Genomic DNA, 72,089 nt, shown 5'->3' with positions numbered 1-72,089 from the left:
CTCTGCTTTCATATCAGTCAGATTAGCCCATTAGCACATTCCAAGCTCACTTATTCAACCTTATATATTAAGACTGAGAATAAATAGCATAATTCCCACGAATCCTACATCTTGAATGTCTCTTATCCAAAATGCTTGATACCAAAAGTGTTTTGGATTTCAGATATTTTGTGAGAGATTTTGGAATAGCTTTACTTACATAATCTTGGGGATAGGACCCAGTTCTAAACACAAAATTCATGCATGTGTGTATCATATATACCAAGCATGGGCAAACTTTGGCCCTCCAGGTGTTTTGGACACCAACTCCCACAATTCCTAACAGCTGGTATGCCATTAGGAATTGTGGTAGTTAAAGTCCAAAACACCTGGAGGGCCAAAGTTTGCCCATGCCTGATATATATCAGTCTGAAGGAAATTTTATGAACAACTATCTTTAATAATTTTGTCCGTGAAACCACATTTGTGTGCACTGAACCACTAGAGAGTGAAAGTGTCACTATCTCAGCCACTCTTGTGGACACTTTCAGATTTTGGAGTTTTGTACTATAAATGTTGAAATTACAGATAAGAGCTGCTCATCCTGCAAATACTAAATAAATTGAAATAACAGCATTGTTATACAGCAATATGACATCAAATCATTATGCAGTAGAATTCCACTTATCCAAGCTAAACGGGCCGGAATAACCTTGGATAAGCGAATATCTTGGATAATAAGGAGGGATTAAGGAAAAGCCTATTAAACATCAAATTAGGTTATGATTTTACAAATTAAGCACCAAAACATCATGTTATACAACAAATTTGACAGAAATAGTAGTTCAATTCACAGTAATGTTATGTTGTAATTACTGTATTTACAAATTTAGCACCAAAATATCACGATATATTGAAAACATTAACTACAAAAATGCCTTGGATAATCCAGAACCTTGGATAAGCGAGTCTTGGATAAGTGAGACTCTACTGTATTAGTATGATTTTTAAAAACAGCCCTAACTAGACCCACTGACTCAATAGGAATGTCATAATTGGTAATGCAGTACTTATGTAAGTGTGAATTATTCAATGATTCAATGTCACAGTCCACATTAATATTGAGCATAGCATGAAAAGATCATATTACCAATGGATTGACTCAATTAAAGAAGCCACAGCCCAGGGCTCAGGGCTCTAAATCATGAGATTGTCATGAGTCAAAGCCATCTTGATGTCACAAGAACATTATATGGAGGTCGATAAGTTCCCCAGCCCTGAACTCAATTTAAAAATCTGAGTGCTCATTTGGAAGGAATATACGTCAGTTAAAAATTTCAGAGAAAATGACAGCTGGTGACAATTTTCAACACTGGCTAAACAATCCGTCCATAGGTAAGGGAAACACAAATATCTTTTTATTTCTCTATTTCTGGGGGAAACGTCAGTAATTTCCAGCAGCACTAGCTCAGAAGCTTTGATATGACATCTCACACCATCATAGCTGCCCATGCTGGCCAGGAAAACTTCATAACAGCTTGTTCTAGTGAATAAATTAATGTATGCAGCCTGGCAAGAGCCCCACTCTTTCAATTCACACCCAGCAGAAGTGATTAAGTGCTGCACTTTCCGAGAGTCAATCTGACTTGGGGATGGATGCCTGTGCATTATGGCTAGCCAACAAAATGAGCTGTGATCGCTGCTGTTTTATCATCCTGTCCCCAAGAGGCCTGTTGAATACTGCCATGTCTAATAGGTCTAATGGTTGAATGACTGAGTGGAGCGAATGCATAATTAAGGGCCAGGAAAAGAAAAATATCCCAGTCTAGCTGTGCAGATGGATCACTGCAAATACCTGCCACATGAGTGTTGTAAATTATTATGGAGCTACAATTCCTATAACTGGGTGATTGTAGACCCAATGGAACTCACAGAATCCACCTGCCTAATTGAGCATTATTATTATTATTATTATTATTATTATTATTATTATTATTATTATTATTATTATTATTATTTACATCCCGCTTTTCTCCCAGGTTGGGACTCATATATAGGGCAAATATGTTAAATTTAAGACCTGTGGACCTTTTATGTCATTTTATGTGGCCCTCCACATTCTGACTACAACGTCTCTATTCCCCATCATTAGACATCATGACTAGAGCTGATGGGAGTTGTGATACAGTAACATCTGCAAGGCTGCAGTTTGTTCTGTTTAGTCAGGAGAGTGAGGTTTGAATTTTGATAGAAGGCTTGTGGATATGATGTCTGACTTTAAAATGTTCTTTAACCTTTCCCCAACCTCAAAGTTACATTGGGTTGAACTTCCCATTAATCCCAGTTCAGATGGCAGATAATCAAGTGATGAAAGGGTCAACAAAAACAATATGGTATCAACAATAACCTGATGATGATGATGATGATGATGATGATGATGATAGTTGGATGAGACTCCTTGGACCATCTAGTCCTAACCCCTTCTGCCTTCATGCAGCAAAAGCACAATCAAAGCACCCCTGACAGATGGCCACCCAGACGCAACAACAACAACAACAATAAAGACAGTTGGAAGAGACCCCATGCCCTCCCAGCAGGACCCTTACCCAAGTATAAGCCAAAGGGAGCTTTTTCAGCTGAAAAAGGGATGAAAAACTCAGCTTATACTCCAATATATACAGTAGTTTTATTTTGCATAGGTAAGCAACAACTACAGCCTAAACACTGGAAACAGAGATAATTATTTTCTTTCTTTTATAAAATTCCAGTTTATAACTGGACAAAAGCATTATGATAGACATATTCAGATAACCAGACAGAACATTCATAATACTACAATCAATAGTTAATTGTCTGCATGAACTACTCAGTATGTAAAAGGAAAACAGACCAGACCTCTATGGCCCCTTCTACACCGCCAGAAAATCCAGGTTATCAAAGCAAAAAAAATCCAAATTATCTGCTTTGAACTGGATTATCATAGTCTATACTGCCATATAATCCAGTTCAAAACAGATAATGTTGATTTTATATGGCAGTGTCACAGCAAATCTGTTTTACAGTTGAAGCAGAAAATGTCATCCTGCTTGTCCCTGTTCTGTATCTCCATCAGAAAATATCAAAGTTTGGAAAAGTTACTATTTAGGGCAGCCACTTCCAGCATGGCCAGTGGGAAGGGATCAAAATAACTTTCTTAAATTCTGAAAAATATTGTCCTTTGAAAAAAGCTCCAAGAGTGGTTTAGTTGAGAGCTAAAGTACAATGAGTTTCATAGATTCAAGCAGATAATAATGGATTACTATAATAGACTAAATTAAGAACAGCTGCTCAAAGAATACAGCTTGGGTGGAATAAAAGAGATTTAGGCTACGATAAGATTTAAAATGCTAGATGTGATTCTAACACAATGGCAATGCACAAAGGTGACACTATCTAATGAACTACTTAATGTTCTCTGTAACGCTGCTGTCTGTAGATCTCATAAAGGCAACCATTCTGACTTTTCTTCAGAGATTGCTTCTGAGACACTTCAACACACTTTTAATCACCTCATCTAACTTCTTGGTATGCGCTCTCTGAACAAGTTCGTGGTAATCTCCTGAAAACAACCAATAGGTGCAAGTTTGCATAGACAACTAGTAAGCCTAACCTAAAAAGAATGCAATATCTAGTCTTTGTAGACCGGCACCAAGAGAAGATCTAAGGCCCCTTCCACACAGCTGAATAAAATCCCATATTATCTGCTTTGAACTGGGATATACTTACTTACTTACTTGCTTACTTAGGCGATCCCTCATTGTCCGAGTATGATGGCCTTCCAAGTGTAGTGTTTTGGTGGTGGGTAAGTAGGTGACTGGCGTCCTATTTTTGACCCTCATGTTCTTCCACAGTGAGGACATCAGTTTCCAGGTGGAAGGTGGTCCCGGTCAGGGTTGGCTTGAAGTACCTTCTTCTTGGCAGGTTTTCCCTTTTGCCCTCCATTTGTGTCTCTTTGAATTCCACAGCACTGTTGGTCCCAGCTGACTTCCAGTTAGGGCGCTCAAGGGCCAGGGCTTCCCAGTTCTCAGTGTTTACGCCACAGTTTTTGAGGTTAGCTTAAAACCCATCTTTAAATATCTTTTAAATCTGTTTTGGGATACAGGGCAGTATGGACTCAGATATTAAAATTCAGAGCAGATATTGTGGGTTATTCTGCCTTGATATTCTGGGTTATATGGCTGTGTGGAAGGGCCCCTGATTATCTGATTTGAACTGGATTATATGGAAGTGTAGATACATATAATCCAGTTCATAGCAGATGATGTGGCTTGTCTGCATTGATAATCTGGATTATATGACAGTGTAGTTGCGGACCTTTGTTACCATTTGAGTAGGTGTGTTGAATCAATTGTTGAACGGTGACATGTAGGCAAATCTAGCTGATGTATCAGATTTACTCTAGTCAATCTGTTGGGATGCTTTAGCTGGAGATCCTGCTTTGAGCTGGAGTTTGAATCTGGTGGCTCAAAGGACAACTTCCAACTCTATGATTTTGTGACATTTTTTAAAGTTGTCTTTGGTGTTGCACCAAAATAAATGTGTGAGATAAAAACAATGAACTGACTCTGATTGACTAAGTGGTACTCATTCTTCTAAAGAAGGGCCAACCACATTTCTCCAAGGCCCCTTCTACACAGCTGTATAAAATCCAGATTATCTGATTTGAGCTGTGTAAACTCATAATCCAGTTCAAAGCAGATAATGTGAGTTATCTGCCTTGATATTCTGGATTATTTGGCAGTATAGAAGAGTCCTAAGTTCGGAGCTAGCAAATATCCCAGTCCTCATGTCTTTAGAGTCAGAGTTAGAGAATTGTGAGAGTTAGAGCCTAAGCGTCTAGCATGAGTGACATCTAAGGTTAATTAGTAACCTGCTTATCAGGGAAATGAGATATGAAAAAGGTTTACACTAAATAATATGAAGTGAAATTTAATTGTCGAGGAAACAGAAACCTATTAGTGGAATGGTATGGCATGTGCTAAACAAGGCCGATTGCCAGAAATGCTAGATAAGGACCACAGTGAACTCGTACTATAGAGACGTGTTGAAAACCCATCATAATGCAATGCCACATATATATTAGCAATTTAATATTGTAGAATGTGCTATTTATCCTCATCCTATTTGCACAGGGAACACATCCAATAGAGGGCAAATACAAAAGCAGACAGCCTGCCTGCTAGGAATAAATAAATGCTTTCAATGTGTTTACTTTCTTAATTGATTTCATTAGTTTTGTCAATATTTTCCTCACACATAAATGATAACTGAATGCAAATGTTTGTCAGCGGCCCTGCTGTTCTTACAAGCTTTTCAAGAGTGCCATTATGAATTTATTGATGGCTATGATGGTAAAACGGAGTCATTATTGTTTGAGGCCTAATTATTTTCTGATCTTTTCCATTTGCTGACATGTCTTAAGTAGTATTGGCCAGAATCCTATTAGCAATCCCAACTGAATCAGTGAGATTTGCATAAATGTGAGCTCACCATTCAATAATGGGCTTTAATAGGTCTGCTCTCACCAACTAGATCCAGATTACTGTCACTGACACTTTATAGAATTATGCAATAATGGGGCTTAATAGGTCTGCTCCAACCAACTAGATCCAGATTACTGACACTTCATAGAATTATGCCTACAATAGTAATTGCAGAGAATTTACAAACCCAAGAAGGCAGAGGAAATGGAGGGAACTAGACAACCCTAAGGGCAATAGGCTATAATGTAGGGAGGGCAGCTGCTATCATAAGAGTGAAACTTGCTTAATAAACAATCCAATTAGCTAAGCAATGCAAATAAGGAGAGGAAAAAAGGTTTATTTCTGCATAATGTATTTGGTGCACATTCTGGAGATCCAAAGTGAGACACCAACATGATTTTCAAAGTCTCTCTCTATATATATGTGTGTGTGTGTGTGTGTGTGTGTGTCCTTTTACATTTCATTTTTCTCACATAAATATGCATAAGAATGAAACACTTTAGATCAAAGCACTTCCTCTTAGCTCAAAACTCTCCCCTTCTATCTATCATACATTAATAATCCCAAATTACCCCAATGGATAGGAGTCCCCTGTGGCACAATGGGTTAAAGCCTTGTGCTGGCAGGACTGCTGACTCAAAGGTTGGGTTGCTGACCTGAAAGTTGCCGGTCCAACCCGGGGAGAGCGCATATGATCTCCCTCTGTCAGCTCCATGCAGGGACATGAGAGAAGCCTCCCACAAGGATGGTAAAATATCAAAAACATCCGGGTGTCCCCTGAACAGCGTCCTTGCAGAAGGCCAATTCTCTCACTAGAAGTGACTTGCAGTTTCTAATAAAACAACAACAATGGATTGTATGATCAGTGTATGTGAAATCCAATCTACAGAATCATTCGTGTTGTTTTCATTCAAAGGGTCTGTAACTTTAAATAAGAAATTTTCATTAATGCTGTAGATCGGGAGGGGGGGGGGATTAAAACAGAGAGGATGCAATACAAGAGAAGTCTGGGCTTTCCTACATGACCCTCTCACTTAAGCCACAGCCACACAGCTTAATAAAATACCACATTATCTGCTTTGAACTGGACTATATGGCAGTGTGGACTCAGATATCCCAGTTCAAAGCAGTTTTTGTGGGATTATCTGTTTTGATCATTCTGGGTTATATGGCTGTGTGGAAGGGCCCTTAGAAAAGATGGAGATTTTAATAAAAATGTATTTCTTTTAATTAATTTTTGTTGCACCAACAGCACACAGTCCTGATTTCAGACAGCCCTCAGCCAATGTTGGATACCTAATGCTACCCCTTTGGCTTTAGCAATGTCTAATTTGCCATTCAGAATTGCTGCTGGAATATAGCTCATGATGGATGTTGTCCCATTTAATGTGGGCCTCATGACTCACTAGGGCTAAATTACAGGTTGTATTCCTGCCCTGTACTATTGAATGATAAGTAGAGACAAGTCTGCATATGAGGAATGAAGGGCATGTGTTGAACATTGAGCCAATTTAATTTGCACATGGATGGTGATTTGGTCAGCAGGAGTTATTGTTAAAACAGTGAGAACAAGGACGAAAGAGTCAGACAGGATTAGGGTTTGGCTCCAGCTGCCTATAAACTAGCAACCCTCACTTTAAAAACAATCTAAGTGCATTGAGTTGTTTGGTCCAAAACTAAAAAAGATTACATAAGCAAAGTGCCATAGAGGAGTAGAGCTCTCTGGTCTACATTTGGCCCTTTTTGCAGCCCTTCAAGAGACACCTTCAGCTTTTAATTTTTAATTTCCCTAAAGGAACTAGATGCAGGCATTCCCTTCCCTCACTGTCATACTCTCCGTCTCAATATGGCAGGAAAAGTCCTGATTAATCCTCTGACATCCCACTTTTCCTGCCACTTTAAAAATGTCCCGGTTTCTCTCTCCTCCTCCTCCTCTTTCACTTTCCCCCTTTGCCCTCAGATTACCCGCGTCACTACAAACTGTATTCAAAATGCACTCAATTAACTCAGAAGGGGCTGCGGCTAGCACAGTGGGTTAAAACTGCCAGCTACTGAAAATCTTGTTGACTGGAAGGTTGGCAGTTCGAGCCATGAGTCAGACTGAGTTCCCGCAATCAGCCCTAACTTCTGCATACCTAGCAGTTCGAAAACAGCAGTGTAAATAGATAAATAGGTACTGCTTAGGTAGGAAGGTAAAAGGCATCCCTGAAAAACATGCTGACTAATTCAGTCAGAAAGGTGTCCATGGACATCAGCCTCCTCAGTGTGGAAAATGGAACAACAGCACCTCCCCATGGCTAAGTCAAGCACAGCCTCCAGATGCCAGAAATGAAAAAGTAGGAAGCCTTGCCTCTGTCTATGTATTATCTGTCTATGTTATTAATTGTGACGATATTGAATGTTTGCCTTGTATGTATTCTGAAATCTGCTCTGAGTCCCCTTGGGGAGATAGAGTGGAATCTAAATAAAGTATATATATATTTTTATTATTTTTAAAAAGATGTTGTGAAAGCTTCCCTTTCCCAGTCTGTTAAGGCAGAAAGCAAATTTATGCAGCCTCTCCTGGTTTGTGAGTTTTTCCTCATAAATAACTTTTGCTATATTGATCATACTCTGATGTTGCTTGGCCACAGATATTCCAGTTTTTATCTCTGAAATGTTAAAGGGAACCCACTCTCTCCAACTTCCTTCGCAGCCTGACGAAAAGGAAATCAGGTACTGTTCCATTATCTGGGTGGACTCCAAATGTGGACCTAGACAGAGAAACATGAGTGGGGAAGGTAACAGGAAAACAGGGAAATTGTTTAACTCCTTCAAACTCCATCCCTTCCACCTGTAAAATGGATTTTCCTTCTCTGTTTAGGGTCCCTTTTGGCCTCTGCTTGGATAATGGAGTAGTACCGGAAATCGTAAATAATGTCATGGCATTTTTAGCTTCAGTGCAAGGATGTCTACTACCTGCACCCAGGGTGGTGACAGAATGGCCCGCATCTAAACATAGCTGCTCATTTTGTTGTAAGAGTTTATAAGGGTCTGTCTATGGCATTTTAAAACCAACACAATCCAGTTGTAATAGAAATAAAATACCATATACAGTATACTCATGGATAGGTCAACCTAATGTATTGAGAGTCAATTTGGGTGCAAAAATTATAGATTTTGATATGAACCCTGGATGAGTCAAGGGTCACCCGTGGAGAATGGAAAGCACCAATGCCACCTTTGGGGACAACTACCTATGATCACTGCCAGACAGACATCAAAAAAGGCAAAAGCAGTGCCATGGGGTTGAGAGAGTAGAGGGCGTTGGTGCTTCTATTAGGTTCTCCCAGGATGGACTAAGCTCTTAACTTTCATCATTCTACTCAATAAGGGAATGGTTCCTTGTGGATAATTTCACCCGGATTTTTTGGATGAAATTTTTGATTACAATTTCTAGACTTATCCTTGAGTTCATCGGGTATATATATTGCACTTGTGCTTTCTTGAAATAGAAAAAGGAAATTCCAGATGGCCCTGTATACTGAAACCTAAGGCATTTTATTATTCTCCTTTCAATTAATGAAACAGGCTAACACAGCTACCCCTTTTGAATTTGCTATGTATATGAGGAGAAACAAAATATGAAAAGTTGGGTACACAATTAAAACGAATGCCTCATGCAATTTTAGTGTATATAGTTGTAACAAACTGACTCATGGGCTCCTGAGAGTTGAAATGTCACAGCGAATCAAATTAAGATAGCTGCTGCTTGTCTGTTCACAAGCATGAAATATTTACACTTTTTCTTATGAAACAAGTAGAAGTATCATTCCTGCTTCCCCAACCCTTCCTCCTTCCATAGGAAGGTTTTATAGTAGGTTTTATAGTCCAAGAGAGGAATTTGACACTATGACAGCAGGAACATTTTATGTATTCACTAATGCTGTCATTGATCAAGTTCTGGCTTGCCAGGCACATCTTGTAACATGGAAAAATATGAACAAGAAAGAAACAAACAAGCAATTACTGTGGCCTCAGTACAAGAGATCAAACACATATTCCTTTTCCATGCTCAGGTTTTGTTTTCTGATCACTCCAAAGGAACAGAGGAATGAAAAGAAATTGTGATCGGGACTTGTTGCTTCCAGAATGTCAGGTCCCATTGCTACCCATCAAAAATAACGATGTAACTGTTCTCGGAGACTGTTAATGTTAGACTTTGGCATCACAATTCCCAGTCAGACTTATTTTAATATAGATTACCAAACATATATAGGGTTCTATTTGGTAATGTGCAAGGGTTGTGATTCTCAGGATCATAGATTGGGGAAATGATTTTGGATTCTAGTTCACAGAATCATCTGGTCCACTTTACTAGTAAATTTCTGGAAGTACACTGTCCTTGGAAGTACTCTATGTCAGTTACTTTTAGGTAGGTAGGTAGTAGGTAGGTAGTAGGGGTGTGTACAGAACGGCATCCGGGAATTCTGGCTGTTCTGGAAACGGGATGGGTGATGGGGCTTAAATTGACTTGACCTAAAAATGACAGAAAGGGGGGGGGGGGCTCAGAAGTTCCTTCATTGCCCCCAATGGGCTGAACCTTCCCAGAATGAGAAACGGTATTTCCCGCTCTCCGGTTTTAGGAATTTCCCAAAAAATAGAATGGGGGCCAATCAACAATCACCACCGGAAATGGTACGGGTTTTTTCTGAATTGTACATGCCTAGTAGGTAGGTCGGTCAGTCGGTCGGAATATGCTGTATCAATGCAATTCTATTTATTCAGATGACATTCCCACCTCATTGACTGAGACTTACTTCAAAGCAAACGTGTCAAGGATTGCAGCTGAAATAGAACAACTCATTACATGAGATTTTAAAATAGCTGCGGATCCAGTACTGTAGAATCATTAGCAATGCTAGATATATAGATTAATGTGCTTAATTAAGCACCCACAGAAAGGAACATTGTGCCTTTGTAAATATTCCTTTTAAGATGTAACTTTTTGGCAGTTCAAAGACTGTGATGCCTTGATGGTTTTTAAAGTTCTGATTCATGTCGTTGACCGTATTGCCCTTCATGGTAATATGCAGCAAATTACTAATGCTGTGAACTGTCTTGGATTGCCTTGCCTTACTCATTACAGTGCCCTTCATATATTTTGGATTACAACTCCCATCAATCCGCCCCTAGGAGGTCTCCCAAGGAGACCTGGTCTTTGTCCATGTTGTCATGATACTCTGCGAATAGCCCCATATTGTTCATAACCCTAAACCTATCCTATTATATAGGACTTTTGCAAAGATAAAAGACAGAGAATTGGCCCATTGTGCCTTTAGATGAAGAATAGGATAAAAAATCTAGGGGTTTTTTGAACAAGATTAAACTCTAGACAGTGAAAAAGCCCTATGATTAGCCAGCTTCCTCTATGAAGAAGTGTATTATTCCCTAGATCTAGATTCTGAATTAATTGCAATTTTATTGTTACAGTCAGCCCACAGCACCCACAGATTCTGCATCCATAAAGTCCACCATCCACAACTTTATTTTTTTAAGCAAACCTTAATTTTGCTTTTTCATACAAGAGACATCATTTTACAATGCCATTGTACATAATGGGACTTTAGCATCTGCAGATTTTGGTAGCTACAGAGGGTACTGAAAACCGAATACCAAGGCCCCTATGCACGACATTTTCACCCAACAAGAATAATAATAGTATCGGAAGATCATTTAACCACACAAACCTAGTGCAGCACAAGCCTCCTTTTTTAATTATCCTCATTCTCTTCTCTTTTGTTTCTCTTTCCCTGTGATACAATTTATCACAACCTAGACTGCAATAAATTGGACAGAGGACAGATTTACATGATTTGTAGAACCTGGGTTACCATTATATTTCTCCCATGGTGATCGTAATCCTTCCTCTGCTGAAATTATTCTAGTAGAAGACATTTATATATATTTTTGTAAAAAATAATTTTCCTCCTGTTATATTTCCCCATGTCACCCACAATCAATAAGAGCATACATGCATAAAATCAGTGATAACTGCCACATCATGGGGTAGCAAACCTGCTCTGCGTTTTAGTCTGAACTTTAAAGGAGCTATCCCAGGTGGTGAACTCTATTCTTCCAAAAAGGATCACCACCTGGGAGACCGCCTTTAAAATCTGGGCTAAAAACTAATGTGGATTAACTGTTTTACGGACATGGAAACTAGAAGTTGCCACTGAACAAAATATGATTTATGTAATCCCAATAAGGGACATAAATACTACAGAAATCAACATAGCATAAGCCGTTGGAAAGATGGAAAGAATATCTATAATTCTGACTTGCCACTGGGCATGCTATCTTCATCAGGTAATCTGTTTAAGTGTTTTAACGTTTGATGTTTTAACATTAGTGTTTTCATTGAATATAATGGGTCATTATGATTTCTAAGAGTTTTGTACTCTATCGTTTTAGATGTTAGGCTTTAATTTACTTTGTAAGCTGCTTTAAGTCTCATTTCGGAGGCCGGGCTGTGGCGCAGGCTGGTAAACAGCTGCTGCAATAAATCACTCTGACCATGAGGTCATGAGTTTGAGGCCAGCCCGTGGCGGGGTGAGCACCCGTCAATTAAAAATAAACTATAGCCCCTGCTCGTTGCTGACCTAGCAACCCGAAAGATAGTTGCATCTATCAAGTAGGAAATAAGGTACCACTTATAAAAGTGGGGAGGCAAGTTTAACTAATTCACAACGTTGGAATGAGGAAGTGGGGAAGTGCCATCAGAAGTGGATGATGAAGCAGCTGCTCCCCCCTGTGGCCAGAATCAAACATCCCCTCAGGAGAAGGTTAAATTGCCTCTGCGTCTGTCTGTCTGTTGTCTCAGTCTCGGTTCGATGTGTTTATGGGCATTGAATGTTTGCCCTATATGTACATAATGTGATCCGCCCTGAGTCCCCTTTGGGGTGAAAAGGGCGGAATATAAATACTGTAAATAAATAAATAAATAAATAAATAAGTAGGATATATATCAAATAAAGAAACATACCTTCCCACTTCTACTGTTAGTTCAATCAGTTTTTGTCCATTCACGGGGATGGGTAGTCGTTTTGTCCTCTGCTGCAGTCACCAAAAAGTCCTTGATAAGCCCTGTAAAGCAGGGATGTGCCATTTCTTGTGATGGGGGCCATATTAGACATGCAGTCACACAAAAACACCTTGCTATATTTTGGCAGCAGAGAAAAACATCTTTAGAATTTCATTTGCTTCATTGAAAGTTGCCAATGCTGCAACTGAGAAAGAAGATATCACATTTTTCTTAAAGATGAAGAGCATCTACCTTGCTTTAGAGAAGAACTCTGCATCTAGAAGGCAATTCTATTCCAAAATAAGGCATCACTTATCTACTTACTTTAATCACAAATAAAATCATTTTTAGGGGTTTGTAAAAGTCCAAGTGGCCCATGGACTGTGGGTAGACTGGAGAACTAATGTAGTTTGATGTCACTTTGATAGCCATGGCCCAATGCTATGGAATCATGGGAGTCCCTGGTGGTGCAATGGGTTAAAGCCTTGTGCCGGCAGGACTGCTGACTTGAAGGTTAGGTTACTGACCTGAAGGTTGCCAGTTTGAATCCAACCGGGGGAGAGTGTGGATGAGCTCCCTCTGTCGGCTCCAGCTCGCCATGCAGGGACATGAGAGAAGCCTCCTACAAGGATGGTAAAAACATCAAAAAATATCTGGGCACCCCCGGGCAACGTCCTTGCAGATGGCCAATTCTCTCACACCAGAAGCAGTTTCTCAAGTCGCTCCTGACACACACAAAAAATGGAATCATGAATGCACTCACACTCTTCAGCAGAGAAGATAAAAGACCCTGTTAAACTGAAACTATCATATTTCCATGGCATTGAGCCATGGCAGTTAAAGAACTGAATTAATTTTACAATATAGATGGACCTTTATATTGCCCAACAAAGGGGGGTATATGAAATTTCATTTCATTTTAGTCATGGTCTATGTGGCATGTACACTATAAACAGGTGATGAAAAGCAAGATTTTTATTTCTATGGAATTGGTAATCCAAAAATAAATATTTTCTATCTGGTGTGAGCCCACAAAATAAGCCCAATAATGTGTGTTCTGGCAGTTCTCCAAAACTGGCAGCCATCTGGTCATTGATGTTGAATCCAAAAAATTGTAGTCCAAAAAGACAACATTTGTGCACTCTGGGAATTGTAGCCCAAAAAGTAATTTTACAACATTCTAGAAATATTGGAGTTCAGACAACATCAGAGCAAGAGCTGTTCTGTGACTATTCTTCTAAACTTTGTTCTTTGCGTAAAGAGATTAAATTAGGAAAATAAAAGGTAATTTGCATTTCTTTGCCATCACTGTGGCTTCTGGCAGATTTTCATTATATGAAACCAGCTCTCAAGTCATAGTACTGAAAGACTTTGAAGGCACAAGAGGACTGTGAATTGTATGATTTTGTTCTATTTCTTTTGGTCCCAATAGGTTTAGCCCAAAATGCAGTGCATGGTTTATTGTGGCAAAATGTGAGCGTCTGCTCTTCTCAAAGCCTCATCCAGAACTGCCCGATCGCATGGAATTCTTTACACAAAACAGAAAGGGGCCTTTTCCCTATGCGGCCACTTGTAATCTTCTCACTGAAAATTGCCATCCATTTCGGTGTGAAAGCTCCTTGAGGTAACAGTCTCAAAACCTAAACAAGGAAGACATGCTGTCGAAAGACTGAATCAGAACAAGAACAAGCCTGATATGATGTGGCAGAACAGGTTCCTAAGAGAACTGATGGAAGCCTCATTAAAGGAGTCATTTGAAAATTAGACAATAAAAGTGGAATTCAGGAGGAGCTCATGGTGAAGAAAAAAAGAGAAAGCAGACAAAGAGAAAAAAAGGCATTGTCCTTTTGCTTTTTCCCATGTTTCCTTTTTTCATTTAGCCTCTTTCTTTCATGCATACATTTGTATGTATCAAGGGTGATATATGCCTATCTGGCTACAATACCCTTGTATTTGCCTTGATCAAAGGAAACTTGCCAGATAGATACATATTTTTCCCCAAGCAGTAGCTGTTAGTCATTTTCATGCTATTGGGGCAGTTAATCTATTCCATGTTGTACTGTAAGGGAGATGTCCCTAGAATCCTATCTTCAAAATAAGTTCAGCAACTTGGATATCACCTTCAAAGTTTGCACTAAAATCAGGAGCAGTTTCATTACCCTGCCATCATGTTCATTCATCATTTCTGTCTTTCTTATCTACATGAATCAAGCTTTTATAGCCCTGCCTATATCAGATAACATAAGGCACATAAACACATAGATAGGCATACATGCCAATGTGCCAATCCTTCTCATTTATGTATTCATATATGTACTGTACAAGGTAAAGATTTTCCCCTGACATCACCTCTAGCTTGTGGGGACATGAGTGAAGCCTCCCAGCAGGATGGTAACACATCTGGACTTTCATCTCCATTTCTAAGCCAAAGAGTCAGCATTGTCCATAGACACCTTCAAGGTTATGTGACCAGAATGACTCCATGGAGTGCTGTTACTTTCCTGCAGGAGCAGTATCTATTAATCTACTCACATTTGCATGTTTTCAAACTGCTAGATTGGTATAAGCTGGGGCTAACAACAGGAGCTCACTCTCCTCCTCAGATTCGAACTGCCGACTTTTCAGTCAGTAAGTTCAGCAGCTCAGCAATTTAATCCACTCTGCCACTGGGGGCTCCTGCATATATTTATGCTTGCATGCATACTTTGGATGTGAAAGGGTATCCATGTCAGTTGCACTGCATTTCTATGAAGGCCAGGCTGTGGCACAGCTGGTTAGTAGCCAGCTGCAATAAATCACTATTGACTGAGAGGTCATGAGTTCAAAACCACCTGGGTCAGATTGAGTGCCCAACCATTAAATAGCCTAGCTTGTTGTTGACCTAAGCAACCAAAAGACAGTTGCATCTGTCAAGTAGAAAATTTAGGAACCGTTTTATGCATGGCAGGCTAATTTAACTAATTTACGTCACCATAAAAATGTCCAGTAACGTGCAGAAGAATGAGGAAGTACTCCATCAAGGACTCGGTGTCACAGTGGATGATGAAGCAGCAGCTCCCCCTGTAACTGGAATTGAGCATAACCTTATGAAGCTGGGAGCTGGAAAATGTTAAATTGCCTCTATGTCTCTGCCTGTATGTCATATGTCTAATGGCACTGAATGTTTCCCATGTATATGTGCATTGTGATCCTCCCTGAGTCGTCTTTGGGGTGAGAAGGGCAGAATGTAAATACTGCAAATAAATAAATAAATAAATAAATAAATAAATAAATAAATAAATAAATGCATCTGCACTGTAGAATTATTACAGTTGGACGCCACTTTAAATGAAGTTGCTCAATGTTATGGAATCCTGGGTGCTGTAGTTTGGGGAGGCACCAGAAATATTTGGTAGAGGAAGCTAGAGACATTGTAAAACTACACCTCTCATAGGTCCATAATATTGAGCCATGGCACTTAAAGAGATGTTAAACTGCAATAATTTCACAGTGTAAATGCACTGTAGTTTCCAACTTCCTTTTTCTCCCCATCCTTTCTAAGAGGTTGCAAGATTTGTCTTTATGGCATATTTTCTCTGCCAAGTTTTATTTTTATTTTTCCATAGTGTGCACATTTATAGTTTTGCTAACCCACATTTTCCCACTGACAAAATGTACTTGTGTACATCTTTCAGCTCTTTGAATACTTGCATGCATTTTAAAACACTATCTCTCATCTGGTGCAAGAATTAGTTTTACCTCACAACTACTGAGGATGCCTGCCATAGATGTGGGCAAAACGTCAGGAGAGAGTACTTCTGGAACATGGCCATACAGCCCAGAAAACACACAACAACCCCGTGATTCTGGCCATGAAAGCCTTCGACAACACAGAATTAGGTTTGTTTTCCAAGAAGGTTTCCACAATTTGCAGAAATCATCTGTCCAAATCTAGAGTCCCTTTCCATCTGTGAAGGAAAGCAGTATGCTGGAGCACACTCCCACTCACATGTCGAGCACAGAAGATCTGCAGTTTGATTGATCAGAATGACACAAAGCATCCATCCATCACTTCTTATTTTAAAAAATCTATGTATCAAAGAGGCAGCAATGGTTGTTTAGCTACCAATTTTGCAGTACATACGCAATCGGAACAAAACATTGTTTTCACAAATGCAGAAATTGCTCTGAGATCAACAGAAAATATCTTGCTTTCTTTTTTTGAGTGAAGGGGGAAATTCTTTGTTTCTTGCAAAAAGAAGGCGAACAGAGGTCTGCATCCCTGCTTCCATCAATGAGTTCATATTTCCTGAGCAATTCCTTATTGCTCTCTTGCCATATTTGCCAAATGAGATTGTCCCCAATGCAAGGATGGAGGTAGATGCTCAGTTCTTTGCAGCAGCAAAACACATGAATTCCAGAAAGGGACCTCACTTGCTTGGTGATGTATTTTAAAACTATTACCTTTGCCAGCTTATCCTGCATCATTTGCTTCTGTCTCAGTGATTTGTTTTTATACTCACCCCTTTCCTCTTGCTGTGAATAACACAGGAGCCTCCAGAGTTCTGTCAGCTAATAATAAAGCAATAACTTTAATCATTCTTCAAGGAGAAACTGTTTAATATCGTGCACACATTTGTTTCCCAGCGTGACATATATTTAGACAAACTGTAGTTTTACATTTAAGCTGGAGAGTGTGATACAGTTATACAAAGGAATACAGTCCCACTAAACATAGATGCTGGATTCAATTTCTAATCTCAACTAGAATAAACTCATAGAATGATTGGGATTTACACGAGTGTTAAATCACAGTGGGCTTTACAGGCACTACTAAGTTTTAAAGCAACAGTTTAGAGGAGCTCTCTATAGCCCTATCTACACTGCCATTTAATGAGGTTTGAATTTGCATTATATGGTCAGTGTAGATGCACATAATGCAGTTCAGTACTGGTAAATGCTGTTTCAAACTGCGTCATATGGCAGTGTAGATGGGGCCATAGCATTTGACCTAGTCTGAAAACAGATTTCAGCACCATGGATAGTTCCTATATAATTGGAAGCTGCCACTATGTAAGACAGGCTTTAAAGATTAAGGTTTTAAAATTCAAGTTAAAGGGGTGCTATGGTTTTTAACTTAATTTTTAAAGCTGTTTATATTTAATTCTGTTTTAATGCTTGCATATTTGTATTTTTAAAATTGTATGCTAATGCTTTTATGTTGCTTTGAGTCTCCTTCAGGAGAGATAAAGTGGGGTTTAAATAAATATTATAGTACCGATATGAGGATTTAAAGATCAAACTGCAAAGACTCTGGCACAAGCCAACAAAGGTGGTCCCAGTGGTGACTGGCACACTGGGTGAAGTGTCTAAACACCTTGGCCAGCACAAAAAACAATCGGCACTGACAAAATTACCATCTGTCAGCTGCAAAAAGCCTACTCGGATCTGCACGCATTATTCGCCAATACATCACATAGCCCTAGACACTTGGGAAGTGTCTGACGTGTGATCCAATACAACAGCCAGCATAGTGATCTTGTTTGCTGTTTACTAATCTTGTTGTGTATCAAATAATAATAATAATTCCCATCCAGAAGTAAAAGCCACCACCCACTTCTGGAAATATCTTGGTGCCAGAAATTGCCAGCCCCTGATGCCCTTTTGAGTTCACAACATATGGTATATTGCTTTTGGAAGGTATGCATTATTCAGATAATCCAGTTTCAGCAATGGACTATGAGAGTTATTCTTCATAGAAAGGTTGGAGCAGACTTACCATTGGAAGAATCACAGCAGGTGACTGACAGCCAGCCAAGTCCTCCTTCAGTTCAATCGATAAGGTTGGGTTCAGAAATCGTAAGGAGAACTCTACAGCATCTCAATTTACCCAGTAGGAAGGAAAGGGCAGAAGGAGGGAAAATATTGCCCTACCCAGTTAATCCAGACAAGTGCAAGTTCTCTTGGCTTTTTGTATTCTTCCTTATTAATAACTTGACCACATTTTGATCAGGCTTGGCTCGATTTTCTTTGGTGAAATGTCAGAGAGTATGCACTATTCATTTCAGATAAGAAAACCTAGTCAAGCAACAACAGAACATGGTCAGGATGGCTATGGTAGGCACAAATCTGGTAGGCTTCTTTTAATGTTCTTTTTCTCTAGACCAGACAGTGTTACTACACCTACACCAATAAACATGCAGATGTTATTAACATCTGCATAAAATTCATCCTCAGTTTTGTCTCTTGTAATACTTGGAGATCATATCAGAAAAAAATCTAACAGCACTAAAGAGAAGCTGAGATCATGTTATCACTGATTTAGCTTCTGTTTGTGACCGTCCCTGTAGGAAAATAAAAAAGGAATCTAACATTGAACTGTGGGGGTGGAAGGAGATAAAATGCAATCATTTATTTATTTATTTTAAAAACTTTCTTAGATGTATCTTGCAGAAGTTCTTTTAACCTTAAATGACCCATTTTTCCACTTGGTTTCGTGGGTGGGTTATGAATTTTTTATCTCTCTTAGAGCAAAATATCACTGCGTTTTGATTTCTTGGGTCAAGTCCTTCACTTCTTTGCTTCCTTTCTGCTTGTTACATTAGTGTAACATGAATGAATTCTGAACATGCCTCCTCTGGATTTACACCAGTGAAAACTGCACGAGGATTCTTCGATTCGTGCTACATCTAGTCCTTGCTTCCAGTAAACAGCACTGCTTGTGAATCTGTGTGCATTCAGCCTTTCAGAAAAGAAGAATTAATTATTAAGCTGTGATACATTTTTTACTGACTAGGTAATTCAGTCAATTGCACATATAGTTGGACATCTATTGGCTGGTGCAGGCATGGGCAAAATTTATCCCTCCAGATCCTAAGAGACCTTCTGCATAGAAAATCCCCACTAGTTGCTACCAGTTTAAGGAATCTACAAAGGGGGATTCTGCACAAGAAAAATTATACAACACACATATTTCTTACCCACAAAAGTTATATCCATGGTCTCACTTATTCTATGCTATGCTTCCAGCCCAATTATGGTCCAAAATGTAGGGTTCACTATTATCCATAGTTTCAAGTATTATCTACAAAAGGTGTTGGAACCTATCTCCCATGGATACGGGAGTCACACTGCACAAAACTGAGGCTTGTCTCTGATAGAAGGTGAAAGATGTCATAGAGATAGGGAAAACATAGCAAAACAGTGGGGAAAGATAACAAAGAGATAGGGAAAAGCTGTAAAAGACAAAAGATAGTCAGTCTGGGATGAGAACTGAATAGGCATTGAGAGAGCTGTGAATGATCAAATAGTTCAGGGGTTAATGTGTGGTCTAATTGTGTATTAATACACTTCTATTTACTTATTCTGGCTGTGTCTGGCTGTTCCTATTAGGTTTTGATAGTCTGTGCCACTGTGAATCCACTGGTTCATATAGGGATCACCTTGAGAACCAAGTACTCAATCCAGGGAAGAATCTTGAGGGGAAAAGTGAGTGACAGGCGCCCAGGGGTTAGCACTACAAGCCAGTCTGGAGTGGGGATCTGTCACACATGTTCTTCCCTTCCTACCTTTAACATCAAAACTCATTAAAATGATCCTTTGTTTAGGGGGGAAAGATGGGAAATCAGTTTCTTACATGGTGACCACCTTCACTCAAGTTACACTTGAATTCATGAATTGTTCAGTCAAAGACAACTGTTGACTTGTGGGGTCCCGCAGGGTTCAATATTGTCCCCCATGTTGTTTAACATCTACATGAAGTCGCTAGAAGAGATCATCAGGAGTTTCGGGGTCCGGTGTCATCTGTATGCAGATGATGTCCAGCTCTGTCACTCCTTCCCACCTGTCACTAAGGAGGCTGTTCAGGTCCTGAACTAGTGCTTGGCCGCTGTGTCAGACTGGAAGAGGGCCAACAAATTGAAATTGAATCCTGACAAGACAGAGGTCCTCCTGGTCAGTCAGAAGGCCAAACAGGGTATAGGGTTACAGCCTGTGCTGGATGGGGTCACACTCCCCCTGAAGATGCAGGTGCGCAGTCTGGGGGTGATCTTAGACTCATCGTTGAGCCTGGAACCCCAGGTCTCGGCAGTGGCTAGGGGAGCCTTCGCACAGTTAAAACTTGTGCGCCAGCTGCAACCGTACCTTGGGAAGCCGGACTTGGCCATAGTGGTCCATGCTCTCATTACATCCCGTTTAGACTACTGCAATGCACTCTACGTGGGGCTGCCTTTGAAGACTGTTTGGAAGCTTCAATTAGTCCAACGGGAGGCTGCCAGGTTAATAACTGGAGCGGCGTACAAGTAGCTACCAAGCACAATTCAAGGTGCTGGCTTTAGCCTATAAAGTTCTAAACAGTTCCGGCCCAGCTTATCTGTCCAAATGTGCCCCCCACTACGACCCACCTTGAAGCTTAAGATCGTCAGGTGAGGCCCTGCTCGCGGTCCCGTCAGCCTCACAGGTGCGTCTGGCGGAGACGAGAGACAGGGCTTTTTCAGTAGTGGCTCCCCGCCTATGGAATACCCTCCCAAGTGAGTCAGGCAGGCTCCCTCCCTCTTATCTTTCCATAGAAAAGTTAAGACCTGGTTGTGGGGCCAGGCTTTTGAATAACAATTAGCAGCATTGAGTACGCTGGAACTCAATTGACAGACCCAGTCTTTTAGACTCAAACATGCCCATCTGTATTTTATAAGTGTTTTTATGAATGTCTGATGTAATTTAATAACTTTTTAATTGATTCACAATGTATTGTACAATTTTATATATGTGTTTTATTGTAAGCCGCCCTGAGTCCCCTATTGGGTGAGAAGGACAGGATATAAATATTGTAATAAATACATTTTAAAAAGATACTGTAAATTTCATAATTAAAAATGGAAAAAGTATTTCAAATTTGATCTTCTTTTTTACCACTTCCTATTAAGATATCTGGATATAATTTTATAATTGCTGTCAAGGTGACTTCAATTTACAATGACCCTATGATTTTTTTTAGTGTCCAGAGCAACTTGAGAAATTGCAAGTAACTTCTGGTGTGAGAGAATTGGCCGTCTGCAAGGACGTTGCCCAGGGGACGCCTGGATGCTTTGATGTTTTACCATCCTTGTGGGAAGCTTCTCTCATGTTCCCACATGTAGCTGGAGCTGAGAGAGGGAGCTCATCCGCGCTTTCCCTGGGTTGGATTCGAACCGGCAACCTTCAGGTCAGCCACCCAACTTTCAAGTCATCAGTCCTGCCGGCATAAGGGATTAACTCACTGCACCACCAGGAGCTCCTACCTTATGAATGAGAGACTTTCATGATCCCCAGCCATCAGACCTTGCAATTCAGGGCTGTGGCTGCCTTCATTGAAGCAATACAATTGTACTGCCCCTTGTTACCTATTGCCTTCCATTTTACCAAGCATTCTTTTGGTTTTCCATATTTGTTGGCAGATTTCTGTTAGAATTTAAATAGATTCCATCTCTTTAGCTTGAAACAGCTCTGTTGGTATGCCATCTGTTCCTAGTGATTTATTTCTCCCAAATGCTTTGTGAGCCTTTTCTAGAATTTTGAAAAATCCCTATCAAAATATTGATAGGAGTGTGCAGTGTCTTGGAAATGTATCTCCTTGTTCATTTCTCATTCTGCGTGTTTATCTTTCAAAAAATGTAATTCCACTGTGAGTCATGGCAGCCGGATGAGCTCCCTCTATCAGCTCCAGCTCCATGTGGGGACATGAGAGAAGCCTCCCACAAGGATGGTAAAACATCAAAACATCCAGGCATCCCCTGGGTGTTTCTCAAGTTGCTCCTGACACAGAAAACAATACATTGGTACTAATTTCCCTCAATAGTATCCTTTTAAAAAACAGAAAAAAACACCTCCACACACGCACAAAGCAAGAACAACTTCAAACTGAACGTTATCACTTAAGAGAGATTAATGGAAACAGATTTCTCATTTACTGCAGCTATTGTCAGAATGATTTTAACTGTCAGGAACAATGTAGACAAGGCACTCCAAAGGTGCTTAAAGGTTTTCTGGTAAGTGCATGGCTTTCTTGATTCTAGTCATATAACTCCTTCTTCTGAACCAATTGGAAGAAATAGTAGTTCTTAGTGCCTTTTATAATCTGACCTCAGATCTCACATCTCTTGACAATGCAAAATGAAGACAAAGGTCTATCCTTTACGGTAACTGTGATCTTTATGAAATGCCTATAGAGAAGCCTTCTCCTGTGGTTTCTAAAAGACATTGAAAAAAATCCACCCCAGTGCCCATTTCAAACACCTTTTAAGGCAGGGGCTTGGAACAGAGAATGCCAATAAAGTAATTGATTCTTGAAGTTAGTCTTACAGCAGATGGCCCACAGTGCCATTTCTTTGGGCTCAAAATTCTTTGATGGTTCTGAAGCCTCTCTTTCAAACAATTGGGAAGGATTCTATAAGCTTTTTGAACTGAAGAATTATAGTTCAACGCAACCCTTGTATCTGTGGGACCAATATTCCCAGTTTCATTTACCCACATCTGAAAAAATATGTGACCTCTAGGTATTTTCTAAGTCTTCCAGGATGATTCTATGGTATGCTTCCATTAGCAGACCTAAAAATGCTGCAGAGATGGGTTCTATCTGGGTATTTTCTAGCCCTTCAATGTGATTCTATAGTCTTTTTCTGCCAGAGGTCATTTGTTTCAACAGGGTTTGCTATTATCTGCTGTTTCATGTTTCCATGGTAAGTCAAGGAACATATCTCCCATGGATACAGTTGTACAGTAGTATGATTCCACTTTAACTGCCATGGATGAATCCTATGGAATCCTGCAGGGGCAATTGGGATTCTCAGCCACAGAATTTTAATGCTTCATCAAACTATAAACTCCAGGATTCTATAGGATGCAACCAGAATAATTAAAGTAGAATCATAGTGCCATAATTGTGCTGTGTTAAAGGGCTGCTGGTGTAGCAATTCTACATTAGGACTAGTAGCTTCCCCTCCTAATCCCCCCCCCCTTGTGTGTTTTATAAAATTGGGACTGGGCCTCTAACAGCTTCCCATTTTGTTGTGTTGTCAAATGCTTTCATGTCCGGAATCACTGGGTTGCTGTGAATTTTCTGGTCTGTATGGCATGTTCCATACACCGGAGCCCCGATGGCGAAGTGTGTTAAAGCACTGAGCTGCTGAACCTGCAGACCGAAAGGTCCCAGGTTCAAATTCCGGGAGCGGAGTGAGCGCCCGTTGTTAGCTCCAGCTTCTGCCAACCTAGCAGTTTGAAAACATGTCAATGTGAGTAGATCAATAGGTACCGCTCCAGCAGGAAGGTAACGGCGCTCCATGCTGTCATGCTGGCCACATGACCTTGGAGGCATCTTCGGACAACGCCAGCTTTTCGGCTTAGAAATGGAGATGAGCACCAACCCCCAGAGTCAAACATGACTGGACTTAACGTTGGGGGAAACCTTTACCTTTACCTTTTTATGGCATGTTCCAGAAGCATTTTCTCCTGACATTTTGCCCATATCTATGGCAGGCATCCTCAGAGGTTGTGAGGTCTGTTGGAAATTAGGCAAGTGAGGTTTTACATGTCTGTGAAATGTCTTGTCTGTTTGAGGCAAGTGTGACAGAACTCACAACCTCTAAGGATGTTAGCCATAGATGTGGATGAAACACCAGGAGAGATTGCTTCTGGAACATGGCCATACAGCCCAGAAAACTCACAGCTTAAGCAGCTGAGGGGGGGAAGGAAGGGGCCTGAGGCTGTTAGGAATTGTAGGAGTTGAAGTCTGAAACACCTGGAGGGCCGGACTTTGCCCATGCCTTCTGTAGTAGCTCCTCTAGACCTATAGAGGTTTGTTTCTGGGACCCTCCACAAATGGCCAAAAAAATGAATGGTTACATCCCATATTATTAAATGGTGAAGATGTGCTCAGTTTACATTTATCTCATTGTAATAAAAAAATTAAAATAATGCCCATTGTTTTGGGATGCAGGAATGTAAATGGCCATGCAAAATTGATTATGTCTGTTATAATTACAGTTCAAAAAGTAATCCTTTCCCATTTCACAAAAGTAACTGAAATATTTACTTTTATCTTGAGGTCTGAGGCACAGCACCAGCCAGGACTTCAGATATTTCTACACCATTCGAGAAAGATACATTACATAACTATAAAAATAATTAATTATTGTGATTATATCCCAAAAGCAGTGAATTTGTCTTGTACTCAGTTGTAATGTAACTTAATATCTCGATTAATAGGAAATTCAGGTAACCATTATTTTGTAACTAGTTACTCCCAAACCATGGATTAGAAATCTTATTATCAAGAATGCTTCTGGGTTTGTTTTGTTTTTTTGAGGGATCCAGAGTTTAGAAACTTGTTTTTGGAAATCAATTCCAGCTATACCCACAATATTATGGTAAAACGAAAACAATTACTGATCGGGGAAAATGATGGGTCAGAAACCAAATCAAAAACACTTTGCAATATCTCCATAATAGCACCTCTCATAATAATAAGCAACAATATCTATGTAACAAACCACAGATACTTTTCTCTGACCTCTTATACTTAGTCAAACATAGAGTTTCATAAAACTCTTTTTTTAAAAAGCTTTTTAAAAGCAGGCAGAAGTAATGTAGCAATTCCGTAATTGGCTTTGGGATTCGTTTCCTTTCGCTAGTGGAATAACTCAGACTTTGGGCAACCATTATGCCTTTGTTTACCTAGAACACAAAGTGTTTCTTGGATAATGTGCTTCCCACAAAGTGCTGCAATTACAGTGACAAGGACAGGAGGAGTAACGTACTTTTCTTGGTGAACAGGCCCAGAAGAGAATATCCAAAGAAGACGTTTGATACTGGAAACAAACATAAATCAGGTAAGTAAGCAACCACACTTACAGCCAATTCGTGGTCCACATATCCTTGCCACAATACTGTTGTTCCTTCATTTTTAATTATTATTTTCATTGCTCTATTCCAACATTTAAGAGCAAAAATGGCAAATATAAATGTCAAATAAATGAAAATCAACCAGCTTTGGAGTAGTGAAAAAGAGAAAAAGAGAATACCATTCCTGAGCAGACCTCATTTCATGTTTTTCAGGGGCATAAATTGGCTTTGAGGGGCAAAATGTGGTGGAAATACCCATAAAGGGTATTTTAGAGCCAAATGATCAACCCTGTGAGATTCTGGAGGTCAAAAAATGGCCACATGCAAGTCATACTCTCTCAGCATCACAGGAATCAAAGCCCTTTTGAACAATTTTTTCCACGTGTCAGAAATGACTTGGAAGTATACAACGGCGCTAGAGAGGTTTCTGTGCAGAAAGGTTTTCAACAGTAATGGGGAAAAATTCCCTGTTGATTAGACAGTATCTTGTGAAGTTTCTAAAAAATCATTTTTTTCAAAATCAAATAGTTATGTAAACTAAATAACAGTGTCTTTGAATTACAAAAGGGGGTATATTCCTGGCCAGATCATGGTTACTTTGAACTGCATATGTGACGAAACAACCTAACTTCCAGTGCCAGCATACATGGAGTTATAAATGCATATTGTACAAATTATACTATAATAATTCAAACTGTTAATGAAAGCTAATAAATCAAATTTTTTGTAAACCTGCAGAGAAACTGCCCATTTGAAATTCCTTTAAACATGTCACTTTCAAAAGCCAAGATTTCTAAATTTACTTCTCTCTGAGGAAGCACTGGATGACGCAAGTACTGACTCCATAAAGGCATTCAGTGCTTCCTCGGAGAAAACCAAATTTAGTCAAGAATTAATTGTTATGCATAACTGTGGATGCACTAAAAGTGAGTCCAACAACTTGCAGGAAAGACTACCTTGTCCTTGTACAACATTTTAGTTAATTTCCTTTTGAAGAATTCAGTGATATTCTTTCCTTTTGATGTCTAAACTGTAGTTGTAAATGGTCAACCACAACATTATAATTAATAATAATAATAGTAATAATAACAATACACTTTATTTATATTCCGCTCTTCTCCCCATGGGGACTCATAGCTGATTACAGTATATATAAACAAATACAGGCAAATATTCAATGCCTTGTTACAATGAGACACACATACACAGACAAAGGCAAAGGCTTCTCCTTTCATTTCCGGCTCTGGAGGCAGTGCTCATCTCTGGCTCTGGGGGAGGAATTCTTCTCCATTTCCAAGCTGAAGAGCCTGCATTGTCATTTCCTGGTTGTGTAACCAGCATGACTACTTGGAGCATCTTTATACCTTTCCTGCTAAAGCAGTACCTATTTATCTACTCACATTTGCATGTTTTCGAACTACTAGGTTGGCAGGAGCTAGGGCTGACAGCGGGAACTCACCCCATCCCACAGATTTGAACTGTCAACCTTTAGGTCAGCAGTTCAGCAGCACAAGGGTTTAACCCATTGCGCCACCATGACCCAAAGGCACAAAGGAACATTTCTAGGTAGGAAAAGCAAAAATTTATGTGGTGCAATGCCCTCATCCACCCACCTATTCCATATCACTATAATCTCTGCTCCTAAGATTGCTCTTTAGAGATGCATAGGTAAAACATGAGTATTTCATAAATATTAGAAAGAGCTAGAGAATTTATCAATACAGAATTGGTTAAACAGGATATGGGTGATTGCCCTGTATGAAAACTTATCCTATACATCAGGATTAGCAAAAGGAGAAATAAAAGAAGATCTATTTGATAAGAAACAGAAGCCGTCTATTGGCTTCATGTGCAAATTTAAACAACCAAACAGCCAAGAAAGATTGCAGATGAACAGCTGGAAAGCATATTACAATAATTATATGTAATGGATAAAATTAGAAGTAAAGAAATTGACAGAGCTGTGTTTTTATAATGCTATGTGAATAATGGGAGAAGTACGTGGAATATAGATTTGGGAATATATGATATGACAATTGTATTAAGTTGAATGTTTTGAAATAAAATTTAATTTTAATAAATAAATATTAGCAAACAAGGGTAAGGCTAAGGGAAATGTAGGAGCATTTTTAGTCTGATTTGTTTTAACATGAACTTTCACGGATTTTGCATACTAAAACAAATCAGACATGCTCAAAGGTGTTGCCTTTTCCCCCCTTCTTTATATGTTGAACCAGACTATGAAAGCTTTCTCATGGAAACTAAATAAAATATATATGAGGGTCATCATATGCCTTCACAAGTTTGGGAGAGAGAAAGAGATTTACCAATCTGATGCCCTCCTGATGCATTGGACTGCAGCTTCCATCATCCCAGGCCAGCATTGTGAATGGTCTCAGTGACCAAGTTCACTAAAGTAATAAGAATGTGCTTCAACATACCTGGATGACTTCAGGTTAGGGGTATCTGGTATCCAACATACGTCTTATTAGTTCTTTTTTGTGAAAGAATACAACTTATATGAGGACATTGCCACACAGGAGCTGCTATTCTATGGCATTCTCATGATATAGGATAGTAACCACTTACGAGGGCTATCCAGAAAGTACATTATGTTTTTAAATTAAAAATGAACAAAGTATAGGAGAAAACATTTACCATATGCAGTTGAAAGCCACACCCAAATACCACATCTCATGTAGTTGCCATTCAAATCTAGGCACTTACCATAGCGATGAAGGGGCTTTGCAACTCCTTCCCCACTAAATTCTGCCGCTTGTCCTCAACCAGCCGGTCACCCCTTTCTGCAGCTGTGCAGCATCGCCAAAACGCTGCGTTGCCAGCCACACCCCCATTGTTGGAAACAAGTGGTTGAGGAAGCAAGCGGCAAAATTTAGTGGGGAAGGGAATGAGTTGCAAAGCTCCTTCATCGCTATGTTAAGTGCCTAGATTTGAATGGCGACTATGTGAGATGTGGTACAGTAGAGTCTCACTTATCCAAGCTAAGCTTGGATAAACGAATATCTTGGATAATAAGGAGGGATTAAGGAAAAGCCTATTAAACATCAAATTAGGTTATGATTTTACAAATTAAGCACCAAAACATCATGTTAAACAACACATTTGACAGAAAAAGTAGTTTAATACACAGTAATGTTATGTTGTAATTACTGTGTTTACGAATTTAGCACCAAAATATCATGATATATTGAAAACATTGAGTACAAAAATGGCTTGGATAATCCAGAAGCTTGGATAAGTGAGTCTTGGATAAGTGAGACTCTACTGAATTTGGGTGTGGCTTTCAACTGCATATGGTAAATGTTTTCTCCTATACTTTGTTCATTTTTAATTCCAAAACGTAATGTACTTTCTGGATAACCCTCATATTATCATGATGACAAACACCACGGAAGCTCCAAATTTACATAGGGTAATTCCCAAACCCATAGATTGATCAGGGGCCAAAGACAGGCTTTGCCCATCAATAACCTCTGATAGCTTCATAACGAAGATGATGATCCTCCTATTATGCTATTATCTGCATGTGATAATGTCCTAAATGCATAGAAGATCAGTTGCCAACAGCTGGATCTGGTCTGACTTCATGGAATTAGATAATAGAAACTAAATATAAAGGTTCATCTCTTGGCTTCCTTTCTCTCATGATGAAGTAAATGCAGCAATGCTGCTGAGTTGTTTGGGTGAATTGGAAAAAGGCAGAACATACCACATTATCATTAGTTGAAAAGTAAATACAGGAAATTAAGCCGTCTAATGAAACCTAAGACATGAAGAAATAAAGCTTTAATGGAAGCAAGTTGAAGCGCAATTAAGGCTTCATAAGCTGGAAATAAAGGAGGGATAACAATTTATAATGCTAATCTCTGGTTTCATAGCATTCCTTCTAAGTATTTGCAAGTAAACCTAGAATAATGTATTCACACTAGCATTTTATAAATTTGCTGGAAAGTTTAGATGATTATCTGCCTGTATGATTAGGTTCTGACTAAAAAGAAAAGAGAAACTGTTACATCCTAGAATCAGAACATCTAAAGAATCATAGTCACATTGTTTCTAGGAAGATAAATGCTGGGGGACTTCAATGTTCATGCAGAGACCTCTCTGCCGGGAGTGGCTCAAGACTTCGTGGTAACCATGTCAACTATGGGGCTGTCCCAAGTGGTTTCTGGCCCTCCACACAGAGCTGGACATACATTGGACCTGGTTGAAATAGCCATTCTGCTCTCTTTCCATGTAAAAAAGGAAAGGAAACATCTGTTTCATGGCACTTTTAGAACTGATTCTCCAAATTTGCTATTATGGGCTACAGCCCATTTCAAAAAAGTAGAAAGTAAAAATTACATTTTAAAAGTTACATCCTGATTTTCCGTTTTTAAGTTGATTGACATTAGTTATTTCTCCTACAATGAAACCTGAAGTTTTATGTTTGATGCTGATTTTGTTTCTATTCCAGTTGGCAATAATCACAACAAAGCAATTTTTGGCTAAAATGCTAAATCATGAAAGGCAGGCTGAACCCTACACTGCCATACAATCCAGTTTCTGAACTAGATTATATGTCAGTGTAGACTCATATAATCTAGTTCAAAGCAAATACTCTAGATTCAGAAACTGGATTATATGGCAGTGTAGATGGGGCCATAGTAAGAGAAAACCTGAAAAAACAGTTTGACCAAAGACTGAAGGCATGGATAGAACTGCCCCTCTCCTGACTCTATCACCCCACTTGTTACATGAGGAAAGTGTACTTGCATGGATATGCAAGTCAACAGATACCATGATGCAACCTGATCACAGAGGAACATCTGATCAGGCATGGACACACATGTGCATGCACATGTGCATACACACAGAGAGAGCCATGTGCATACACACAGAGAGAGCAATCACACACTACAACACCATCTCCAGTATCATTGTCACACTACAACACCATTGTTGATATTAAAAATGTATTTCTAAATGTATGTTCATAGATCTACTAAGAGATGGCAGTAGGGTTTTCAGGTTAGTGCCATCCTAACTTTGACTCTTCAGAGCTAAAACCTGAAACCCAAGAGGTCTTATGATGATGCTACAAAGCATAACCAATTTAACATCAAGCACAGTTGCACACTGGCAATGAAGATCCGCATCGTTGAAGCAATGGTATTCCCTATAGTAACCTATGGATGCGAGAGTTGGACCATAAGGAAGGCTGAGCAAAGGAAGATAGATGCTTTTGAACTGTGATGTTGGAGGAAAATCCTGAGAGTGCCTTGGACCACAAGAAGATCCAACCAGTCCATCCTCCAGGAAATAAAGCCTGACTGCTCACTGGAGGGAAGGATATTAGAGGCAAAGATGAAGTATTTTGGGCATATAATGAGAATACAGGCTTGGAGAAGACAATGATGCTAGGGAAAAAGGAAAGAAAAAGGAAGAGGTGCCGAATAAGGGCAAGATGGATGAATGTTATCCTTGAAGTGGATGGCTTGACCTTGAAGGAGCTGAGGGTGGCCGATGGCTGACAGGGAGTTCTGGCGTGGGCTGGTCCGAGGTCACAAAGAGCCGGAAACAACTGAACAAATAAACAACAACCAATTGCTCAGTACATTGCATTTTAGTTTTTAAAAAATTGAACAAAGAAGAATACATAAACACACACTGTTGAGGCAATACTTTCATCCTGAAATTCTTCCTACAGATGACTGCTTGATGCCAACTATTACATAAAACAACTTACATTAAGTTGACGTGGAATAGCATATAAAATGTTAAAGAACCCTGTCAGTTGCTGGTTTTCAGTTCAAATAGAACCTGCTTCAGTGAGAATATTCATTGCCTGGAGCAGTTCCTGTACGAATGAAAGTTACTTGTTTCATTCTCAGCAGCACATGAGGATGATTCAGAGATATAAACTTAGATTCGCTTAGTTATCAAGATGCTGGAAGAAAGGGTTTTGTTAGCTAGCCATCTCTATATATCAATTACATATGAATCGAAGAAGAGTTCTGCTGGATCAGGTCAAATAACCATCTAACCCAGTACACTGACCAATTTGTGGCTAATCGGAAGAACATAAGCAGGATGGAAGGACAACAGTATCTCACTACATTACGGCATACATACTCTCCAGCAACTGATATGCAAAGGTCTGTTGTTTCTGATGCATATGTACCCAAATTGCTTAAAGTTCATGGGGTTTTTTTAGGCAAGGATTCCTCAGAGGTGGTTTTGTTGGTTCCTTCTTCTGAAATATAGCCGACAACACCAGGTATTTGTTGCCGATCTCCCATCCAAGAGAAATCTAACAAGAATGAACAAAAATGGATCTAACGAGAACTGATCCTGCTTAGTTGCCAGGATCAGATAGGGTCCAATATATAGTTCTCATTGTAGTTTTCTGTTGCCAAAGTGCATAGCCATCAAGGTGAGTAGCCAATGACAGTGACATCCTCCAGGAATCTATCCAATCCTCTTTTAAAGCTTAAAGAATTAATGCAGTTTGACATCATTTTAACTACTATGGCTCAATGGGACTTGTAGTTTGGTGAAGCAACAGCACTCTTTGGCAAAAAAAAGATAAAGATCTTTCAAAACTGTAACTTCCATAATTCCATAGCATTGAGCCACAGCAGTTAAACAACATTAATTCTACAGTATAGGTGCACTCCCAATTAGCAGCTACAGGGTATTTAATACAGATGCTTTCAAATATTTATTTTCACATTGTTCTGTACTATGTTTTCCAAGGGTCTTCCACAATTATGGAATATCATTCTCTTAGAGGGTCCAGTTTTTCTGGGAAAGTTAAACAGGGTCTGTATGGCCATCTGTCAATGATACTTTGATTGTGCTTTTCCTGCATACCAGAGGGTTGGACTAGATGGCCCGTGTGGTCTCTTTCGACTCTATTATTGTATGATTCTATGATTTCCCAGAACCTCTATCTGTAGTACCTTGAAAATATTTTGGTTGGGGAGCTGCCAGTCTTGAAAGATAGGCTTTTGAATATGGCATCATAAGACAGAACTACAAGAACAGAGCTCTGCCATCATAGATTTGTGTGATGGGGCTAGATCTTGTCCAGAACCTTAGGTTCTTCCATTTGATTGGCCACCAAACCAAATCAGGTTCAGACCTTGTTTCAGCAATTTAAAAAAAAATCTAGTTCAGCCTGAATCAAGTCAATCTAATTCAACTTGAGGCTCAAAGCCCTGAATTGAAATCTAGAGAGCTGTAAGATCATGCCTCCCTATTTCTTGTTGCCACCCTCTGAGCAGAATGAAGAGACTTCTTGACTGACTTTAAAGCAGATGTGGACCCTCAGATATTTTTGGAATACAAACTCCAGTATCCATCATTATTGGTTCTACTGGTTAGGCGTATGGACATTGTAGCCCAACAATATAGGAACACATACACCTGCTTATTTGTGCCTCAAGGTATGAGTAGATACATAAAGGCATAATCTAAACAATTTTATTCGAAGAAAACCACTTTTGATAATAAATACATAGGAAAACTGGAAATGATTGAAACAGCTTCTAAGGTGAAGCTTGTTGAAAATACATCAAAATTCTGCTCCTTTAAATATATTATTCTGAATTCAATGATCTGCCATTAAAAGCATGAAACAGCTAAGGAGTAAATGTCTAATGGCTGGAGTTAAACGCAACAGAAAGTATATTTTGAGACTGTGATTTGCTAAACGTTGCAGTATGGTTAAAACAGCCCTTGTTTATTTCAGATCTCTGTTGGCTATATATGAAATAAATGGAGATGATGCAAAGAAAATTTCTCAGCAACAATCATCTCACAGTAGCCTGGAGGCATAAATGTATAAATTGTCATTGCATGACTGAAACACAAAGAAAGAATCAATCAGATGGAATAGCTTTCAACACACTGAAAATCCAGACATAAAATCAGGACATACACCTGAATTTCCTTCTCTTTGCAATGAGGAGCCATTGTTGTTGCTGTGAGTTTTCTGGGCTGTATGGCCATGTTCCAGAAGCATTCTTTCCTGATGTTTCGCCCACATCTATGGCAGGCATCCTCAGAGGTTGTGAAGTCTGTTGGAAACTAGGCAAGTGAGGTTTATATATTTGTGGAAGGTTCAGCATGGGAGAAAGAATTCTTGTCTGTTGGAGGCAAATGTGAATGTTGCAATTAACTCTTGTTATTATTATCAAGATTTGCAAAGTGTTTTTTTTTAAAAACAATCCATTTACCAAGAAATAATCTTAGACCTGGTCGGTAGGATTATGAATTATTTCCCACTGAGTTCAAGAATATAGTATAATGATAGTTTACACATTGAAATTATTACTGACTCAACAATGGGGGCAGTGAGAAAGCCCTACTAGGATTTTGATAGATCAGACCTGAAAAGGGTTACCATAGTTGCAGAAGAAACAAAGAGACCTTTCAGCTTCTTCTAGACCACTTTCAGAGTGTGGGATGGTGTTCCAAACCTGTTGCACTTAGTGAGGATACGTCTCATTCAGAATTGATTATTTACTTTTATCTGGCGGAGTACTTGTGTACTGGTCTTCATTATTACTACAAAGTGGTGCCTTACTAACTTTATGCTGAATTTACCCTTCTTCTCAGGACGGGATACACTCAATCTTGAAAACTGCAGAATCCACATAGACATAGAGGTTGCCTACACAGAGGTTGTCTACATAAACAAATGATGTTACATTTGTCTTATACCATTGCTAGCAGAACACACGACACTCTCGAGGATTTGACTCTAATTCAGTTATTTTTCACCCTAAAGGCTTAAGTCCAAGTTGAAAAGATCGGCCTTTTACTCCAGACTTTTCTGGAAAACATGAGTTATTTTATTTACGCCCATGTTGACTTTAGTGCTGAACTAAGGAGGGAGATTTGTGGGTGGAACAAATCGATGTGAAGTTCCCTGGCACTTCCCGTATTTTCTCATTCACTTTGCTGAAATAATGGATTGTGTGCAAACAGATAGGGAAGCATCTTGGGTGTCTGCCTTCTACAGGGGCTGTGTTAGCAGAATCCTCTCCTTTTCTCCCTCTTCACTTGCCATCATCAATGGTTGTTGAAGAAAAAAATCAGTGGGTTCTGGACATGTCACTAGCCCCCTTTCCCCCAAATCTTTCATTCAGTATGTATCCATCAGTATATCAAAATTTGAAAAAAAATCTGAAATCCAAAAAACATCTTGTACCAAGCATTTTGAATAAGGGAGACACAACCTGTATTCTTCAAAAACAGATTGAAACCAATCCCAAAAGCCACTTTTCAAAGCTGTCATAAAATGTGTTTATCCCAAAAAGATGCCACAGCTGTTTCAAGGCTTGAGTCACAAGTTGCAGTATCCTCTTGAGCAAAGATGGCTGAGTATTTTAACTAATGTACCTTGAGGAAATGCAAAGTAAATGTTTTACTGCCACTCGTTTCCTCCAGAGCTCATTCCTCCCCAGCAGATAAAAAAGAAAGATAAGTTTATAAATGGTTGATTACAAGTCTTTCTTCGCTGGCACTGAGACACTCTGGAACAAGCCACTTGCATTTTGGTACTGCTTGATGGAGTAAATAGCTTGTTTGATTTTTTCGTCAAGGTTTATCCTAGTCTTTTACAGTGGAGAAGCTCAATCTCCAAAGCTTGTGTCATCAATTGGACCCAAGAGAACATTAGGTTATTGTTATTGTGTCCCTAAGGTGAAACTATCTCTAGGTTTGCTTAGCAAGGGGGTTTGCCAGTGCCTTTCCCCAAGTCACTCATTGGTTTTCTATGACTGAGCAAGAATTCAAATCTTGGTCTTCCAGTCATAGGCTAGATCTACACTGCCATATAATTTGGTTTCTGAATCCAGATTATATGCTTGGAAGTGGATTATATGAGTCTACATTGCAATATAATCTAGTTCAAAGCAGATAATCTGGACTCAGAAACTGGATTATATAACTGTGTAGATGGGCCATAGTCCAACAATCAAAATGATAGAACATGCTGGGTTTCTTACTACCATTATAATGTTGATATTACTACTGTTTTCTTAGGAGGTCTCTGGGTGACATGCACATTTTGTTGTTGTTGTCTGCCCTAAAGTTGTTTATGACTTATAGAGCTCCTACAGCACACCTATCGGGGGGGGGGGGGGGGTGTTGGTGGTGGTGATGATAATGATGATGATGATTATTATTATTATTTTCTGGGCCTGAGATGTGTGACACACCCAAAGTCACCCAGTAGGTTTTCATGGCCAAGTGGGGAATTGAATCTTAATCTACAGAGTTGTAGACCAATGACCAATGTTCAAACCACATCATCCCTCATGGCCAAGTATGATTGCCTTTCAAGTGTAGGGTCTTTGTGGTGAGTCCATAGGTGACTGTTGAGACCTATTCTTGATCCGCATGTTCTTTCGCAATGAGGACTTCGGTTTACACATGGAAGGCAGTCAGGGTTGGCTTGATGCACCTTCCTCTTGACACGTTTCTCCCTATCACCCTCTATTTGTGCCTCTTCAAACCACAATATCACACTGGCTCATGGGCTCATGCAAGCATAAATTCACATTGTAGTTATTAAAACAAGGGAAACATTTCAAAACTTTTGTGAATTTTTTTTTGTTATTGTCTTCATACTGTTTGTGTTGTCTTCTTATAATGTTTTATTAAAACCTTGGGGGCTAATGTTTTTGTCTTGCATGCATATCATTTTTAAAAATTTAGCTTATTAGTTATATTTTAATGCATCTTTAGACTATAAGTTATTTTTATTGACAGGATTTTAAAATGTTTTACATTAGTTGAATTGATTGTTCTGTACGATGCCCTGGGAGCCCTCAATATAGGGCAGGAGATAAATATTTTAATAAATAAATAAAATCATTTTTAGTTCCTTGAAGACAATTTTCAAAGTGATTTACTTTCTCTAATAGCTCAGCATCTCTGAAGAAGAGATAGTGGAACATTCGTCATCAGTTGTCAGAGGGAGCAACTACACTTTAGAATTAATGCAGTTTGACACCACTTTAACTGCTCTGGCTCAATCCTATGGAATCCTGGAATCTGTAATTTGATGAGGCACCAGCACTCTTTAGCAGAAAAGACTTAAGACCTTGTAAAACTACAAGGTTTTGAGCCAGGGAAGTTAAAGTGGTGTGAATCTACATTAATTCTACAGTGTAGGTGCACTCAAAGGAATCTCGCTGTCTGATTAATCTTAAGGATTCTGATTTATCCACAGGTGATCATATTGAGTAATTGCACTATTATATAGTCAAAATTTTTCATTTAGACACAAATGATAAACTGTGCCATGCTATTATAAAAAGCTACAAAACACCCACTGTATCTACTTCAACCTCAGAAAGAATTATTATATTTAAGAGAAAAGTCTGAAAGGTGGGTGAGAAAAAATGCTATTTTTAATGAATTAGCACAAGAAAAAAACAGAATATGTAGTATGTTCTGGGTTACAGAGCTGAGATCCAGCATGCTATTCTCCTTTGATGTGGTCTGATCTACAGAGTGCATACATTCACTATGCATGGTTGGTGCATAAAAGTCCTCAGCTCATGAAAGTAATATCGGCTTCATTTTAGCATTTCCTTAAATTATGCATGTGGACATTAATAAGGAAAGATCTAAACCCTTCATTAAGTAGGGCAGGCTTTTAACTGGTAATGAGGGAAAGAATATGAGATGAGTTTGTTTGTATTTGCATGGCTATACTACTATTTGACAAAAAAGGAGTAAACAATATTTTTGAATAATACTCTCACACCAGAAATTTGAGAACTAGTATAATGTATTGGCTTTAATGTTGGACTGGGAGACCAGGGATCAAATCATCCCCAGCATTGGAAATCCATTGGGTGGCCTTGGACAAGTCATATACTTTCAGCCTCAGAGGACAGCAATGGCAAGCCCCCTTTCAACAATATTCACCAAGAAAGACCTGCAGTAGTATAAGTCAAGAATGGCTAAACCATTTTCACATATGAGGCTTAAAGCACCCCTTGCTTCAGTATCTACAATGAAAATGTAAAAATCTTCTCTGGGCAGATTATGATTTGTATTACACAATCCTTAACTTTTTTAAAATTTTCACATTAATAATCAAGTGCTGATATAAAAATTTGTGGAGAAATTATGCTAAGGTACAAAGGTATGGAGCCCCAGTGGCGAAGTGTGTTAAAGCACTGAGCTGCTGAACTTGTGGACCAAAAGGTCCCAGGTTCAAATCCCGGGAGCGGAATGAGCAACCGCTGTTAGCCCCAGCTCCTGCCAACTTAGCAGTTTGAAAACATGCAAATGTGAGTAGATCAATAGGTACCACTCCGGCGGGAAGGTAACGGTGCTCCATGCAGTCATGCCGGCCACATGACCTTGGAGGTGTCTACGGACAACGCCAGCTCTTCAGCTTAAGAAATGGAGAGCACCAACCCCCAGAGTCAGACATGACTGGACTTAACTTCAGGGGAAACCTTTACCTTTTACAAAGGTATACTTTGTCAACCTTTTGTAAAATGACATTCATAACCTTTTGAGAAATGGAAATTTCCTTGAAAAGGGTTAAAAACTCGCTTGAGTCAACCTTCTCCTTAGTGGTAGATATCCACTAGTATTCATGCAAGGCAATTAGGTTTATCAGCTGCTAAACTGATATATCTAGATATCTCTTTGAACTGTTAAGGACAAAGATATGCCAATGCACAAAAACATATATATATAGCAGAGTTTCAGAAGTGTTATTTCAGTTGCCCAAAAAACATCTACTCTCCCTTAAAACATATTTAGTTAAAATCATGCTCTCAAGAGACAAAATAAGTAGACTTCTTTCAAAGTAACATAATTGGCTTACTCACAAACTTCATGCATTCAGCATACAGGTACATTGTTTATCAATCCAGTTACAGATAGGATTTGAAGTCGTTTTTCTGTGCAGATAACACAGGGCATCTTTCTCATAATCAATAGTCCAAAGTCAAAAGCATCTCTCTGTTCTGAGAGTCTAACAGAGTCTCTGTCTAGTCTGAAAGTCCAATGGAGTCTGAGATCTAAAATGGAGTCTGAGTCCTGTACAGTCCCAGTTCTGATCACATGGTCTGCAGCCACTCCCACAACATAGGGTTTAAAAACTGCAAACCAATACACACATATACAATACAGTAAGCAAACCGAATTATATGCAAACAAATAACTAGTGAAGGCTTGAAGAAGGTTGCTATTTCCAACAAAAACTGGAAGCGACATTTGAAGGAGATTTAAACCTCTTTTACAGAGATTTGGGGAAATGGGTTTTAAACTACAACTTCCAGAATTCCCAATGAAGCATGACCATCACCAACATCAATCCACCAGTGATCTTGTTGGCTGGTGGATTCTAGAAGCTGTGCTCCAAAAAAGTAACTTTCAAAACCACTGTTTATTTATGAAAGATTTTTGAAGACCTCTAGATCCATAATGCCATGAGACTGTTAAGAGGCAAAAGGAACTAACCATGCTAGCTAGTGGATTCTGGAGTTGTACTCAGAAAACAAAAAAAATGTAAACTCAGCAGGAGTTGGGAAGGGCTATATAGGAAGCAAAGTCTTCAGCATATAAGGTTGAGCAGAAGTAAAAGGTGTAGCCACTATATAAAAACAAAGCAATAACAACTTCTCACTATGAAGCCACCGGACTATCTGAAATGCCCTAGTCAATGTGCACTTCCCATGCCATGCCATTGCAAAGGCTTGTCCAGAAAGCCCCTGTTGTTTTGTTGTTCCTGTTGTTATTTGTCATCTTGTCCAATTCATCTTAAAGCAACCCTATGAATGAAAGAGTGCCAAGGACTTGAGCCATCAACTGCCTGGTTCAAGTTTCAACAGAGCCACAGATCTTCCTAAAGCCATACTAATGCGACAGTCTGTTCTGAGCATAGGACTGCAGTCTTGATGAAGTTAATACAATAGTGTAAGATATTACAATGTTTGCTTATTCACAAATAATTTTCCTTATGACCAGTGTGGATTACTTCCAGGTATGTGGGCAAGGATTAAATCTTTAAACTTGTCTTTTTCCTTTCCAGGGGTAAGTTAACAACTTTCATATTTGTGTATCCTTGGATTAGAAATCATTGTGTCTGTTTTTGAATGCCTAGCTTTTGCTTGTTTTGAATGTAATCATTTTTTTCTTATTGCTTTTGCCAACAACTTGGGTTGCTTAGTGATAAAAGCAGAGCACTGGGGCATCTTGATAAATCTGTTTCAACTGCAAACAAATATTAATGCATACATGCGCATAGATATGTAGTCAGAAATTTATTTCCTGCAGCACAGGGAATTATTCTATATGGCCTTTGTGGCACATTTCAGCCCTTAAGATTCTATGAGTCTGTATATTAATTACATACGTTATATGCATACATACCAGGATGCATCACTGTGTACTGTGGAAATTTCCACCTTTGTCACCATAATATTTGACATTTAAAACAAATAATATTTGGTTGTATAATGCAAGCTCACTAAAGGTTCAGCCTGTCTTTAGGGGATCACCATAGTCCACAAATGACATGAAAATTGGCTACTTGATCAATAAATACCTTTCAGATGTCATCATCAATCATTGTGTTTATAAGGTCTCTGATCTGTAATCAATATCATTTAACTTAACATTGTAGGCACACAGAGATGGAAATTAGGTTATAATCCACCACAGCTTGTATAACGTTATGTAGCATGATTTTTGTTCCTGGGTTGTAAATGTCATTTCCTAATCAGTTCTAACATAAAAATGTGGAAAATGTTTGTTTGTTGTTGTTTATTTGTTCAGTCACTTCTGACTCTTCGTGACCTCATGGACCAGCCCACGCCAGAGCTCCCTGTTGGCCGTCGCCACTCCCAGCTCCTTCAAGGTCAAGCCAGTCACTTCAAGGATACCATCCATCCATCTCGCCCTTGATCGGCCCCTCTTCCTCTTTCCTTCCATTTTCCCCAGCATCATTGTCTTCTCCAAGCTTTCCTGTCTTCTCATTATGTGGCCAAAGTACTTCATCTTTGCCTCTAATATCCTTACCTCCAGTGAGCAGCCGGACTTTATTTCCTGGAATATGGACGGGTTTGATCATCTTGCAGTCTAAGACACTCTCAGAATTTTCCTCCAACACCACAGTTCTCGCATCCATGGGTTACTACAGGGAGCACCATTGCTTTAAGTATGTGAATCTTCATTGCCAGTCTCTATTCTTCACTATGTTATCGAGGTTGACCATTGCTCTCCTCCCAAGAAGTAAACATCTTCTGATTTCCTGGCTGCAGTCTGCGTCTGCAGTAATCTTTGTGCCTAGAAATATAGTCTGTCACTCCCTCCACGTTTTCTCCCTCTATTTGACAGTTATCAATAAGTGTGCTTGCCATAATCCTTTTTTATGTTTAACTGCAAACCAGATTTTGCTTCTTACACTTTGGTCATAAGGCTCCTCAGCTCCTCCTCACTCTCAGCTATCAAAGTGGTATCATCTGCATATCTAAGGTTGTTAATGTTTCTTCCAGCAATTTTAACACCAGCTTTGGATTCATTAAGCCCTGCACATTGCTTGATGTGTTCTGCATTCAAGTTGAATAGGTGGAGTGAGAGTATACAGCCTTGCCATATTCCTTTTCCCAACCTTGAACCAGTCTGTCTTTCTCTGTTGTTGTCTTTTGGAAAAGGTTTATGAAACTGCAAAAACTTTGTTTTTGTGGCACATCCTGCTATAGTTTTGCTATAATTTTTCAATGAATATCTCATAGAGTTTTAACCAATTCAACACAGCTAGTGGCAGCCACAAAAACAGGGTTTCTGGGGTATAACAACTACTTTCAAAATAAGGAACTGTACAATAAACCAGAAATAACACTTTCAAACCAGGAACAGAAAATTTTCATTTTTTGTTAAGTAAAGATAAAAGTTTTCCCCTGACATTAATTCTAGTAGTGTCCAACTCTGGGAGTTGGTGCTCATCTCCATTTCAAAGCCGAAGAACCGGTGTTGTCTGTAGGCATCTCCAAGATCATGTGGTCGACATGACTGCATGGAGTGCTGTTACCTTCCCACCTGAGCAGTACCTATTTATGTCCTCATATTTGCATGTTTTCAAACTTGTAGGTTGTCAGAAGCTGGGGCTAATAACAGGAACTCATCCCGCTCCCTGGATTCAAACCATCAACCTTTCGGTCAACAAGTTCCGGAGCTCAGCAATTTAACCCGCTGTGCCACTAGGGATACTTTTCAAATTTTGTTACATAGTGTAATTCATGAACATGTAGGAGTTCCTGGCTGATTGGAACAATTCAAAATAAAATTAACAAGGCACCCTACCTTCCTTTGCACATAATACATCTTGCTCTCTAACTCTAAAATAAAACTCTAATTGCTTGCTTACATTGTAGTACAGTAGTGTGATGGGGTGAAATATTGGCCTGTAGTTTGCTTTTGGGGAGGCTGAATGTGAAAAGAAGACCTTCCTAGCTCTATTCCAGTCCTTTGGTGCCCAGAAACAGATTAGTAGGCCGTGTAATTCTGGAAACACTGCCAAGCTGTGATGCTCGAAAAAGTTAACTGCTGTACACTGTAGTTTCCACACTGTCTTCTATGGCAACCCCATTTGAATATTTTCAAAGTGCGTGTAAACTACAATTTTGCTCCATTGGCAAAGTAACCAAAGCCGCTAAAAAGTGTAATGAGTCAGACAACTGAGCATTAGTCCATAATACCAGAAATAATAACAAACCAAGCTGTGGTCTGATTCTTTAGGTCTCCAAGTGTGGCAGATATGCCCTCCATATCGCTTAGAGAATATATGGGGTAATAGATATATAAAGGCAGTCATCTGGTTTACAAACAACTCATAGTTAAGAATAGGGGTGAGACCAAAGGAAGTGAGTAAAATATTCCTAGGAAGGAAAAATTCACTCCTGAAAGAGTTGTCATGGGGAAAAGTTGTCTCAATGAAGTTTTCTCGCCAATTTTTGTTTTCACAACAAGCCAATTTTTTCAAAATCCAATTATCATAGGGACAGAAAGTGAAGTAAAATCTTCTGAACAGGCGCACAGACAGCAACCATTGCAGTTTTGGTGGGCATCAAATGAAGGATGTCCTTCACTGCTAATCATTATGCATGCTTCTCCCTATGAGTATCCTGTCTTTCGTGACTCTCAAATGCAACAAAGATGTGCCTACTAAATCTAAGAAAGTGAGCTTATGACCTTCAAGGATGCAGATTTTGCACAGTGGTTTTCTATTAGTCATAAGCATCCTAAGTTAATGGAGAAAACCTGTTATGCTCTCCTACATGCCTTTCTTTCTTTTCTTTTCTTTTTTTAAATATTAGTGGCAATTGCTGCCAAGCCTTGAAATGAAATGGCTTGTCCAGAGCAAAGTAGTCAACATCCTGACAATGCATGTACTGGAAAACAGCCAAGGTTAAGCATCCATAATCACATCTAAGTTACTGTGAATCTAATAAGATAGAATAGCTCCTATATTTGTTGAGAAAGGTGAAGTCCATGTTTAAATTGAATTCTATAACTCACCCAGAACTAGGAGGGAGCAAAGGGTTGGGGAGCAACCTTCTCTGTCTGAGCAGACTAACACTTTACCTTCACAAGGAGACTTGAATATTGTTGGCACATTATGTTAGAGGGTACACTTTCCCCAGAGTTGTAGAAAGATGGTGAAGAGTGATGGACAAAATTTTCTTCCTTGAAGAAAGTTCATCCAGTACCTAACTTTCTTCACCGCCATTGGACCCATGGCTTTCCCCTACTCCTACCTGTTAGCATAATGATGGCAACATAGTTTATCAAACAGATTCTAGCTAAAAAAAAACTAGGTGTATAAGCATCCTAATCATAACCACTGGGGGTAAATTTGCACATGCATCTGCATTACTCAATGATTGCATTATAGAGGGATGAACTGTGTGTGAAACACAGTGCTGGAAATGCCTAAATATTCAGCACATAAAGAATTAAAGGCATCTTAGAGAATCAAGAGGGATAGGAGTTACAAGTTTTCAGTGACCCAAAATCAGATAATCTCTTCTCCACCTATCCTAACTTCTGGTCCTCTTAGAAATCATTGGACTTTTCCAAACTGACCAAAAGCCTTGGGATTTAGCAGGAAGTAGGTATAACTATAGTTACCAGGTTTGGGGTTTTTTTGGAGATCCATAAAGCATTCATTTGAATTTCCAGCATTAGACATGCCTTTCTAAGCCTATAGCAAAGTGCTATAAAAAAAGGTAAAGGTTTCCCCTGACGTTAAGTCCAGTCATGTCTGACTCTGGGGGTTGGTGCTCATCTCCATTTCTAAGCCGAAGAGCCGGCGTTGTCCGTAGACACCTCCAAGGTCATGTGGCCGGCATGACTGCATGGAGCGCCGTTACCTTCCTGCCGGAGCGGTACCTATTGATCTACTCACATTGGCATGTTTTCGAACTGCTAGGTTGGCAGGAGCTGGAGCTAACAGCGGCCGCTCCCGCCGCTCCCGGGGTTTGAACCTGGGACCTTTCGGTCTCCAGCTCAGTGCTTTAACGCACTTTGCCACTGGGGCTCCTGTAGCAAAGTGCTATAGGTCAATGTAAATGTCATATGATTGCCTAAATGCTAAATTCAAAGGCACCATGTTCCATCTGATCTTGGAAGGTAAGCATCATCAATTCTGGTTAGTACCTGGATAGGATACCACCAACAAACTCAAAGTGCTAGGTATACTTCAGAGGAAGAAACTGATAAAACATCCTCTGAGTATTTTTTTTTCTCTAAGAAAAAAATCATGGGGTCACTATATACTGACTTAAAGGCACATATATACACAGAGATATAGATGTCACATATTTATAAGTATTGCATCTCATCCCCCCCCCCTTTTTTTTTGGATGATAACACTGTTGTTCTTTGCTTGTTTGTTTGAAATTCCCATTGCTTTCAAGAGCAATGGAACACACGCCTCTTCCATCCATCCACTTCAGGACAGCTCTGTTTGGTTTTTCTAATGACAGTTGTCATATTTTCCTTTAATCAACTGTTCCCCAAGCAAAATTTTATTTACTCCTCATAGACTTGGCTTCATTTATGGGCAAGAGCCTACAAGTGCTGAATACTAAGTATGGCTAACCTGTAGTCTAAAGGGAACAAGAGGCTGTATCCCCCAAAAAGCCTTCTGTCATCAATTGGCTCAAAACTCTGGGTAGTGTCCATATATACCACCCTATGGAAAGCAGTATGCAGAGAAGAAGCAGAGGAATAGCTCCATAAAAATGCTTTCCTAAGGCAATACAGCATTGATTCAAAAACATCTGGGAGCCCCAGATTGAGAACCACTGCAATAGAGGTTCCTTACTGTAAAAGCTCCCAACCCACAGCCAGAGGAAACCCTAATTCATTCCGCACAAAGCCAGACAATCACATCCATCAGCGCTCTTCCTCCTGGGAACTGTGCAAGGCCTGGGCTCACTGCAATGAATCTGTTGTCATGGGACAGTGTATTCACTCTCAGTTTTACAGCACTACAACTGCTCTGGTTTGTATAAGAATCTTTCAATCGGTCCTTGCTATCATACCCTTCAGCATTTCACAGAAGAGAAGTGGGACGTGGGCAGCCAAGTTGCATCAGAATGAGGAAAAACACAAAAGCTAAGAGAGGGTGCAGCAGTTTCCTTTTGCCTAAGCCAATTGAGATGGACAAGACCAGAAAAAGACAACAACTACAACTCCCAAATGACAAAATCAATCTCCCACCAACCCTACCAGTATTCAAATTTGGGCGTATGGGTATTTTGTGCCAAATTTGGGTCCAGTTAATATACATCCTGCATATCAGATATTTACGTAATGATTCATAACAGTAGCAAAATTACAGTTAAGAAGTAGCAATGAAAATAATGTTATGGTTGGGGGGGGGGTCACCACAACATGAGGAACTGTATTAAGAGCTCGTGGCATTAGGAAGGTTGAGAACCACCGGTCTAGGCTGAATTGATTTGATTTTGCATGACCAGTGCTCTCATTTGTACAACTCTTTGCAAAGTTGAAGTGATTTTGTATGCTTTTTCTAAAATCCTGGTTTCCTTGATCTCAATCAGGTATGGGGAAACCCAGGCCCGGGGATGGATGCTCTTTTCTCAGGTCCTCCTCTCTCACACCAAACTATCCTTCCTTCCTTCTCTTTTTCCTTCCTTCTTTCCTCTGGACCAGGGATCTTCAAACTTTTTAAGTGGAGGGCTGGTTCACGGACCCTCAGACTTTTGGGGGGCCGGACTATGATGAAATAGTCCAAAATTAGGATTGTTGTTGTTGTGTGCCTTCAAGTCATTTCAGACTTAGATCAACCCTAAGTCTAAAGTTTAGGACTGGGGCCAAGTAAATGACCTTGGAGGGCCACATCCGGCCCAAGGCCTTAGTTTGAGGACCCCTGCTCTGGAGGGATGTTTACCTGGGAGAAGAGAAGGTAGAGAAGGAATATGAGGACCATGTTTCAATATTTAAAAGGGTTCCCATTGAGGTGGAAAACTGACTTTCTGTTACTCTAGAGACCAGGGCACAAGGGAGCAATGGGTTCAAATGTCAGGGAAATGTCAGGGGAAAAGATTAGGAAGAACTTCCTGGAGAGCGGCACAGGCTGCCTGGGAGTGTGGTAGAGCATCCTTCTCTGGAGGCTTTTCCACAGCGGCTGTCTATCAGGAGTGCTTTGATTGTGCCTTCTTGCATGGCAGGGGGCTAGACTGGATGGCCCTTGGGGGTCTCTTCCAACTTTAGGATTCTAAAGGATTCTCCTATATCAGGAGCCCCACTGGCGAAGTGTGTTAAAACACTGAGCTGCTGAACTTGCAGACCGAAAGGTCCCAGGTTCATCCTGGGAGCGGAGTGAGCGCCCGTTGTTGCTCCAGCTTCTGCCAACCTAGCAGTTTGAAAACATGCCAATGTGAGTAGATCAATAGGTACCACTCCGGCAGGAAGTGGTGTCTATGGACAACGCCGGCTCTTCGGCTTAGAAATGGAGATGAGCACCAACCCCCAGAGTCAGACATGACTGGACTTAACGTCAGGGGAAACCTTTACCTTTACCTTATATCAGGAGTAGGCAATATGGGGGTTGAATGGATACACTTTCCCTTTCCCATCCACCATCTCATCCTGACCAAGGCCAACCCTTTTGGGGTCCAAATATTTCCCATCTTTACTTTCTGCTTCTGAAAGAGAAGAGGAAGGGGAGGAAAGGGCAGGGAGGGGACTTGGGGAGAACCCCCTCCCGGCCTGCCCACCCTGCTCCCGCCTGAGGCCCCCAAGTTAGAAAGTTTGCCCGTGCCTGATCTAAAGGATATCTGTGGGTTGGCAAACACAGAGGCAGGTCCCTTCAGCCCTTGAAGCGAAGTCTGTGGGAAGGGGGTGTCCATCTCCATCTCCAATTCCAAAACCAGCCCTGACATCAGACAGTTCTCCCTTGGTCCTCTTGGATGAGTCACTGCCTCTGCCTTTGATGATTCATCCGGGGCCTCTTGGGGCATGGGAGGGGGGGGGGTGGCCCAGATTGGGTCTTGGACCAGGCTCTTCTTTGTCTCAAGGGGGGAGAAAGCCTCCCTACCTGGGAGAGGAGCAACAAGGAAGGAAGGAAGTGGCTCTTCCAAGCCATTGAATATTGATCAGGCTTGATTAGGCTTTCCAAAGGGGGAGGAGGGGGGATCATGTGACTCATATGATAAATACGAAGGGAGCCATTCGCCAGAGGAGAGTTGCTTCGACCCACCCCGTCGGGGGAAATATAAAGTGGGTGCTGCTGCTCTCCTTCATTTCTCCAGGAAGCAGAGTCTCCCCGTTGCGGTAAGTGCGCTCAGTCTGAACTCCTCAAAGTCCAGAGCCAGGGAAAAGAGAGGAGAAGCAGCCAGACATCCATCCAACTCGCTCCTTTGCGCTTCTCGACGGGAGCCGCTTTCCGCCGCCCTTCTCTCACTTTCTTTCTCTGCTTCTCTCTTCCTCAGAAGCCCGGGGGCTGGAGTGCGAGTCTCCCTTCTCCTTCGGTTCTTTCTCCGCCCGGTTCCTCGACGGGCTTGCCATCACAGCGGCGGCGAAGATGAAATCCTTGCTGGTGTTCGCCGTCCTCTTCCTCGTCTCGGCGCAGGCTTTCGCGGAGGAGCTCGGGGACCCCGAGGAGCTGAGCTACTGGGCCGACTGGGCCGACGGGGAGCAGAACAAGGTGAGGGCGCTCCCTGGGTCAGCCGGGAACGGGGTCAGACAACGCTTGGGAAGCCGCAGACTCGGGTTTTTCCCCGCGGAAACTCTGATCAGCTTCTTCTCGCATTCTCAAGGAATCCCATTGAAGACCCCTCGAACCAATGGGCTTTACTTACCTCCGCGTTGGTCTATTTCAGGCATGGGCAAACTTCGGCCCTCCAGGTGTTTTGGACTGCAACTCCCACAATTCCTAACAGCCGGGAGGCTGTTAGGAATTGTGGGAGTTGCAGTCCAAAACACCTGGAGGGCCGAAGTTTGCCCATGCCTGGTCTATTTAGTCGGTCTTCTGTACTGAGATATTTGCGGTTTATTGCCTTCAGTACACCTTTAAAGTTTTAAAGGCAGACCAGAGTCATTGGATTTGTTGCCGGAAGCATTCTCTCCTGACGTTTCGCCCACATCTATGGCAGACATCCTCAAAGGTTTTGTTGGAAACTAGTCAAGTGGGGTTTATATATCTGTGGAATAATGTCCAGGATGGGAGAAATAACTTTTGTCTGTTTGAGGCAAATGTGAATGTTGCAGTTGCCCACATTGATTAGCATTGAATGGTCTTTCAGTTTCAAATCCTGGCTGCTTCCTTCCTGGGAGGTGTTGGGAGGTGTTCACTGGCCCTGATTGCTTCCTGCCTGGGATTCCCCTGTTTTCTGACTGTTGTTCTTTATATTACTGTCCTGACTTTAGAGTTTTTTAAAAACTGGTAACCAGGTTTTGTTCATTTTCATGGGCAAAATGAACATGACATTTGTCTACCAGTATTAAATGAACAAAATCTGGCTACCGGTATTTAAAAACTCTAAAATCAGGACAATAAAGAACAACACTCTGAAAACAGGAGAATTCCAGTTGTGAAAAATCAGAGCCAGCTTACACCTCCCAACAAAGGATTCCCTCAGGCAGGAAGCAGCCAGGCTTTGAAGTTGACAGTTCAATGCTAATCAAGGTGGCCAGTTGAAACATTCACAATTGCTTCCAACAGACAAAAGTTCTTTCTCCCACCCTGGACATTCCACAAGAGATCTAAACCCCACTTGCCTAGTTTCCAACAGACCTCACAACCTCTGAGGATGCTTCTGAAACTTGGCCATGAAGCCTGGAAAACTCACAGCAACCCTGTCATTGGATTATTCCTGGCACTGTGAAGAGAGATCAGGAATTGTGGTTTAAAAATCCTTCAGCCAGGGACAAGATTTTGAGTTTGAGCTCCATTCAGCGCCATGAGCAGGAAATCCCCAATAGCACCAGGGCTTCTGCTTTGCTTTCGAGTACCTCCAAATCATCTATTGACATAGTAGCCCTATGCATGTCTTAGGGTTTTCCTAGACAAGGAGTACTACAGGATTTGCTAGTTGCGTCCTCTGAAATATATAGCCCATATCATCTGGAATTCTAGTCAGGAATAATAGAATTCAAGCCATTGTCTAGTTACTGTTGTTGGTAGTTGAGAGATGGGGCTGATCATAAATCAGAGTTTCAGTGACTGTCTCAGATGGTGGGTTTAATAGACTGTACAGTTGGATGGTGTTGGCTTACTCTCTGGTCTAAGCCAAGAGTAAGATCACTTAGAGATCGATGAGTCTGAAAATGCTGTGTGCCTGGCCCAGGTCCCCATCTTTGAATAGGTCTATTCTAGAATAATTTCCATTTCTCATTGGAGACAACAACACTCTAGTCAATTTAACAGCTCTGATTTTCAGATCTCAAAGCCTGCATGTCAGTCCATACAATCAAGATTTTTTTTTCACACATCGCCTTCAGAGAAAGTGCGTAGGATAGTCTTGGTGAAGTGGATTGTACTCTGTTTAATGAGAGATATATGGGAAGAAGGGAGAGATATTGTCAACTCCCTTCGGAGAGATGAAAGCGGGATATAAAAATAAAGTTATTATTATTATTATTTCAAATATAAATGCACACATATTCACATACACATGAGTTTGTAATCATGAATAGCCATTGTAAATCCATTGGAGTGCAGCAGGATTTCACTTCCTAGAAAGTATGTTTAAAATCAGGCTGTGCAGATGCAGTTACGAAAATGGAAATGTTATTCCTGACTTCAAATATCTAAGGTCAAAACTCCACAGGTACATTCCTATAATCCTATACATATATAAGACTTAAAGCTACATAAACAAAGGATTGCAAAAGCAGAAGTGTAATCTTAGCCAAATCTTAGCACTTTCTCATTTGCCCAGCCGAAATTGACATTAGATGTAAAGGGAACTTCCAGTAGAGCTACTTTTCAGGAAGGGGAGGATCACTTGTTCTTCTTCATTCCCAGTAAATTATAGTGACTAGAAATGTTGGCACTTTCCATTGGAAAATCTCCTTCCATATTTTTCTGCAGCTTCTTCTGACTTTTTTCTTCTTTCCACCAAAGCAAGTAAAAGGTTAAAGAAGAAAAAGTAAGGAAACATACACAATGAATGGACTTGAACTAGGAGGTGTCCATCTTGAATCATCCCTAGTTGTCCAAAGGTGTTTGTGTTTATGTGCCTTCAAGTCACTTGTTGACTTATGGTGATCCCATGAATTTAACTGAGTTTTCTCGGCAAGGAATACTCAAAGGTAGTTTTGACAGTTCCTTCCTCTGAAATATAGCCTGCGGCACCGGGCTAGTCCAGAATGACCCTCCTTAGCTTTCAAGATTGGACAAGATCTGGTGCTGCCAGCCTGCCAGGGTTTGCTTCACACACTTAGAGAAAAGTGAAATAATGCACATTGCTATATAAAAGCTGCCCCATCTACCCTACTGAAGACTATCAATTCCACAATCTAAAAGTATTTGATCACCTAAGAAAATCATTGCCCACATTTGAGCTAGGGAGAAGAATACAGGGGATTTAGAAGGATCAAGGATCAAAAACTCACAACTTCTGAGGATGCCTGCCACAGATGTGGGGGGTTTTTTTTCCGTGTCAAGAGCAACCTGAGTTGCTTCTGGAGTAAGAGAATTGGCCATCTGCAAGGATGTTGCCCAGGGGACGCCCGGATGTTTTGATGTTTTACCATCCTTATGGGAGGCTTCTCTCATGTCCCCGCATGGAGCTGGAGCTGATAGAGGGAGCTCATCCACACTCTCCCTGGGTGGGATTCGAACCTGACAGCCTTCAGGTCAGCAACCCAACCTTCAAGTCACAAGGCTTTTATCCCCTAGGCCACTGGAGGCTCCTACAGATGTGGGTGAAATGTCAGGAGAGAATGCTTCTGAAACATGGCCCTACAGCCGGGAAAACATACAGCAACCCAGGATCTAGAGAGTTTATCAGAGCAACACAAGCCATACTGTAGGATAGTGTGAAGTTACTTTTTGAACTATGAATTGCAGAGGCTGTGCTTTCTAAGGGAATTCCAGGACAAATCTGAAAAAGTAATTTTTCTCAGGGTTGACTTTAGATCATATCCCCTCTCCCAGCTTTTTAAAAAGCATCAATGAGTCTCTTGTTTCTGGTCCAGTTGCTACCTTTGTACCAAGTGTGCAAAAGATGTCCAAGAAGACAAGCTTCCAACGTTATTTAAACAACCAGGGGCCTCTTGTTTGACATTTACATCAAATTCCCGTCTGCTTCAGGTCCAGAAGATGTTCTGCAGATTCCTTGTTATAACCAGGGCTGTCATTTCTCTCTGGCCCCCTTGCCTTGTTGGATATAGAGCCTCCCTTGCTCTGGCATCTTTATGGATGAGAAGCTGACAATGTCAAGCCCTCCGTCTATCAGCATGCTGGTAAACAACCATTCCCCCCTCCCCCTGCCGTTTCACATCAAAGATGCTCTTGAATTATAGTGCAGATTCTAATGGGATGAGAAATTGAGAGATTTCACCCGTGTTATGTGTATTCGATAGGAGATCTTTTATTTTGTTGTTGAAGGACAGACTAATTTCTCAATAAATACTCTGAGCGTTTAGAAAATAAAATATCTCACCTGATCAAGGTTGTACTGTGACTATTCTGCTAGGATAGGCTGGGCATTAATCTCTTTCTCTGTACTTTGATGATACTGTTTTAACTTTTTCCTGCCAATAAACCTTGAATTTACAGTTGTGTAGGGAATGAGAAAGGGGATTATGAGAGAAAGATTTGCCTGCTTTTCTTGTTCATTTTGGTTATCTTCAAAAAGTGAAATCTCATTTTGGCATGAGGAATTTTTACTAGCAAAATGGCATGAGATGACAGATTAATTTTTCCTCACTGTGTACATCATTGACCCTATCTTTTTCCCCATAAGAAGAAGGTTTTCTTAAAAATAAGATCTCTCCACAAATCTCCTTTATGTCATCTATATTTTCTCCCATCTGGATACAAATTAAGAATCAGAAAGGAACGGAATGTCATAGCAACTGAATGTCATCTGGAAGGGAGAACCTTGATATGACATGAGTGTTTTTTCATCACTCAGTTTCATGTCTTAATTAAGTTGATTTTACAGAATACTAAGCAAGATGATCTGCTTCTTTCTAGCCAATAAGTGCACCATTCCATAACTTATTGGCTTAATCTCCACCAACCTGGTAGGTACCCTCCATGATGGGAAACAACTTCCAATAAACCCACTCCACATGGTCAATAGCTGTGCTGGCCTGGGATGTTGGAAAATGTAGATTTACACATCTCAAAAATCCCTGCAAAGGTGGTCAAGGATGAGGTATATATAAAACTCACAAATGTGATGACTGTATATATAGCATTCAGAGAGAGAGAGAGATCTCAAGGTTCTGAAGAATAATGTACCAATTGAGCATACCTTATCTGAAATGCTTTGGGCCAGAAGTGGTCTGCATTTTGGATTTTTTCCATATACATAATGAAATATCTTCGAAATAGCACCCAAACTGAAACCTGAATTTTTATATGGAATCATAGAGTTGGAACAGACCTCGTGGGCCATCCAGTCCAATCCCCTACCAAGAAGCGGGACAATTTTATTCAAAGCACTCCTGACAGATGGTCATCCATCCTCTGCTTAAAAGCCTCCAAAGGAGGAGCCTCCACCACCACACTCTGGGACAAAGAGTTCCACTGCTGAACAGATCTCACAGTGAGGAAGTTCTTCCTAATGTTCAAGTGGAATCTCTTTACCTATAGTTTGAAGTCATTGTTCCGCATCCCAGTCTCCAAGTCAGCAGAAAACAAGCTTGCTCCCTCCTCCTTATGACTTCCCCTCACATCTTTATACATGGCCCTCATCACGTCTCCGCTCAGCCTTCTCTTCTGCAGGTTAAACATGCCCAGTTCTTTAAGCAGCTCCTCATAGGGCTTGTTTTCCAGACCCTTGATCATTTTAGTAGCCCTCCTCTGGACACTTTCCAGCTTTTCAACACCTCCCTTCCCCAGAATTGGTCACAGTATTCCATGTGTGGTCTGACCAAGGTGGAATAGAGGGATAGCACGACTTCCCTGGATCTAGACACTATACTCCTCTTTATGCAGGCCAAAATCCCATTAGCTTTTTTGCCACTGCATCACGTTGTTGGCTCATGTTTAACTTATTGTCCACGAGGACTCCAAGATCTTTTTCACACGTACTGCTGTCAAGCCAGGCGTATATATAAGGCTATATTTCATATATAAGGCTATATTTCATATAGCCTTATGTATATGCATCTTATATTTGGAATAATTTTGTCCATGAAACAGTTCAGAAAGCAAAGGTGTCCCTATCTCAACTCCACATGTGAACAGCTTTCAATTTTGTAGCATTTTGGAATTCAGAATTCCAGATAAGGGATGCTCAACCTGCATAAGAATTTAAAAGCTTGACACATATTGTTCTGTAGACCGTAAGGGCCTTTTTTCCTTAGTGATAGATTAATTATTAATTATATGAACAGGTACCCCTCTTATAAGCCAGCCTAGAGTGAACCATTTGCTGAAACAAAATCATCTTTCAACAGAGCATAGATTCTGAGTATTGGAAAAGATATGTACTAATTGTGAGAAAGCCCAGTTGAAAATAGAAATCAATTTGGCCACTTCTTATAAAAAAATCTAGAATTTTCAGATATACCCTTATTTTCCAGGCAAGTTCCCTACACAGCATCCCAATATCTGCAGGTAACAGAAATGCTTCAGCCACCCACTCTCGTGCTTTCAGGCATCAGTAAATGATATTATAATTTCTCTAATCAGAATTTTTTGTAGACTTTTCTCTGAGTAAATAAATGCCGGCTAAAAACATTGCACAATAGGGTTTCAGGACGTAAATGGGTGGGCTTTTAATACTGTGTAGTTTTACTGACTTGATTATTTGTTGTCTTTTATGGATTTGTTTAAATGGCTTTGAGTTTAGTTGCATTTTAGCCCATTTTTTACATCTTTATTTATGCCTTTGTGTGGTTTACTGTACTTGTTTTAATTTTGACATGCTGACTGGAGTCCCAGGTTTTGAAGGGAAAGCAAATTTGGTGTCGGGATCTTCTTGCATGGCAGAAGGTTGGACTAGATGGCTTTCTGAGTGCAGAGTATTTCACCATCCATGGCCCAGACTTGCTCTATTTGGATGTGCAAGCTTGTCTTCCTCTATAGTGTAGATGCACCTTACGCCTTTAGTATTTTAGTCAGTATTTAGGATTTTATTTTGGCATTTTAGTTTTAATTCCTGCTATTTATATAGTTTAATTTTTGATTATTTGGTTTTCATTTTGTGGTTTTATTTTCTTCTTTCTTCTTTCCCCTAAACATTTATTACTTTGTGAATTAGATTGTGTTAAAATTAATATTTTTTTAAAGAGATGACTGAGGCATATCACAGAGCCAAATACACAGCTGATGGACTTTTAGTAATGACGGCCTGTAGAATGAGACACCAAATAATGTACATGCTAATTTGTTTCTTAGGTTTTGGTATCATATTTATCATTGCCGCAAACAGAGTTCACTTTCTCTCTGCTTTATCTTCATAACAAAACTGTACTCTCACACTGAAGGATGAGAAAATGATCAAACCAAGATTTTCTTTGGTGAGGTGCATGATTCAGTAGGGATTTCATGTTCTGGACCAGCGTTTGCACCATTTATAGGCTTAGTACAAGAAATTATTTGAAACCAACCTTTTCTCCTGCTTAGAAACCTCTGTGCTCAGTCAATACAAATTAACAGGAATCTATGATGGTTTACTTGTGCTATGAAACCAACAATTATTGTTGCGAAGTTTGATGACTCTTGACATTTTTTAATGTGATGACATTTTAATATGTCACAGTGAATGAGGAATTCTTCATTGTCACCATCTTTCCTACTCCTCCTTTTTTATCAAAATCTAATAGATTAAAAAGATACAGGATAGGATTAAATAACACCTCTTCCGTTGCAATGACTCAAATTATGAGTCCGACCCACCTGTTTTACAATATCCAAAAAGCCAATTGCAGATTTCTGGTGAGAAGTGACAAAAGGGGCTGTTTACGATATATTGATCATTTTCTGATTCTGTATTTCGACTGCTCCCTCATTGTCTGCTTCTGATAGAGTAAAGAAGCTTTCAATTGCAGGAGTGGATTTACCTCTGAATTTGGATTTGGTGGAGAAATTATTTCCCTTCTGTAATGGGAAGGGGAGTTATCCCTTTCTAGAGATTATATAACAAAATCATCACGAAAACTGAGAAACATGAAATGTTTGTTGTGTGCCTTCAAGTCGTTTCTGACTAACGACAATCCAAAGGCAAACCTACCATGGAGTTTTCCTGGCAAGAATGGTTCAGAACGGGTCTGCTTTTGCTACCTTTGGAGGTCGAGAGAGTGTGACTTCCCAAGCCCCCCCCCCCCCTCAATGGGGTTTCTGTGGCAAAGGAGGGATTCGACTCTGGACTGCAGAGATGTAGGGTACGTCTAAACTGTAGAATTAATTAAATTTGACATCACTTTAACTGTCTTGGTGCAGTACTATAAAATCATGGCAGTTGTCATCTACAAGGTCTTTAGCCTTCTCTGCCCAAGACTGCTGGTGCTTCATCAAATTACAAATCCCAGGATTCCATAGTAGATGAAGTAGATGATGAAAAACTGCAATAATTCCACGGTGTAGATGTACCTGTAGTCATTCCACCATGCTGCCTGGATCGTGTCTGAAAGATTAGGTTAGAAATGTTTCCAGAATCTCCTTGTCATAATGAATACTGGTGGTACTTTCTAGGGCAGACGTGGGCAAACTTCAGCCCTCCCTTCAGTTGTTTTGGACTTCAACTCCCACAATTCCTAACAGCCTACTAGCTGTTAGGAATTGTGGAAGTTGCAGTCCAAAACACCTGGAGGATCAAAGTTTGCCCATGCCTGTTCTAGGGGATTCTGCGATACAAAAATAACTCTCCTAGGCTTACCTTGAGCATTCAAGTAATCACGTAATATTTCTGTTTCAGGAGGAGTTGCCTTTACCCTTTGAACACTTTCTGCAAAGGATTGCCAGGCGTCCCAGACCTCAGCAGTTCTATGGCTTAATGGGCAAACGAGATGCTGGTAGGAACCATTTTTAAGCTCACTTTCTTATTCTAGCAGGGCAGATCTCTGCAAAAAAATAATTTCTACTATCCTGTGATTGACATACACTGATATTAAACCAAAGTATGTTCCTGTTTAGCCACTGTGGAAGGAAGGCAACAGTGCCTTCTTTTGAGGCTGGGAGAGTGTGACTTGCTGAAGATCATGCAGTGGGTTGCTTGGTTGAGCGAGGATTTGAACCCTTATCTATAGAGGTCTAATACTCAAATCAATACACAATATAATATAGCTAATGTCAAAAATCTCCTTTGTAGAATGAGTACAGTAGAGTCTCATCCAACATAAACGGGCCGGCAGAACGTTGGATAAGCGAATATGTTGGATAATAAGGAGGGATTAAGGAAAAGCGTATTAAACATCAAATTAGGTTATGATTTTACAAATTAAGCACCAAAACATCATGTTATACAACAAATTTGGCAGAAAAAGTAATTCAATGCGCAGTAATGCTATGTAGTAATTACTGTATTTATGAATTTAGCACCAAAATATCACGATGTTTTTAAATCATTGACTACAAAAATGTGTTGGATAATCCAGAACGTTGGATAAGCGAGTGTTGGATAAGTGAGACTCTACTGTATAGTAAAAGAAGAAATTAGCTGTGCAAAGAGGTAAGTATTTAAAGAGCTCCTGTAAGACATACTGACCTATAATGCAAAGTGTTTGTGGCAATGAATTATTCCAAAATAGTGGGTTACTGTGAGTTTTTATATGACCACGTTCCAGCAGCATTCTTTCCTGACATTTCACCTGCATCTGTGGCTGGCATTTATTGCCATCTAACATTGTTGTAGAGTCACTAAATATATTTATTTTTTCATTTAAAAAAATCTTTACTCTGTTAGCAGTTGTTCAACTAATTTTTTCTTTTTTTGTTTTGTTTTGTTTTCTAGGATATGGCTCTCTCTCCCATAAAAGTAAGTTAAACTGGTTTTTATTAGATATAAGCTGATTTCTCCCCCTAATTTTCCTATAATTAATCACTTTCAGTGCTACGTAGATGTAAGATGGCTACTGTATGTTTAATTTTTAAATATAATGACCCCAATTTGGTGACCATATGGAAATTCTGATGTGCTCTGAATGAACAAGATCTACCCAGTAGTTCTATTTGGAAAATCCTCCAACACTATAAAATGACCCATGCATGCCATAGCCCTAGTCCAGAGTATCTTAAAACTGCTATAATAGCCACTGAATACACTGGGACTTACTTTTCAAAAGAATATGCATGGCATTGGTCTGCTTTTCCACTATGACTAATGGTTGGTCTCTCCCATTGAGAGTCGGGGCTTTTTCTGTTGTGGTCCCATGTTTCTGGAACATTCTTTTGTGAGAGATATACATGACACACACACACCAACTATTTTATGCATCTTTTAAATACTTGAATGTTCCTGTCTCCTTTTATTTTATGCTGAGCGGCATCCCATTTTTACAGTTGATGGTTTTAGCTGTCACTGATTTTTTTTAAAATTATCTTGGAAATATATTTTGATATCAATGTTTCTGTGAAGTTTATTTTTAAAATACAGTTGTTAAATTCTGTGAAGTAGAGAAGAGTTTGTTCCCAACTTGCAAAAAGGGATATAAAACATTTTAAGCACACACACAGAAAAAGTATAGAATTGCATTTGTAGACATGGTGAAAGCAATGATAATTAGCATTGCTTTCACAGCTGCCTTGTGTCTCAATTGAGATAAAAGAGGGAGAACAACAACAACAAATAACAATAGCATGAATTTGTTTCAGTGAGATTTAGTAAATAATTCTATGCACCCTCATAGAATATATTTTGCCATCTCAGTGAGGCTTACTTCGGAGTAAAGATGTGCAGGATTGTTGTTTGTCACTACTGGTTGTAGACCATTAAAGTAGTGGTAGGCATCCTTTGACCTTGTAGATATTTGTAACACCAACTTCCATAATCCCTGATCCTTGCTATGCTGAATGAGGCTGATGAGAGTGGTAAATCAAAACATCTAAAGGGTTTCCCAGCACTGGGATGGATACAGATGTGTCCATATGGCTCATTGCATCATGATCATATTGTGCAAGTAATCACAGTACTAGCTATTGATACTTACCAATATCAGTAGAATTTTCTTCAGAAGTACTACATAGCCCTAAAACTAAAGCACCATAAAGTTAGGACCAATCACAAAACCATATTACTTAAAACTTCTTTGAACATGTAGGTTTTCTAATAGTTCAGTATACACAAGGTTTGTTTCATGCACAAAACTATTAAAAGTGTATAAAATTTACCCTCAAACTAGGTGTAGAAGGTATATATGAAACATAAATTAATGTCCTGTTTTGACTTGGATCTCATCTCCAAGATATTTCATTAAGTATATGCAAAAAGTCCTAATCTACGTTGGGTCCCATGCATTTTAAAGAAGGGATACTCTCACCCTGTATTTAAAACATGAAGTTCGTTTATGAAATGATATAAATAGCCAAAGTTGCAAGTTAATTTGCACCCTGTTCCAGACAACCAGCTTTGGAAGTAGGGGGTCCCTCTCAACAACTGTACCTACTTAAGGTTGGAAAAGTCTGTACCTTCCCCTTGCTCCAAGTTCTGCCCTACCTTTCTACTGAAATATGGCACCTTCTTCTGCCATAAGCATTTCAAAGTGATACAGCACAATAAGCTCACTGTGAACGTTCACTGGCCACTGACTGTAAGCTAGCTGTGTGTGACTGTACATAGTAATGATAGTAGCAACCGTCATGGAAAACAGCATTTTGCTCTGGTCAGCTGCACAGTGTTTTATTACCCCATCTTAGTAACCAAGCCATGTCAAACTTAAAAGAGACCACGTTACAGACAGAAAGACAGCATGGTGCACAGCAAATCCTACAATTACTATCATCTGTTTTCATGCACTTACAGCAGCAAAGCCCAGGCAGCATATGTATCAGCCCAGTAGAAAAAGGCAGAGGGTAGAAAGGGAGACAGATGGCAAGAGACTTGGGATGAAGAAAGAGAACCAGGCATTAAGCAAACCCATTGCTACTGTGACATCCTGTCTTTTGCCTTAAGCAGCAAAATGTCTTAGGCTAGTTCTGTGATGGGAGAAAATTAACCACTCACAAATAGAATAATTGGTTTTTATGTGGTTTAAAATGGTATTATTTATTATATCCTTCCCTGAGATCTTCATCTGGAATTCTCTGAGGCAGTTACAAATGTGTAAACATCTTAGTTATGTAACTCTAGTGTCTCCCAGGCTGATCTCCACTTCTTCAGTTACAAGGTAGCAAATGCTATGAGTGACAGGGCTCTCTCTGTTCCTGTGAAGCAACTGACATTTCCATCCCAAATCCCATCAGGAATCTCTTGATGTATTAGACAGGAGGCAGGGTCCCTGTTGCAATAGAGACTGCTTACAAGACATTGGATAGAAACGTCAGTCAGTTGCTTCACAGTCAACAGGGAACAGAACTCTGTTGCTCACAGTGGCTGCTGCGCAGTAAGTGAGGATTGGGGGGCTTTCATGGTCCCTATTTGCTTCTAAACTAATGAATAGAGATCTTGAATACAAACCAGCCATAGATGCATAAATCCTGCCTTTGTGATTGACTTAGGGAATTCTGGAACACATTTCTAAAGTGGGATATAAACACTGAAATGTGTAATACATACATTTATGGTTGATGTTTAGGAATAATGGGAACAAGGGGGATTGTAGTCTAAAATGTTTAGAGGGCGACTGTTTCCTCCATCTGCTTATTTCTCAATGCACATGGACTGAAGTAGTATACCGCTAAAATGCAAAGTGATTTGGTGAAGAGAAAGCCATGTTGTCTTCATTGGCTGTCTGGTGTTAAACCACAAGTAAAATATTGGCCTGAACATTTCCACTAGGAGTGAATGAGGGAACCTACTGGGCAAAGGAGATCAATGTGTGTGTATCTGAGCACTTGTACTTACAAGGATGACTGTGTTGGGACTACTGGCAATGGGTATAAAATAAATATGAAAATTAAGACTCAAGAAAATCTAAGATGGAAGGAAGAGAAGGAAGGAAGACGTGATCCCAAGTAGATACAGTGCCATTGCCTGAGAAATGGTGGCTTCCATGTCAGTGGGATGATGAATCCATACCAAGATTTAGTTTGAACTTTAAATGAGCTACCCAAGGCTCTGAACCCTGTTTACACAAGTTCAATACCTTGGACAACTCCTTTAAATTTCAGACTGAAACTGAAATCCAAAGCAGATTTACAAACCCACATGCATAGAATCCACCAGCTGCTTCTATTGCCACTGAAAGACAGCAGAGCAACTTAAAATCCCTAAGGATTCGCAATAATGTTCCCAGAGTACAGATCAGAGCTATTAGAGAAGCATGAGGGTGCTTTCATCCTTATTTGTACAGATTGAGCATCTCTCTTCTGGAATTTTGAAATATTCCAAAATCCAAAATTGCCCACATGGAGGCCAGAAAGACAAACATCTTTGATTTCTGATGGCTTAATATACACACATTTTTGTGTTTTATGTTCAAAATTATGTAAAATATTGTAAAAAAAATGACCTGTAGGCTATGGGTATAAGGTATATATGAAACAAAAATGAATTTTGTGTTCAGATCTTGGTCTGATTTCCAATATATTTGTGTATGTTTTTATATTTCCAATATGTTCCTATACGTAAATATGGGTGTTCAGAAATCCAAAGCACTTTCCGTCCCAAATGTTTCAGACAAGGGACACTCAGCCTGCACTAAGATCAAGGTGTTACCTTTAATATTCAGATATTTCTAGGATCAGTTTCTAGTGTGTATTCATTTTGAAAGCACATTGCCACTTTTAAAAAGCCATATTTCAAATGTATTTAAACACCCACAATATATTTTTCAGGACATAAAACAGATTCATTTGTTGGACTCATGGGCAAAAGATCTTTAAATTCTGGTATGTATAAACTACAGCGAAATCTAAAAGCACACTACCTTTTATCTCCTATTTTCATATATATACACATGCACACAATTTTGAGACCATCCAGCTTACCATATAAAGGGGGGTAGCTATGAAGTTTGTGAGACCCCCAATTTCCAATGTGGCCACTAGCAGAGTGATGAGGTATTTGGAATAATAATAATAATAATAATAATAATAATAATAATAATAATAATAACAACAACAACAACAACAACAAAACTTTATTTATATCCTACCAGTTAATGCACGTGTTCTCAAGCCTTACTGGGAAGAGGTGGAGGAGGGAGAATTTGTACTTTTATGCAAGGTTGTTGTATTATTTGAACTTCTATATTGCCCCAGATGAGTTTATTAAAGTTAAGGGATGGTATTAACTCTTGTTAGAAAAGGCATAATCCCCTACTCTGTGGTGAAAGATCTCTTTGAATCTCTAGGTAGGAAAATGGCAGTCATAGCCAAAAGTGATTGACACCCCACCCTCACCCCGAAATGGCATGGGGACTTCTCTCTCTCCATGGAATAATCCTTGACTGTTCACATCAAAATCCATAATTTTGGCCCCTGAAACAGCCCTCAACTTATATGTAAGGTTGACTTATACATGAGTATACAGTGTTCCCTCACTTATTGTGGGGGTTACGTTCCAGGACCACCCGCAATAAGTGAAAATCCACGAAGTAGGGACACTATATTTATTTTAATATATATACATTATTTTAGTAGTTATACACTATTTTAAGTCTTTAACCACCAATTGTGTGTTGATAAACTGCCTCCTTCTCCTCCCGTTGCCGCTTGGGTTCCTTTTCTCCCTTCGGCTTCTCCTTCCTCCCTTCCTTAGCCTGTAAATTGTAATTTTTTATGATTTCTAATATTCTTTTAGAGTTTATTGAAAAACCGTGAAACAGCGAATCCGCAAAAAGTGAACCGCAAAATAGTGAGGGAACACTGTATACACTACAAATTAGGATTTGATTTAGATGAATAGCTAATGAAATAAATAAAATGTAAGTCCCACCCTTCCCCATAAGCATTGGCTCTATCAGAGATGATGGGAGTTGTAATCCAACAGCACATGGCAGGACACATTCTGCCCCTCCACATACACACACTTTAGGTATTGTCAAAATCCTAGAACATCCAGTTTGATGGTAGATTCCTCATCTCACAGTGGTTCCTTTATTCCATTTCCCTTCCTTTTCCTCAACAAGTGCAATCATTTTTTTTCTTGGCTGGTACCTTCTCTACATTCACTACCAACCTTTATCTCTGTTCTTAAACTTAATCTCCCATCAAGCTGCTGTTCTACTCTTGCTACTTGGTGTATGTGTTTGTTTGTTTGTGTGTGTGTGTGTCTATTGAAATCATTTCCTACCCAAGGGTTTTCATGGCAAGATTTATGTGGCTTTGCCATTATCTCCGTGTAAGACTGAGAGCGTGTGACTTATTTGTGGTCACCTAGTGGGTTTCCATGACCAAACAAGGATTTGGACCCTGTTCTCCCAGTGTCTTACTTCATCAGTCTAATCATTACACTGACTCTTGTTGCTTCTTCATTCAAACTTAACTGAACATTGAAAATATAGTAACTAACTGGCAACTGCCAGTCCATCCATAAGATCTATATTTAGCTAATAGAAAAAATATGTATGTGATTTAACTGTGTTTTGAAAGACTCTTGACAGATTTTTTAAAGGAATGTTCTTTTCTATTTCCTTAAGTGTATTAGGGTGCCAAATCCTCCAGTGGCATTTATAATTGTTTAAGCATGCCTTGTAAACTATTTGCTGAAATTTTAATGTTCAGTTACATTATTTTCCACACTGCTGTGCTCATAGCACCAATATTATGTCTGTATCCTATTTAGTTTTACAAATTGCTATGAATTATGAGCAATTGAGCAGAGAGAAATAACCATTAAATGTTGGTGGACTCATAAATACCAATTGAGAGTTTCAAGCTTGAATTGAGATTTGGCTTCTCAATATGAAAATACAAGAAGTGCAAATAACTGGAGTTTTACAATGTGATTCTTATTTCAAAATTGTTGCAATTGATAAAATAATTCCAGCCTTTTTCTTAAAGTGAGCATGAATAATAGAGATACATTCTCTTTTTAGATCCTGAACTTATTCAAGCCTGAAATGTTAAGATCTAGTGTCATTTGGATACTGAGCCCATTCCAAGAGTCAGTCCAAACATAATGAAGTTATCCAAGGTGCTAGCCCTATTTTAGGCTGAGGATTCAACCTGTTTGATAGTTTAGTTCAGACTATAATCCAAGGAATCAACCAAGCACTGTGGTTGATCCAACAACCTGATGGTGGTTTGCTGACCTCGGAGCAGGTATAGTGGGTGCCTCCAATAGTAAGAGGCAGTTAATAATTTCTAGGCTGGTAGTCTAAACATTAAAGAAGGTACCCAACATGTTTCTCTCAGGCTCCCTTTTTGCAATTGATGGGAAGAAGTATTCCATATTTCAAGATGGACCTTGCATGGATCTGCTATGATAGATGGAGCATCTAATGGCAAAGCAACCCAGTACATGGCAGAAAAATGTGGTGGAAACACCACATGACAATGACGTTGAGAAAGCTAGCAGTCCAATGCTTTGCATGTTTAGTCAGAAGGAAGCCTTACCTTGTGCAGTGGAATTTACTCTTATTCAGGTGTGCACAGGATCATGGGCCACAGAGGCTATTGTAGAATATGGTTGGGACACTAGTGCACAGCTAGGAAAAAAGACAAAATCTGGTTTAGATTTACAAAAACATGCATGCGCTATTGTATATGTGCAGATGCACATTTAGAGCATGTGATTTAAATTGGCATAGTGTGTTAAAGCGCTGACCTGCTGAACTTGTGGACCAAAAGGTCCCAGGTTCAAATCCCGGTAGTGGAATTTGTTAGCCCCAGCTCCTGCCAACCTAGCAGTTCAAAAACATGCAAACGTGAGTAGATCAATAGGTACCACTCCGGTGGGAAGGTAACGGCGCTCCATGCAGTCATGCTGGCCACATGACCTTGGAGGTGTCTACGGACAACAACAGCTCTTTGGCTTAGAAATGGAGATGAGCACCAACCCCCAGAGTTGGTCACGACTGGACCATCAGGGGAAAACCTTTACCTTTACCTTTACCTTATAATATATCTTATATTTTGTCGAATGCTGGTAAGTGTGAGTAGATCAATAGGTCCCATTCCGGTGGGAAGATAACGGCACTTCATGCAGTCATGCTGGCCACATGACCTTGGAGGTGTCTATGGGCAACGCCGGTTCTTCAGCTTAGAAATGGCATCAACCCCCAGAATTGGACACAACTAGATTTAATGTCAGGAGGAAACCTTTACCCTATAAAAATCTTATATTTTGACGGATGTTGGTAAGTGAAACCACGGATACCAATCCTGTTAGTATGTGGTTATAGATATCCTGTATGACATTCTGCTCATGTTGGGTGGAAGAAATCCTGTAAGTCGTGATTCAAAATAGTGGCTTTTCCATGCTTTGCCCCTAACTAAACCTACTGTCCCAGTCAACCTCTGTATGTACAGCATAGACACTATCTTTTGCTTTGTAAAAACAGCAGCTGTTGGCTGGTTCTGTATCAGTGGGTGATGGACCTACTCTTTGTTATACTCTTATCCAAAGTACTGAACCCTATCCCCTAAATAGGTTCAGCATCTCAGATAATTTGAAATAGAATCTGGAACATGTTCACGACCACCACAAGCCACCAGCACCACCAGTGGAAAACATTTTGGCCTAGCAGTGTTAACTATAATACTGTTAATTGCATTCTAACTATTCAGATCACCAGATAAGAGGTAATGGGAAGTTAGAGCTCTGAAAGAGGAAACAGATTCTTGTTAATACCTCTTGTTTTATAAAATGTAAAAAAAAAGTGTCAGTGAATTTTGACAGGAGTTAATAAACCTAGAAGGACCCACACAGGGATTAACTGCTATTCGAACATCCCTGGGTACAGTAACTGTAGGACTCATTTACAGAGAAACGAATACAGCGAGGAATTGCACACTGAAAAGGCAGAGTTGGGATTTATTAACACAGCTTGAAATCCTGAATAGATTACAGAGACACAAAACACAAGGCATAACAGGTTTCACACTAGGGGAGACAAATAGACAAGGCAAATGTTCATGGCTGCAGTGCAGAAAATCAAGATAGTTGTGTCAAACATTTTTTAATGGACCGCAGTAATGAGTTATATTGTTCAGACCAGAGATTGTGAAATGTTGAGATGCGCCATCATCAAAAATAAAAGAAATGATCCCCATGGAGGAGAAATCATGTAGACTTACCTAGGAATAGATCAGGCGTTTGTCTGTATGTAATGTTGCACTTTCAGAAACCCTAATCTTTTCCTGGTGGCGCAGCGGGTTAAACTGCTGAGCTGCTGAACTTGCTAACCGAAAGATCAGCAGTTTGAATCCGGGGACAGGGTGAGCTCCTGCTGTTAGCACTAGCTTCTGTCAACCTAGCAGTTCGAAAACATGCAATTGTGGATAGATCAATAGGTACTGCTCCTGCGGGAAGGTAACAGCACTCCATGCAGTTATGTCAGCCACATGAGCTTGGAGGCGTCTATGGACAATGCTGGCTCTTTACACAATAGGAGTTGAGCAGGCAATAAATTGCAGGCTTAAGAAAACAGAGTTTAGGGAAATTATGATTTTAGAGCAATGAACATGGTCATAGTTTGAGGCAATATAGTAATAACTTGAGTCCTCCTCTTTGAAGCAACTGAGAACAAGAAAATGTTGTTATCAGTGTGATATTTGAAACTAACTTTCTGTAGGTTGTACCCACGCAGATCTTTCCACCACTCCCAATAGGACTTTGTTTCTGTATTCCTCACCATCTTCCAGACACTCTTCAATTTGTCAATACGTGACACATGACACCTAGAACCTTTCACAGTAATACGTGACACCTAGAACCTTTCACAGTATTCCAAATATAACTTGAGCTCAGTTGCTTTTAAAAAGTAATGTATTCTTGTTACTTGTTTTAGTTTTTGAAAAGTAATTTGCTGATGTTTCTTATTGCAATGTTTTGAGAAGTGGCTTGGTCATTTCGTTATTCGTTGTGTTTTAATAGCTTTCCATTTTATAGAAACTAAGGCTAAGACAACAGCGTAAAACATGGATGCTTTATTATTATCATATATTAATAGTGCCATCAAGTGTACGTGTTGGTTTATGCCAAATTGTCTCTAAAATACCCCTTTAAAAAGTACCATACATACTCGAGTATAAGTCGACCCGAATATAAGCTGAGACACCTAATTTTACCACAAAAAACTGGGAAAACTTATTGACTCAAGTATAAGATGGGGATGGGAAATACAGCAGCTACTGGTAAATTTCAAAAATAAAATAGATACCAATAAAATTACATTAATTGAAGCATCAATAGGTTAAATGTTTTTTGAATATACATAATACTGTAATTTAAGATAATAATAAGACTTTAATAAGATAAGACTGTCCAACTCTGATTAGCTATACTCGAATATAAGCCCAAATATAAGCCGGCCAGGACCCTCACTCGAGTATAAGCCGAGGGGGATTTTTCAGCCCTAAAAAAGGCTGAAAAACTCTGCTTATTCTCGAGTATATACAGTAACTTTAAAGGCACAATAGATTACAGTCCCCGAGTTACAAACATCCGACTTTCATATCACTCATAGTTAGGAATAGGGATGAGACAACAGGAAGTGAGAGAAATATATTTCTTGCAAGGGAAATTCACTCCTGGAAGAGTTATCATGGGGAAAAATTGTTTCCCCTGAAGCTTTCTTACCAATCCTTGTTTCCGTTACAAGCCATTTTTTTTCAATATCCAATTATCACAGGGACAAAAAGAGAGGAGAAACGTTCTGAACAGGGGCACAGACAAGAGAACAAACACCACAGGGGTGTTAACCCTTCCCTGTGCTATCCAAAGTTATATATTTGGTTGGAGTTACACTGAAAAAATGTACCTTTTCTGACTTACAAACAAATTTAACTTTTTTTTTCCATGTCAGGAGAAACTTGAGAAACTGCAAGTCGCTTCTGGTGTGAGAGAATTAGCCATCTGCAAGGACGTTGCCCAGGGGATTCCCGGATGTTTGATGTTTTACCATCCTTATTGAAGGCTTCTCTCATGTCCCCGCATGGGGAGCTGGAGCTGATAGAGGGAGCTCACCCCACTCTCCCCAGACCTGTTGGTTGGCAATCCTGCTGGTACAAGGGTTTAGCCCATGTGCCACCGGGGTCTCTATACAAATGTAATTTAAGAACAAATCTACAGACACTATCTTGTTCGTAACTTGGGGGATGCATCTACATTACTATTTACAACAATAAAGTGACTTGATTCCTATTCATTTTAATATTTCAAAAATGTAGATTTGTTGCACCATTAGTACAAAAAAAAGAAGGAACTAACTGGAGTTAATGACTTTACTTATCATCACTAATTCCAAGCTTTAAATGAAGTCTGACCACAAGAATATAGTGAATTATACAAGCTGGATGTTTTTAATTCAGGGACTGCCTGTAATCTATTTAGCCTTTAAAGTTACTTTTTAAAGGGGCATTTTAGAGACAGTGTCATGAACCACCACGTATGTTTTTCAGGTAGTCTGCCACGATGCATACTCATATGTTCTTGATATTCAGTTAAACTGTCACCTTTTTATTCTCCTTGCAGGGTCTTCTGAATGGAACACAGCACAAATGTATGAAAGGAGACGTAAATGAGACATTCCTGCCATTATTTGTTGAAATTTGTTTGTGGCCAAATTAAATTAGTGTAATATAAAATAGCCATTGTAAGGAATAATTATTTATTAATTACTTGTCTTTTTTGTTTTTGTTTTTTTAGCTGTATATTTAATAAAATAATGTTTTCATATTGCGATAGTAATACACGCAGCCAGTATGCAGGTATGTGGTGGATTGTAATTGGAAAGTTCCTTCTGGAAGATTGAAATCAGTTGTGTTTCACAACAAAGCACATTATTTGATCTGTTTTGTGAAAGAGATGTTCACCAAATGTTAACAAAGTGGTAGAGACATTTTAAAATCTTTTGTTAATTTATAGCAAATTGTATCAGCTTCACTTACCAACTCCAAGGTGATCAGGTGTCTAGTGCCTCAAATTGTGTTCATAGCAAAAAAAATATAATAATAATGTACTGTAATTTCAGTAGCCAAAATATATTTGTATCATTGCAGCATGGGTTTTTTTGTGCCTACATATATAGATATATTTTAAAAAATGAAATCTAAATGTGAATCTGGAAGTCTTCATTTCATTGCCTGGCTTTTTACAACAGTTGACGGGTTGAATAAATGTTTTAAAAAAAATGACTCTGGGGATTTGGCAAGATACATCCTCTGAACTAATGCAATTATTTTAAACAGAAAAGGCATTGGGTATAAAATACATGCACATATACACTCATAAACTGAAAGGCACAAGTATAAGGACGGGGCTGGTGAACAGCCAATCAAGAACTATCCATTGAGTAATATTCATTAAACTAGCGTCTTTAAATTTGAACTTGAATTGGTCTTGAAAGCCACAAAGTCCCCACTGCTTGAAGTCACTTTAGATCAGTAGTTCTCAACCTGTGGATCCCCGGATGTTTTGGTCTTCAACTCCCAGAAATCCTAACAGCTGGTTAACTGGCTGGGATTTCTGGGAGTTGTAGGCCAAAATACCTGGGGACCCACAGGTTGAGAACCATTGCTTTAGATTATCTTAGGCAGGCATGGGCAAACATACAACATATATAGACAGAGACAAAGGTAATTTAACATTCCAGCTTCCAGCTTCATGAGGTATGCTTGATTCCAGCCACAGGGGAAGCTGCCACTTCACCATCCACTTGTGACACTGAGTCCTTGATGGAGTACTTCCTCATTCTTCTGTGGTGTTGTAAATTAGTTAAATTAGCCTCCCTGCATAAAGCGGTATCTAAATTTGCTACTCGACAGATGCAACTGTTTTTCGGGCTGCATAGGTCAACAGCAAGCTAGACTATTTAATGGTCGGAAGCTCACTCCGACCAGGGCTGGTGGCAAACACATGACCTCTCGGTCAGTAGTGATTTATTGCAGCTGGCTACTAACCAGCTGTGCCAATGCCTGTCATTTGCTATCGCATTCAGTTTTACCCAGTAGTTATATGCCCTAATTTTGGATAAACCATCAACTGTATATACTCTCAGTTCTCCTCTTACTGTGGCTGCTGGGGTTAGTAAATTGGTATAGAACATGCATAGGCAAACTTCGGCCCTCCTGGTGTTTTGGACTTCCACTCCCGCAATTCCCAACAGCCGGTAAACTGGCTGGGATTTCTGGGAGTTGGAGTCCAAAACACCTGGAGGGCTGAAGTTTGCCCATACCTTGTCTAAAATATGAGTCTTGATATTTTGCTTCTCAGACCTGTGGCCTGCATTCCAATCTATTAAGTTCTTACCCAGCTTTAAATGGTAGTCCAAGCAGAAAAGCATTCCTTCCGACCACAAACTGTCTTCTACCTTCTGTCCTACCCACCTGTAGCCCATATCTGTGATTGCAATGGCATTGGCAGTGGATTCCTTCTCCCATCTGTCTTTTGTGCATGGATCCAAAGCTTAGAAACATAACTTTTGAGAACTACAACTACCAGAACTAAGTAGCCGGCAAGCACAGTGACTGAATAAGTGAGTGTTGTGACCCTTAAAAATAATATTTCTAACCAATCCATACATCACTCTTAATATCTGGAATGAACCTATCCATCAATGCCATTTGATATGCAGGTTTAGAGAGATTGGGGATTGAATAATGAAACCCTATTGTGAGACACATACTCCCAACGGTGTCATTGCCCACAAAGAGATTTCAAATGTCCAACACTTTTCTATTTGGGATTCCATTTCTATTATGGAGGCCAGAAAGGTTCGCCTCTTAACAGCTTTGTTCCTCCTAAAAATTCAGGATGCATGAGAGAAGCAATTGTTGAGCCATTGACTCCTGGCCTGAGAATAATAAGCAGGCTAACCATTTGCAGCTAGTGTTAGTGAGGAGAATCCAAATCAAAATGCCTTTATAAGAAACTGGCCAGTTATAAATGCTTTGAAATTGAGAATATGTCATTTTGAGCGATTTGAGATATCATTGATTTTTGACGAGGCTGCCTAGCTTAGGACAGCATCCTTAAATCTAGCAATAATACCCATAAACAACTGTGAATCAATCTCATTCCTTTTGTAATGCAAACATTTCTTGCTTGTATTAGAAGCAAGAAATGTTTGCATTACAAAAGGAATGAGATTGATTCACAGTTGTTTATGGGTATTATTGCTAGATTTAAGGATGCTGTCCTAAGCTAGGCAGCCTCGTCAAAAATCAATGATATCTCAAATCGCTCAAAATGACATATTCTCAATTTCAAAGCATTTATAACTGGCCAGTTTCTTATAAAGGCAAATATATTGCACCAAGGAAATTTGCCACATGACTTCCTCCTGCCTTCACAAACAACTGAAGTCTACATTTCTTCGACCACTGTGAAAACAATGAGCAGACCTTGTCCTTCAGAGAAAATCAGCTATATTTATTTTAAAAATTCTTAGCTTTGAATTAATGGATTTTTCCATATATAATTCAGGACCAGCTGAAATTTCTCAACTTGGGTCTTTTCTAGGAGCAATAGTAAATTGTAGTCCTGGGGCCTAGAATACCATTTGGTTCCTTTAAAAAAATAAAATCCTTCGGAACTTCACACATTTATTCTGAAAGATGACAGAATCTGAAATTAAAACATTATTATTAGAGACTCATAATGAAAAGTATTACAATACAACTTAAAATATACAATATACTAATATTAAAACGAGATTAAACATCATTAATATTAAAATATTAAAAGCATATAAAACCACAGCACCCTCTGGCTTAAACACCTTCATGTTTAAATGCCTGTCTGAATAAAAAGGTTTTAGCCTGCTGCTGGAAGGACATCAGGGAAGGGGTCATTTGTATAGAGCTGAAGCTGTTTGATATCATTTTAACTGCCATAGCTCTGTGCCTGAGCTATTAGAAGAGAATGATGCTGGAGGAAAAAGAAGGAAAAAGGAAAAGGGGCTGACCAAGGGCAAGATGGGTGGATGGTATCCTTGAAGCGACTGGCTTGACCTTGAGGGAGCTGGGGATGGCGATGGACTGGTCCATGAGGTCATGAAGAGTCGGAAGTGAATGAACGAATAAACAACAAAGCTCTGTGCCATGGAATCATGGCAGTGGTAGTCTTCTCTGCCAAAGAGTGCTGGTGCATCACCAGACTAGATTCTACAGCCTTGAACCATGGCAGCCAAACTGATTTCAATGTACATTAATTCTACAGTTTAGATGCACTCAGGGTCCCCATCCATAATAGGTGTCTGGAAAGCAGGTACAATAGGGTGCTCTTCGTCTTGGCAATAGCTCAGCTATTATGTTTGGTTAGTATAGGTTTTTATTCATACTGTTTTTGAAAAGCATTTTCAATATTTCTCCATAAATTCATAATATCATAGAATTAGAAGAGATTCCAGAGATCATCTTGTCCGGCCCCCAGCCACTATAAGAATCTGCTGCTAAAGTGTCCTTGACCAATGGCTATTTAATCTCTGTTTAAAAACCTGCAATGAACGGGAGTCTTCCACCTTCTGAGGCAGTCTATTCTTCAACAGTTCTGACTGCCAGGAAACTCATCCTTAAGTTTAATTGAACTTTTAATTGTTACTTTTAATTTGAATCAACTGGCTTAGATTCTATTCTCTGGGGCAAAAGAAAACAGGATCATTTCATCTTCCAAAAGATAGCTTTCCAGATATGTTAAGATGGCTATACTATTCCATCCCAATAAAACTACTTCCCATCTATGGGCTGCTGAAATTTGGTGGTATAA

At 39.7% G+C, this 72,089-nt stretch overlaps 1 protein-coding gene across 3 annotated transcripts; it reads left to right on the top strand.

Moving 5' to 3' along the window:
• Nucleotides 1–47,080: 47,080 nt before the first annotated feature.
• Nucleotides 47,081–68,518, top strand: tac1 (tachykinin precursor 1). 3 transcript variants are annotated; one of them, XM_003222123.4, is made up of 6 exons: nt 47,081–47,268; nt 47,430–47,641; nt 56,037–56,133; nt 57,072–57,095; nt 61,052–61,105; nt 67,857–68,518. In XM_003222123.4, the coding sequence occupies exons 2-6, from the start codon at nt 47,519–47,521 to the stop codon at nt 67,904–67,906; spliced, it is 348 nt and encodes a 115-aa protein (XP_003222171.2). In that variant the 5' UTR covers nt 47,081–47,268; nt 47,430–47,518; the 3' UTR covers nt 67,907–68,518. The 3 variants fall into 3 exon arrangements, with proteins under 3 accessions (XP_003222171.2, XP_008110766.2, XP_008110767.2); XM_008112559.3 differs by having other exon boundaries at nt 47,089–47,268; nt 47,427–47,641; XM_008112560.3 differs by lacking the exon at nt 61,052–61,105 and having other exon boundaries at nt 47,109–47,268; nt 47,427–47,641.
• The last annotated feature ends 3,571 nt before the right edge of the window (nt 68,519–72,089 follow it).

The sequence above is a fragment of the Anolis carolinensis genome, chromosome 6 (assembly GCF_035594765.1).
Source record: "Anolis carolinensis isolate JA03-04 chromosome 6, rAnoCar3.1.pri, whole genome shotgun sequence".
Classification (NCBI taxonomy): domain Eukaryota; kingdom Metazoa; phylum Chordata; class Lepidosauria; order Squamata; family Dactyloidae; genus Anolis; species Anolis carolinensis.
This window is presented reverse-complemented; position numbering and strand designations above follow the sequence as displayed.

Bases quoted from the DNA above. Each gene is read 5' to 3' on its own strand.
- tac1 (XM_003222123.4), top strand. From the start codon at position 47,519: ATGAAATCCTTGCTGGTGTTCGCCGTCCTCTTCCTCGTCTCGGCGCAG. The intron at 47,642-56,036 runs GTGAGGGCGCTC...TTTCTGTTTCAG, and splicing joins CCGACGGGGAGCAGAACAAG to GAGGAGTTGCCTTTACCCTT. The intron at 57,096-61,051 runs GTAAGTTAAACT...TATATTTTTCAG, and splicing joins TGGCTCTCTCTCCCATAAAA to GACATAAAACAGATTCATTT.